This window comes from Phyllostomus discolor, chromosome 3 (assembly GCF_004126475.2).
Source record: "Phyllostomus discolor isolate MPI-MPIP mPhyDis1 chromosome 3, mPhyDis1.pri.v3, whole genome shotgun sequence".
NCBI classification, from domain to species: domain Eukaryota; kingdom Metazoa; phylum Chordata; class Mammalia; order Chiroptera; family Phyllostomidae; genus Phyllostomus; species Phyllostomus discolor.
The window spans coordinates 156,129,471-156,201,559 of record NC_040905.2 but is presented as its reverse complement, the minus strand read 5'-3'; positions in this window follow the sequence as shown (position 1 = coordinate 156,201,559).

The window sequence follows — 72,089 nt, the reverse complement described above, 5'->3', positions numbered from 1 at the left end:
ACAAGAAAGATTCAGTTTCATTATTTTGCATGTGTCTTTCCAGTTTTTTCTATACCATTTATTAAAGAGAATGTATTTACCCTATTATATACTTTTGCTTCTTTTGTTATATATTAATTAACTATATAAGTGTGGGTTTATTTCTATGTTTTCTATTCTATTCTAGTGATCTGTGTTTCCTGTTATCCAAGTATGTTGTTTTGATTACTATGGCCTTGTAGTATATTTTAATATCAGGTAATGTAATACTTCCATTTTGATTCTTCTTTTTCAAGATTACTTTGGCTATACAACATTTTTTGTGGTTCCATTTATATATTTGGATTATTCTACTTCTGTGAAAAATGTCATTAGTGTTTTGACAGAGGTTGCATCGTATTCCCTCTGCTTAAGGTAGTATGTATGTACACTTTAACAATGTTGATTCTTCTTTTCCATGAGCATGGTATTTCCTTCATTTTATTTGTATCTTCTTACATTCTCTTCTTCAATATCTTATAGTTGTTGAATATAGGTCCTTTACCTCCTTGGTTAATTTATTACTAGGTGTTTTATTATTTCTGACTCAATTATAAGCAGAACTGTTTTCTTAATTTTCTTTCTAGTAGTTGTATTAAAAAATGCAACTGATAGATACCCTACAGACCCCACCAAAAAACTACTCAACTTAAAAAGTGAATTTGGCAAAACAACAAAATACACAATCACTATGCAGAAATTGAAGGCATTTCTGTACACCAACAATGAAATATCAGAAACAGAAATCAGGAAGAAAATCGCATTTTTTCTTAACAACAAGAACAATAAAGTACGTAGGAATAAACCTAACCAAGAAGGTAAAAGATCTATACACGGAAAACTACAGAATGCTGAAGAAAAAAATAAGGAAGATAAAAACAAATGGAAACATATACCATGCTCATGGATTGGAAGAATTAACATCATCAAAATATCCATACTCCCCAAAGGAATGTATAGATTCAAAGCAATCCATACTAAAATACTAGTGACATATTTCACAGGTATGGAACAAACATTTCAAAAATTTATATGGAGCCATAAATGATCCAAAAAGTTTCTGAATGGCAATTTTGAGAAAGAAGAACAAAGTAGGAGGGATCATCATACCTGACATGAGATTATATTATAAGGCCACAGTAATCAAAACAGTCTGGTACTGGTGTAAGAACAAATGGATATATCAGTGGAACACAATAAAGACCCCAGAAATAAACCCATCTCTATGATCAATTAATATTCAACAAAGGGGATAGGAGCATAAAATGGAGTAAAAATAGCCTCCTCCACAAATGGTGTTAGGAGATCTGGACGAGTACATGTGAAAAAATGAAAGTAGACAACCAACGTACACCATACAGAAAATAAGTTCAAGACGGATAAAAGATTTAAATACAACTTGTGGCACCATAAAAGTCCTAGAGGAGAACATAGGCAGGAATATTTCAGATATTCCATACAGCAATACTTTCACTGATATAGCCCGTAGAGCAGAGGTGTCAAACTCATCTTCACCAGGGGCTATATCAGCCTCGCGGTTGCCTTCATAGGACCTAATGTAATTTTAGGATTCTGTAAATGTAACTACTCCTTAACTGGGAGCAAGGAGTTCTACTTTCAGCCCTTTGAAGGTAACCACGAGGCTGACAAGGCCCCCAGTGAAAATGAGTTTGACACACCCACCCTAGAGCAAGGGACATAAAGGAAAGAATAAACAAATAGGACTCTTTTGAATCAAAAAGCTTTTGCACGGCTACAGAAAATATGGACAAAATGACAAGGGAACAAACCACATAGGAAAATATATTTGCCAGTGCTACCTCGGATAAGGGTTTGATCTCTAAAATGTATAAAGACCTCACACAACTCCACTCCAGAAAGACAACAACCCATTTGAAAAATGGGCAAAGGTCCTGAACAGACACTTTTCCAGGGAAGACATACAGAGGGCCCAGAGACATATGAAAGAATGCTCAGCATCACTAGCCATCAGAGAGATGCAAATTAAAACCACCATTAGATACTACTTCACACCAGTCAGAATGGCCATCATAAACAAATCAACAAACAGCAAGTGCTGGAGAGGTTGCGGAAAAAAGGGAACCCTAGTACACCGTTGGTGGGAATAAAGACTGGTACAGCCACTGTGGAAAACAGTGTGGAATTTCCTCAAAAAAATAAAAATGGAACTGCCTTTTAACCCAGAGATTCTACAGCTAGAATTATACCCTAAGAATCCTGAATTACTAATCCAAAAGAACCTATGCACCCCAATATTCACAGGAGTGCTATTTACAATGACCAACTGCAGGAAACAGCCTAGATGCCCATCAGTAGTAAATGAGTGAATCAAAAACTGTGGTACATTTACACCATGGAAGACCATGCAGCAGAAAGAAAGAGGGAGCTCCTACCATTCATGGCAGCATGTGGAACTGGAGAGCATTATGCTAAGTGAAATAAGCCAGGAGGTGAAAGAAAAATACCATATAATCTCATCTATAAGTGGACCCTAATCAACAAAACAAATGATCAAACAAAATAGAACCAGAGACATTTAAATAAAGAACAAACTGACAGTAACCTTATGGGTGGGGAGGGAGATAACGGAGGAAAGAAGGGGAGGGTTCAGTGAAGAAACGTGTATAAAGGACCCATGGACAAAGACAACACGGGGGAGAATTGAGTGTCAGAAGTCGGAGGTGGGTAGGGCAGGGGAGAGTAATGGGGAAAAAGGGGGACAACTGTAACTGAACAACAATAAAACATTTTTAAAAATTCAACTGATTTCTGAATATTAATTTTATATATTGTTATTTTACTGGATTCACTTACCAGTTCTAATAGTGTTTTGTGGAATTTTTAGGGTTGTATGTATTTAGTATCATGTAATTGGCAAAGAATGACAATTTTACTTCTTTCTTTCCAATTTGGATGCCTTTTATTTCTTCTTTTTGGTGCAATTGCTGAGGCTAGGACTTCTAATACTTTGTAGAACAAATATGGTGATCATGGACATCCTCTCCTTGTCCCCAGTCTTAAGGGAAACAATTTTAGATTTTGCCCATTGAGTGTCGTGTTGGATCTGGGTCTGTCATATATGCCCTTTATTGTTGGGGACAGCCCTGCCTGGTCTCAAGAAGCTGTAACCCCCCGTGACTTAGGCTGAGTGAAAGACCTCCGAACCAGGAGCCACTGAGGAGACAAATCTCATTTCCCTGGCATGAACGCTGGCTGTTCTAATGCCTGGCTTCCCTTTTGCATGATTGGCAGCCAGTGATGGGTAACAATTCTCTAAGAAAGGGAATGAACCTAAGACAAATGCGATCACATGGGATGGCCTGAGGGAAGAAAATTCATGGGGCTGTGGAAATGAAGGGGTGATGGACATCAACCCCTGCCCCCTTTGGCTTTGTCAAAGCCTGAGTCTTTGTTCTTAGATGTGAGAAATCCAAGTTTCCTGGCTGCCTTTGTCTTCTCTGTTAACTCAGGCCTGCAGGGGCAGCCCAGACCAGAAATGGCGGACCCCTGGGATAATCAGGCCTGGGACATAGAATATGCAAGATCCTGTGAGATCTTGTTTGCTGGAGGATGTTATTAGATTAGAATTTGAAGGCACAGACAGGAAACCAAAACTAGCTCTTTCATATGTTAAAGACCACAAACCTTGCCCAGAATCACAGCAGGGGTTCTGTCCGCACCTTTGTAAGTTGCCTACATCTTTTGATCTTTTCTGCCAGACTGTGAATCCACAAACTAAGTCTGTTTTCTCAATAAAAATCTGCTTGGGTTTGGACACAGGGTGCTCTCCCCACTAGAGAGGAGGTGGCCATTCTGTCTCTATTCCTCCACAGGACCTGGTTATCTCTGTGTATGTTTTTCTCGTGTTTCAATGGACCATCTACAGCGTTCTGTACTCACTGCAGGCAAGTGGGCACATGTCACTTTATTTTGTTGAAGGTTTGGCTCCTCTATTCCCATTTTTCTGAGAGTTTTTATTATAAATAGATGCTGGGTTTGTCAATGCTTTTTGGATCTATTGATGTGGTTATACAATTATTATCCTTTGAGTTAATTGATTTACACATTTTGAATCAGCTTTGCATACTAAGAATAAATTCTACTTGAACAAGGTGTATGATCTTTTTAATGTATTGCTAAATTCAGTTTACTAATATTTTATTGAGGATCTTTTGCAGCTGTGTGTATTAGGGATATTGTCTTGTAATATCTTTTTTTCTTTTTTTTCTTCTTTTTTCTTTTTGTCTTTGTCTGGTATCTAGTGTCAGGATGATGCCAGCCTTCCAAAACAAGATTGCCAAACTTACCTTCTCTTCACTTTTTTGGAATAGTTTGAGAAGGGTAACTTCTTTGAAAGTTCGGTAAAATTTACTTGTAAAGCCATCTGGCCAGCAATTCTGTTTGTTAGGATATTTTTTTTATTACTGATTCAATTTTTTTAGTATTATCAGTCTGTTTAGATTTTGTTTTTTTGTTTCTTCTTCATTCTGTCTTAGAAGATTTTATGTTTCTAGCAATATATCCATTTTTTTCCAGTTTGTCCAATTTGTTGGTATATAATTGTAGTATTTTCTTATAATCTTTTGTATATCTGGTGTCAGTTGTCACTTCTTTGTTTTGATTTCTAATTGTATTTATTTTGGTCTGTTCTATTTTTATGAGTCTTTTTAAAGGTTTGTCAATTTTGCTTATCTTTTCAAAGACTATGTCTGAGTTTTATTGATCTATTATATTTTTTAGACTCTATTTTATTTATTTTGCTCTGATGTTTATTATTTCCTACCTTTTACTAACTTTGGTCTAGAAAAAGCACATTTTTAAAAAAGAGCCTTTTTCACATATTTTGAAAAATAATGTTGTGACACTGAATGACATTCATTGTTGTAATAAATTGTATAGATTAACTTTTACTAAAGCAGCCATTTTTCTGGTAAACTTTTTTGTGGGAGCTTTGGCATTCCTGATCTATCATTAATTTCCAGCCAAGCCTGTCTCATTTCTAATACCAAGACCTCTGATCAGGAAGGACATACTCCCTTGAGGTCTCAGGAACTTCTTAATCAGGGATGTCTGAGTTCATGACAATGAGGTAAATCGCAGGTTGCCAGGTTGTACTCCAGGTTTTTTATTTTTGTTTATGTCTTTTTTATTGGCTTCCCAAATGCTGAGTTGCTTTGCCTTCTATCGATGATGTCTACACTATTAGGGCTGTTATCAATGAATGTTCATATATAAAAATTATTTTCCTTGGTAAAAATCCTGTGTTGTTAACCATTTGCCTCTTTGTTTGTTCTTGTCCCAAGATGATATAAGTCCCTCATTTCTGGCAGACTACCATTTTCCAGGCAGGTTACTAAGTGCCAGTTAAGAAGATTCCTGTGACTCTCCTAGTAATGAAGACAGTAAATTTCTAGCTATGCCAAAATTGCCTTGTCGTAGAGTGTGACCAGGTCTCCAGTATCCAAAGCTCTTTCTTTGCAACTAAGAAATGAACATGAGATTTTTTATAATGAACTATTTTACTGCCTCCCAATATCAAGCTTTCTCCCTATTCTGCATAAGTGATGTGGGCAGTCCTTGGTGCCCAGAAATAGCACCTTTGACACTAGACCCCGTCTGTTGCAAGCAGACACCACAACTTATGATAAGCAGCTTATAAAATTTACATTCTATTATCAATTGATACAGGCGAATTTTTCTCAGCATCTTCTGAAGAGCCTCTGTGTTACCTAAAAGTCCAGAGACCTTGTCTTTTGGAAGAGACCCAGAGAAAGCTAGCCCTTGAAAGTAAATAATACTACCATATCAAGTTCACAAAGGTTTTAGTTTGGAAATAAAATCTAGCATCTAGCTTTTGAGGGGCATATCGTGATCCTGGCATAAAAGTGAAGTACCGACTGTGGTCATAATCCCTCTGTTAATATTTGTCTGTGTTGCAGTGTTCATTGATCTAATTTCCAGAGTCTCAAATGTTGCTGTGCATTTTTAGGAACATTAAAATATTGCTAAGTAGTCATTAAACAATAGTTCAAGGAAACCTGACATTAAACAAAAATCCAAGGAAATCTGACATATGTAGCAGTTAAACTTTATCAGAATCTAAATGCCCTACCACAGTGTGTCAAAGAGAGGTGCATATCTGGACTTAGCATGTTCTGAAATTTTAAAAAAAGATTTTATTTATTTGTTTTCAGAGAGAGGGGAAGGGAAAGAGAAAGAGAGGGAGAGAAATATCAGTGTGTGCTTGCCTCTCATATACCCCCTCCTGGGGACCTGGGCTGCAACCCAGGCATGTACCCTGACTGGAGATCAAACCCACAACCCCTTGGTTCTCAGGCCTACAATCTATCCACTTAACTACACCAGCCAATGTCATGTTCTGAGATTTTGTCCTGACTTAAGCTGAAAAAATGACTTAAAGAGAAGACTCAGAAAACAAAGAATTTCTACATTACTGATGGAGATATAAATTGTTATTAAGACTTGGTTAAACAATTTGGCATAATTGTTAAAGGTAACAGTCTCTTCTACCTTATAACTCAAAAATTCAACTTTTTATATCTGAGAACTTTGCTCTGCTTCATGCGTATTTGAGGGTATCAAAAAGAAGATAAGTAGCATTTCAGTTCATAATAGAAGAAACTTGGAAACAAAGCAAAGCGTATTCAAAGGAAAAGACACAAATGAATTGTGTTATAAAACAAAGTCATATTTAGCAGTAAAATTTAGTGAACAATAGTTTCATGTAACAGGCTATATGAAATTAGTGACATAATGTCAAATGAAATATATATATATATATATATATGTACTCTTATAGAAAGTTCATAAACAAGCAGAATTTTAAAAATATGTTAATATCATAGCAAGGTATAAAGTATTGAGAGATCTGTGAAACTGCAATTTTGGTAGATTGGCCAAAGACTCACTGAGTTAAAATGTGCATGAAATCTTCAAAAATATAAATCTGACCATTAATTCATCCAAGAGAATAGTGCCTTGGGAAAACTACTGAGGTCAAAGTCCTAAGCACATGTCTACTACTGCCCATTTCAGATCTTTATCTGAAATATTTTATTATTCTATCACTCTATGTGTTGGAATCCTTCTGAAACTGGCAGATTTCTACTTAAAATTTAATGCATCACCTCCTGTGGAAAGCCTAATTTGGATTACTTTAACTGATATATATCCTCCTCCTTTTTGGTTACCTCTATCATAATAATTAATGTATATTGATAGCTAGGTTTTGTTTTCTCCACTGTCTTCACACCTGGATCTGATACATTTTAAGTACTGATTTATGTCTCAAACACTAAGTTTCTATTATCCAACACCGTATCTAGCCCATAGTAGATGTTCAGCATTTAACCAAGGAAAGGACTAAAAGACTAAGTGAATAATGAAAGATAAATTAAATATACCCAGGAGACAAATAGCTGATTAGGCTAGGAAATCTTAAATTGTGAAGTGTTCACATTTAATGTTTAAAACAACAGAACACAAAACCTCACACATACACACACGCACTCAGACATCACTGAACAGCCTCTGCCATTATGCAGTATACTTAAGAGTAGTTGAGGAAAATATTAAAAATATTTAATATAATGCTGAGAGAGTAAATAAGTGAGCTATGAGGGAATAACAGATCCAATGTAGGTTAGAGTCAAGGGGAGGCTTTTAGTTCAGATAAAACAGTGAAAATTGAACAGTAAGTAAGGCTTAGGTGACAAATAGGAGAAACTGTGTTCCAAGGAATAAAAATAGCTTGTGCAAAAGACCCAGAATCAATTTTTATAAACTGCAATAGGCATAAAAAAGTTCAAAGCTGCTAAATAAATTAAAAGGACAATATCTTTTTTATATATAAATGTAAAATTTTGCATAAAATTTTATTTTGATTCTTCATACCTTTTTAATATGATTTTTTATTTTGTGGTTAAATGAGTGAGGTCACTAAAGTAAACTGGAGACAATTAAATATACTAGCTCTGGGTCTATATATTTAATTTTTTTTTTTGCCTTTAACCCAAACATTAAAACTCTAACTGGAACAAATAAATTGTATTTTAATAAACATGTGTGCTAAAATGTAAATAGTTATTCAGAATAAAAAGCCTTTGAGGATGGCAACTACTATTAAGAATTTATTAATAAAACATGCATAGTTTTATGATTAGTGTTTATTTTTAGAAATGTATATTGTTTTCAGATAAAATGATCTTAAGTCATTGACAAACAGTGATAAGATAAAACATGAAATTCACAGCATTAACACTTCTCAGCTAAAAAGGATAAATAGTTCATTTTCAACATTCAGAGTGAAAATTGTCAGTGATGCCCATTGTATTTGTGGAAGTGAAATGAAAGAAGAAATGCTGACAGTTAGTTGGAAGGAAAAGAAAGCATCGTACCTTCAAATAATAACAGGCATATAGAGATCCACAGTAATGTTTATGGAAAAGTACCCTCTCACTGATGTAGTATCTGTCAGATATGTCAGTCTGTGAAATGTTTAACTTGCCCAGGCAAGGAAAGATGCTAAAAAAGAAAACAATCTGCCCTGAAATCTCCTCATAGGGAGGATTAAAGTTACCTAGAAAAAAAACCTTCAAAGTTTTGTTTCTTCTCATGCAATGTGGTAGAATGTTCTAAAACAAGGAAGCAAGCCATTACATATTCTTAGCCACATTTTCTTTTCCAAGTCTGTGTCAAATTAGATGATATTAACTAATAATATAAATTGATTTTAGAGTTCTAGGTGTAAGTTTACTTGGTTTGGAAAACTATGGTTTTTTTTTTAAATAGGGGGCTCTATGCTTCCATCTTAGTCAATGGCAGAGAAGGAATAACCACAATAGGTAACCCCTTGTAGGAAGGGAAAAAAGAGACACTAATGTTGATGCTTTAGGAAGTCTGACATATCTATGAGCAGATATTTTGAGGAATTCTCTCTCTATCTTGGTAGACAGAATATTTAATTAGGCTTCTTCTCTCATTGATAGTAACCCTGTCCATTATTTTTCCCAGCTCGGTCACTGCTAACTTGTTAACTTCTCCTTTTACATTAACTTCAAGTAGGTAGTGATAAATTTTTACTTATTAAAAGCTCAATTGTACTTGAACAACAATTAAAAAAAAAGCTCAACTGATTTTATTGTCCACCTACTTCACAAAGAATTGGGAGTCCAGTGATAATTTTTAGCCATAACATAATTTTAAGTCCAGACCAATGTGTCTTTTAGAGTAACACGTCTTTCCAAAGTTCAGTGAACTTCTTATCTAATTCCAGCAGGTCCATGTGCCAACAATCAAAGTATCATTTGAGTTATAATCCTAATATTTACTATGTTTCTTTCTTTCTAATTCATACATTTCTTTCATATGGCGGTGGAAAACATCATCTTCAGTTAATTTTCTATTAGTCATATTTACCATTTGCTATTTGCCGTGGTAGTGTTTCACTTGCAGCACACCCTTGGTTGTATATTTACTCTCACTGATTTTAATTTATTCAGAGGTTTTCACAGTGGAGTGATGGACTTTGGTGATGGCCTTAATAAATCTTTGTTGTGTCAAGCCTTTGTTTAAGTGATAAGTTTACTACGCAAATTTGAGAATTCTTTTCTCTTCCAAACTCAAATGCTTCCAATATTAAATTCTCTTTCATTTCATTCTTGCTTTCAAATTGATCTCTAGTTTCCTGAAGTCGTGTCCTTCCTGTAATTCCTGACTAATTACAGTTACCAATAAACAATACATACACTCATATTTTGTTGCATGACTTCTTCACTCACAGTCCATATTTAATAAACAAAAGCAACAGCATTACTGCAAATTTTGCTACTGTGTGACTTGGATGGCCATCTTCCAAACCCTAGAAACAGTTCCCTTGCTGGTAGCCACTTAACTATTATGTCTCTAAAACATACCCTATGATTTTGTTGGGACAACACTCAGTTTCTGGTTCCAGTTTCTTAATCACCTAGGAGAGTTTAATGCTGCAATTAAAAATAGCCTTACTATATGAGAAGCTTAAAAAGAAGTTTTATTTTTTATTCATACAAGTCTGTTGTGTGTAAAACTGGGAACTTTATTTCACATGCTCCTCACTCATATATAGCAGCAGGGAGAAGGAACCTCAAAATTATTGTCAACTTTAAAAGGGTTCTGCCTAAAAGTAATATATGTCATTTTCATTCACATCCCATTAGCCAACTAACTCACATGATCACACTTAACTTCAAGGTTCCAGGCAGTGAAAGCCTACGAGTCAAGATAGAGAAATGTGAACAATTAGTAGAGGCACTTAGGACTACTAGATAAGTCAAGGTACTTAGTTACTAGAATTTTACATATTTAGATTAAGAGAGAACAATGATGCCATTTTTGCTGATTAATCAAAATTGAATTTGAATATTGACTAAATTTTTAAATCTCAAATAAACAAAATTATCTGATAAGTGTTTCAAATAATCGGGCAAAATAAATTACTGTTAAATAGTGTTAAATTGTAATGACTGTCCCTTTCCTACATCGCCTTTATTTCTGAGCTCTAAATGAGTCTCTTCCAAGTTGTAAATATGCCTGCTTTAAAACTAGCTTTCTTCTAAATAATAAAGACACTAAGAAACATTATCATACATCTGCTTCTACAACTCCATAACCGATTCCATAAGTTTTCTCAGTATTCTTTGCTTATTGACATTAACACAAGAATAGGCATGTTGTGATCAAAAAGAATCATATTTCTTTAAAAGACTGCAGGACATGTCACTCCATTTCTTATTCAAAGTTATAAAAAATGGGACTTAGGTGGCAAGCCAAATATTTGCCCCAAGTTATATGCATAATATAGGCCTGTCCATGAAATACTTAAATATTGATCATAAATATTCTTGTGAGTTTTTGTTTTTCTCATTGCAATGCTAGGAAAATAAGTTTTGGAAGAATTAAAATCTCTTTTATTTCTCATATGTGTGCTATATCTACAACTTTTTATTAGAGCTTACCCAAGGTTGATATATATTTTCAAAGTCCTAAATTATTTTCTTTTGCTTTATTTGAGGTATTTTAGACAAGACAATAAAATGAATTAATGTTAGTTGAAAATATTGCGATAAACTCCTTTAAATTCTGTATTTCATTTTACCTACTATTACAGCAAATTTCAGAGAATCTAATTTTTTTCTAAAGTATCATAGTTTATATTTTTCTTACTTCGTTTTTACTGTTTACACTATTACAGATGTTCCAATACCCCCCTTGCCCACCTGTGTCCCAACTCCACAATCCATGCTTTTTTCTCCATTTTACTTGTACATGTCATCTCAAAGTCCATAAAGAATACCCATTTTTTTTTATTCAAAACACTGTGCTAGATCCAGGAAGCAGGGGAAAAGGCTCAGATTTTTCCCCTAAGAGATGCATGATCTTATAAGGACTGAAGAACAGAGGTAACATTTGAGATGAATTTTGGAGACTGATGTTTTCCTTCCTTGAGCATTGGAACTTTGCATTCAATTCTAAGAAGAGCATAAAGAAAGTTGCAAAAGGGAGTGAAGACTAACTTTATAGAACTGATGGCTAAGTGAGAAATAAGTCTGATGAGGAAGGAGGCATTGGATCACAGGCAACCTCAAAAACCATGTTAGAAAATTTGCACTTTGACCTCTACATACCCTTGCCTGAATATCTGTCTCCAAACAGAAAACTTAGCCCATGCTTTTCCACCATTCTGATGGAATGCCCCCTTAACACAAAACAAACTACAAATATAATATGCAGCAGCATTATAATTTTGTCAAACTATTCCTAGGAACACAACATAACTTTTGCTCTGAAGATTTGCTTTAAATTCTGATATTTTAACATGAATTCTACTCCTAGCCATTAGCACAATGACCTCTCTAATGTCCTTGTTTACTCCAAACCCAATATTCTGAAAAGAGAAATGGGATGATGTATATGCTTTAAGCTGGACTCTGACTGAGTGATGACATTTAAGTACATTGTGAGTTAGAACTAGTGCAGTACAAAGAGCAATTCTGGCTGAGGAGTAAGGAGGATGGGCAATTATGCTTCTAGTGGGTTATTTTTCATGTCTGTAACTGGACATAAACATAGGCAATTCAGAGCAGAAAGAAATATGACTGGATCTCAGCTTGGCTGACTTAGTTGCAAACAAAAAAAAAGGATCCTGGAAAGGTCTGGGAGTTGGTCCATTTTTGCCTCATTTGTTTTCAAGAGGAGTCTTTTCTGCTTCATTGATTTCTACTCCTCCTTGAGACATGCTCCCATGCTTGTTAAATACCACTTCATTATTTCAATTTCATCCTTCTTAGTCAGCACCTCTCAAGTAAGCCACTGCATAGTAATACCAAATTTCAACCCCCAATCAAGTGCCCCGTGGCCCTGTTTTGTTTTCAACTGTGTATATTCACCACACTGATCTGAGTCATTAAGTATTCTCTCCATTTCAACCACTCCATTAAATTACATTAAGGGCCTTGTCACCACCAGGGGCAATGGCATATTTGAAATAATGGAAATAATTGTCACCTTGTAGTAGTTCACTAGCAATGATGGTGAGACACAGATGACAGGAAAGAAAATGGTATTCCCACTGCCTTCTGTAAGGATCTCTTCCTCTCTTTTCCCCTCACAGCCATATCTTCAACAGCTTCAAGAAGGAGATATTACAGTGAGCTCCCCATGTTCAGGGTTCAAGACCACAACTTGAATTGACTGAGCTCTGGCTTGAAATGAATCAGGGCTTATATCAGCGCCTCCTTTATTCGTGTTTCTCAGGCCATAAATTACGCAGACACACATCATCATACCAGTCCATTCATCTTCCCATAAATTTAATACCCTACTTCCCTCAACCCCACAGGACTCTTTAGACATGTGATTTTTAAAAGTCTTCTCTAACCTCCTGATGTTTCCTACATCTTACTCTCAGTAAAAACTGGAGTTCTTCTGCTTCTCGATAAAGCAATTACCCCTGTAGGATTCTTTAGTGGAAAAAATTATATCCCTTTTATTCCTTATAACTAGATATCACAAGTAGTGTGGCGTTTTTCTATATTCCACTCTAAAATGCCAACTATTTCAGCTGTTCCTTCAAAGTGGCAGCTTATTTGAACCTCATGCCATTTGGCTACTAAATATATATATATATTAACCCCCTTTTAAACTGGCATTTACCAACCCCTTAGGTATCTACATCACTTTTCTCAGTCATTGAATATTTTGTATTTTACTTCACTCTTTTTTTTTTAAAATATCTCTGCTCTGTCACCATCTTGATGACTTCAGTATCCATATGGCAATCAATAACACTTTGAGTCCTCGGCTTCTTGAACTACCCACTTTTAGGTATGTTTTTCTCCACCTCATCTTTCTCTCATGTAAATGTTAATGTTATTAATGAAAATATTCACGTCCAAAATAAATTTTTATTTTCTTCCAGAATAATCTCAGGGTAAATGTTACTTAAAAGGAAACTTGGACTAGCACTCTGACCTATGAATCATTGTGGTGCAACACATATAGCTTAGATATACAACCAAATTAACATTTTTTCTAATACTACTTATATATGCAGAATTGTCTTTATTTAGGTTTGAACTATTCTTACATGAAATAAAATCTATTGGTATCTACAAGGGTTCATTTTGTGACTTTGAACTTCACACCATGTCCTTGTTTCATGCACCTTGGACTGGCAAATACAAAAGTTATTTAAAAGTTATTCCAAGTGCATGCGTCCAATAACTGGATTCTAAAGGGCATTTAAGGGATCAATTTTATTTTTTAGGTAATAAAAATATACCACTTGGGTAGACACTCCGGCACTGGAAGGAAAGGAAAGAGCAAGAGATTATCATTTTTTAAAGTTTGAGAGCCAGAGTAGCTAATGAAAGTCTACTGCCAGAGGATATTTTTTTATTAACTTCATTTCACTTTTGGAATCAGTGATGGGTTATTTTGGGATTTAGCTGTTTCTACATGCATATACACTGCCTCTGAATTTTGGATTGGCTTCTCTCGGACTAATTTAGCTCTTCAATAAGCAGTCATTCTGAAATGTGCTGGAAAAGCCTAAATATTCAGACAGAGAATCTAACATTTTCTCTCTGATGGGGTTTCTATGACATCTCAGATTACTATGTATGCACCTCTTATGTATAGAGAAAACATTTCTGTGGCTCCCTCTTACGTTCCTAGAACAATAAATTTCCTAAAGAAACAAGACTGATGAAATGACAAAATGGGTTCATCTCTGCATGATGCCTTCCCAAACTATACAATATAATTAACTATGAATTTCTGATTCTGAGAACAACAACCAAAAAAGAAAGGAAAAAAAACATTCATTTAATGACAACAAAATTCTAAAGTTATATAATTTGGAAATTTGTGCTTAAATCTAGTTGGTAAGAGCAAAGCTTCTTTTTTATTTAGACATTTGACAATACAACTTTGAACATTTACTTATTTTACTTAAATTTCTTATTATAAAAACAATATATATCATTTTTATATTACAAAAACTTTAAAAAGACCTCTTTCCCATTGACTTAAGTACTTCTTCCTGAGGTAAAATTGCTTGAATACGCTCTCTCAAAAATTCTTTGGCCACATACTAATTTTCAAATGAGATCATAATATACATATTTTCAATTTTATTTATTTATTTGTTTGTTTTATTTAAATTATCATATTGTTCAGTTAGTTGTCTGTATTTTCCCTCCACCACTCCCCCCCACCCCCTCTAAACCCCCCTCCCTCCCTTGCTTCCACCCTCCCCCTTGGTTTTGTCCCTGTGTCTTTTATAGTAGTTCCTGAAAACCCTTCTCCCCACTTTTCCCTACCCCCTCCCCTCTGGCTATTGTTAGATTGTTTTTAATTTCGATAACTCTGGTTATATTTTGTTTGCTTTTTTCTTTTGTTGATTATGTTCCAGTTAATAATTTCAGGGATCATTTCTATAGTTTATTTGTCTATTTTTCAATTAATTCCATTCATTGGGGTGACATATGTTAAAACATATGTCATATGTTAACGACATATGTTAAAACATATGTAGGTTTAAGTGTACATTTCAGTGATCTATGATTTGTATATTGTGTTGTGTGTATATACTTAAATTTTATTCATTTTACCATATTTTTAAGATCCCTTTATACCATAAATAACTAATATTCACTTACTTTTAAAATTTTAACCACTTGTACTAATTGTGACTTACCCCTCTATTATTTTTTATTTTATTTTATCATCTTATTAACATTTCACTTTATTTTTATTGTTGAGACTATTAGCAATGTCTCCATTTTCCTTTCCTTTGCCTACCTCTAGTCAGCCCCCCTGCCCACTTCCCTCAGGCTATCACCACACTGTTGTCTAGGTTTCTGGGTTAAGCACACGTGTTCCTTCATTAATCTCTTCACTTTTTTTCACCCAGTTCCCCACTCCCCACACCCTCTGACAAGCTGTCAGCCTGTCCCATATAAGCCATGCCTCTGTTTCTAAATAGTTTAATAGTACTATATCCCATTGTATAGATACATTATAATTTACATAGCAGTCCTGGATAAATATATTGATTCTTTCCCATTTTTGGTACTTGAAAAAGAAGTTATGACAAGTATTACTGACCATGTATTTTTGCACAGCTGTAGGATCATATTTTATGACTTTTTAAAATCAAAAAATGTATTTCAATTTTAGCTTACTTTTCAATGTAAAGTAAATTTATAAAACAATTTCAAGGTAGTTTACTTTCAATATCATTTTGTATTAGTTTCAGGTGTGAGAAATAGCAGTTACACAGCCATATACTTTACAAACTGATCCCCAGTATTTCAAGTACTCACATGGCACCATACATAGTTATTACAATATTGACTCTATTCCTCATGTTGTACTTTGCCTTCCTGTGACTATTTTGTAACTACCATCCTGTACTTATCAATCCCTTCACATTTTTCACCCTATTTCCCAACTCTCCTCCCTTTTGTCAACCACACAAGTCTGATTTTCAATAGTGGACATTCTGAGTTAAAGGAGTATAAACATGTAACATTTTTCTAGATATAGCCAGATTCTTATGTTTAATTTCAGTTTCTGTTATTTTATACCTTAAGTCAGTGTTACAGTTTTTAAAAATCTAATAAATATAAGTATGTGAACTGAAAATCAGAAGTCCAAAGTATAGAATAGTCAATCAAAAGAGGCCAGTTTCATAATATACTATAAAATTACCTTTTAGGATCAATTTCTGTTAAATACAAATGAAAATTGATCAGATGTTTTAATCAGAAAGTTGATTCAATATGATGCACAAATAAGGGCCAATGTATAGAACTTATTTGTTAAACAGAAATAATTTATTAATTCAGAGATTTATTTTTTATATTTCTAAGAGCAATATTGTTATTTACTTGAATTTTGCCCCAAAAGCTATTGTTAAAGAAAAAAAAACTAGTTACACAATTATGGTGCTTTACAACTAGGGAAAGAGAGCATTAAGTATTAATGTGTTTATATGAATATGTCTAAGAAAAAGTACTATGAATATTTTCATACATGCTGAAAAGACTTTCATCAAATTTCAATATGTATTTTGGATTAAAACACACATACAGAGTAATATATATTAAATGAGGGTATCTTTTAAATATTGACATAGCATATATACTTTATTATGGATGACCATCTTTTTAAATTAAATTTATTAGGATGGCATTGGTTAATAAAATTATATAGATTTCACATGTACAATTCTATGATACATCACCTGTACATTTCATTGTCTGTCTACAACCCAAAATTAAATTTTCTTTCATCACCATATTTTAGAACCCTTTTACCCTTTACAAGCCCAAATCTTCCTTCCCTCTGGTAACCACCATACTGCTGTCTGTGTCTATGGGTTTTTGTTTTTTTCTCTTATTTACTCATTTGTTCCTTTCAATTTTATATCCAACATATAAGTTAAGTATATAGTTCTTGACTTTTTCTATCTAACTTATTTTGCTTAGTGTAAACTGACAGCTACTATAGAAAAGAGTATGGAGCTTCCTCAAATAATTAATAACACAGTTACCACATAATCCAGCAACCCTTCTTCTGGTCATCTATCTAAAATTTTTGAGAACACTTATTCCCAAAGGTATAAGCACTCTTATGTTCATTGTATCATTTATTCATAGTGACTGACACATGAAAACAACCTAAGTGTCTTTCGATAGAGGATTAGACAGAGAAAATGTGGTAATATGAATTACTACATATTATAAATAATGAGATACTACTCATTCATAAGAAAAGATGGCATCCTGTCATTTGCAACAACAATTATAGATCTTGAGAATAACATCTTTCTTAGTGGAAAAACTGCTCTATTTCCACTATGGAATGGAAAACAGCTGAGTTGAATACTGCCTTCTCTGCTATTTAACACTTTATGAAAAGTATTAGACAATGAAATTATGCAGGAAAAAAAACTAAAGGAATGCAAGTAGGGAAAGAAGTAATTAACTATTTCTCTTCATGAATGATATAATTGGATAACAAAAATCCAAGAATGAGTGATAAGATGAACAAAAATTAATTTTAAAGAATAGCAGGATGTAAATTTAATATACAACACATACTTCATAATCTCAAAATATAACCAATTAAAATATAATGAAACAAAATATACAACACAGAAGAAAAATTATAAAATAGTAATGTTTTAAAAGTTATATAAATAAATGTCAAGAAAGTTTAAAACAAGATGAAAGACAAAAAGTACATTTCAACAAATAGGAAACTATTAGTTTTTCTGGATAAAAGACTCAATACTTTAACTATGACAATGCTATCTAAATTAACTTAGATATTTAATGAAATTCTAGTAAAAATACTAAGACCTGTTCTTCACTTAGCTACTATTATCTATCATATATATATATATATATATATATATATATCATCAAAAAATGAACAAAAGATAAAACTAAAAGTTACCAATATTGGACAACAGACAAAATCAGTCTTAGCTCCCTTAGAGAAAACGAACAAATGAAAACAAATCTACAAATGGCCGACTTCATGCCTGCATGCACTTCTGGACCATGGCTGGGAAGGAAGTCAAGAAATAGAAATTAGTCTTGGGTCTGAGTTGACAAGAGAGACCAAATTTTGGAAGGATGGGAACTGTGAACATTTATGGAGCTGAGTACCAGAGATCAAGAAGCTACACAGAGAAAGGGCTCTAGAAATATGCATGTGGGGGTTATGAATTTCAGGTTGAATGTTACCCTGTGTATGTAGGTGAAGTTTTATGAGACTAGTCGCCAAAAAATCTGTAGCTTAAGCAATTTCAAGAACATGTGTGCATACATGCCCACCCATGTGTATGGACAACAGAAACAAAAGCAACATAAACAAGAAATGAGCTAACAATGACAGGAACTCAGATTATGTTGGGTGCCATTTGAGTTTTAGCCCCAGTAAGGAAACACAGGAAGTTTAGTAGAGACCCCAGAAGGTCATATTTTATTAGGAAGTCTCAATTAGTTTTATAATAAAAGCTACTTTAAACTTGCCCTTACAAAACTTTCAGTTAAAACTAAAAAAACATCAAAATGATATGCAATCAATTTAATTACTTGCCAAAAACAAATGCCAACACTTTTCAGGAAAGATAATAAAAATCTTGAATGTGTGTGTGTGCATGTATGTGTATACATACAATTTTATACACACACACACATATATATGCACACACATACACATTTTAATGATAATACTCTAAATCATTACTAGGATATAACCCAAGGAGGAGAAACACAATGAAGTCATAATCTTTTCTCATATATACAACACAAATATATTATTACAGCAATCTTGATACTGCTTAATGTTTATTACATGATAGGCAAATATATAAAATATAAATTTTTAGAACCAAGATTTTAAATTATAACCAAATAAATGCACAGTGTCACAAATTTAAAAAAATACCTAGTATTAAATTAAACATGTCTATATAAACTAAACTAATTTTTAAATTTTATTCTGAGATCTGTATAATAAAAGACCATTAGCAATGATCACTTCTAAATGGCAAATTCTAGGCATCATTGCTTACTAATAAGATATAGTGTCTCTTGGAGAAATGGGCATTTCTATAAGTAAACCAAGGAAATTACAAAAAAAATATGGTACATATATTTTTGTAAATACCTTCAGTTATCAGAAAGCAAGGAAACTCGAAAAACTAATCTGGAGGCATGTCAAAAGATACAGATACCAAATTGAAGGTGCTTCCTAGCCAAATGTGGAATAATTTAAACATTAAAAAAAGTGCTACAATTAATTGTAGCACACTCACTATATAAATATAAATGAGTACATATGTATATCCTTACAAAGAAATAAAATGAAAATAAATGACATACAAATTCTTATTAAAGGAAGTTAAAGACAATCAAATTTATATCTCTGAAAAGAAGCATTGTTATTTACCATAGTTAATGAGATTAGCTCTGTGAGATTAGTTTTCATCCTTTGTAAAGATCACCCACCAATAAATAAAAGGAAAAACAAGATAAATTAAGAAAATGTTATGATTTAATTTACCAAAAAATGATATTTAGGTACATATCTTATTAATATGTTAAGAAGAATCCTAAATTTTACTTACTAATATTAGAGGTAATGAAAAGATCTGACTGTAACTAAATCAAGAGATTCAATCTAGTATGATTAGTGGTAGAACAACTTAACCGTAGATGACTCTGCATGGGTTTCAATTAACTAATAATTCAACTATGATATATATTTTGACCCCAAAATGTATAACCTGAATCTGATCTATTGTTTAGACCTATGTTCCAGTCCATAAAGAAAACAGTGCATGGAGAAACAAATTGAACCACCCTAGTAAGATATAAGCAGACAAATTCAGATTTTAGACTTCAGAATGGCTTATAAAACAATGATCCACTTTTTTTTTTTCAAAAATCTATAGTACAAAAATACTTATGTTACTTTTAAAGAATCTAAAGAGATTTGAGGGCCAACTGTAATAATGTATGATTCTTGAGTGAATAATGTTCAACAAATTTGAATATGAAGTCCTTACTTGCAAGTGGTCCATGAAAACAAAAAAAGATAGATAGTTGGATAAATAAATATAAATATATAAGTAGATTAGATCAACAGTGAAAGAAGTGATACAGATATGTGGTAAAGTAAATGTTAAAAATATTGACAGATAAGTTTAGATTATCATTGTATTATTTTAACCTGTTTGGCATTTTTGGAAACTTTCATAATAAAAAGAAGCAAGGTAATAATTTCCCAAGGAAGTTCATTTCTCAGATTTAATTTGGATTAAAAAATGACAAGTATGAAAACTTTGCTGCCAGTTACCAACAAATTATGTAACTAATCCAAAAAAGCTGTTTTGCATGAAAATTCAATTATATGCAATAAATATTGTCTTAATTCATTATCACAATCCTATGTGTTCTTGACACATAGTAGACCCCCAACAAACAACTGCATTGAATGGAAATAGCATCAACATGTTCACAAATGGCCTTTGGCTTAAATTTGGTCATTTTCAATGTTTATGATTTTTTACTCAAAACTATTCATTAGAGATTTTAGATCAAACTCAAATATTTTTTAAAAAGTTACCTCCACTACATTGAGGTGAAAATATATTTGAACAAGAGTTAACTAGTACATGGATATATGTAGAAGAAGGGGTAAGAAATGACCCAATGTTACTCCTACAATTTCTGCCATCATTTAGGTTAGGAAACCTCAAGAAAGCAATTTTACTGGTTGTTAATGACATTTTAAAAATTTTTCAACTAGTTTCTTACAATAAATGCTTCACAGATTTGTTTTTTAAAAACTGGCATGCTAGCAGAGTAGATATAGTGAATAAATTGATCTACTTTGTCATGCCAAGTTTTCTTGGAGAAGACCCAGCTTTTATGCTGATCTTTGTGAATTTTAGTAATTTTATTTTATTATGTGAAGAGTCCTTGGCCTCTTTTAAAACACAATTTAGTATCACCTTAATTAAGACACTTAACCATAATTTTAAGAGCTTTTATGATTTTTTAAAATATTAAACACATAAGTTTTCTAAGTCTTTTGGTCTACATTCAGAATTTCTTTTATTCCTAAATTATTTTTTTCTATCTCAGTTTCTAATTATATGAGCTAAAGAATGTATTCTTTCCACAATTTTTAGTAACTTTAGGTTTTTGATTTCAGAATCTTTTGGATTTCTTATTTCTGCTCTTTTTTTTTGCTATATTGTTTTTATTCTACTGTGACTTCACAATAAAAAAAAAAACAAAAAAACAAAAAAAACATCTGTTTGGTGTTCACTAAAATGTATCCTAGTGATGAAATTAACTCCCTGCCTTCATTGCCCCTTCAGAACAGTCTTTTTCCCTCTCCATCTCACTCTTCTGCGAACACACACAGTATATTATTGGAGCTTATTTTTTTTAATTAACTTTGCTTTGGTTGCTGTACTTCCGTTGTCTAGTAAGATATTTTTATTGATTTTTAATATCTATTGTCTAGCTAGTGAATCACATCGGAAGAACATTTTCCCACACCCTAATGCAGTTCTAGATTTCCAAACCTTACCAAGAGGTGATAACATAAGAACCAAAATGCTTTAGCTGTAGCAGTTTGAAGCAAATACATGTTCTACATTCTACAGACAATCAGACCAGTTATCGATGTCAAATTCCATTTCTCACATGGAGTTCCTGACATCACAGCACACTCTGAAATAAAAACTTTCTGTTAATAAGCTGATGGTTAAAAAGAAAAACAACATCATGTCTTGTTTTAAGAAATCTTTTTTTAATTAGTTTTCAAGTACAGTTGTCTCCATTTTTACCTCACCCCACCCATCTCCAACTCCCACCCTAAACCTACCCTCTTTGGCTTTGTCCATGTGTCCTTTATACATGTTCCTTGATGGACCTTCTATTTTCTCCCATTACCCCTCTACCCCCTCCTCTCTGGCTACTGCCAGTTTGTTCTTTAATTCAGTGTTTCTGATTATATTTTGCTTGCTTGTGAAACAAACAAACAAACAAACAAACAAAAAAGAACCCATGGATAAAAACAGCAGTGTGGGAGAGGATTGAATGTGGGAATGTGGGAGGTGGGGGAAAGTAATGAGGGGAAGGGGACAACTGTAATTGAACAATGAAAATAAAAAAATACATAAATACATTAAAAATACATACATACATACACACATACATAAAAAGATGAAAGATAAAAAAGAAAAATAAATCTTTCTAAGGATATAAGCAAATTAAACTCCTTTGCTATAGGACTCTCCAATATACCTTGAATTTTGCCTCCAGGATTTGGAGACAGACTTTGTATCTGCCTACAGCTGTCTGATGACCTGGTATTCAATAATAACCTTGTGGAAATTTCCATCAAGATATAACTGCAAGCTATCACCTGTAGTTGCATTAAACCTCCATATATCAACTTTTAATTTACTCTCTCCAAAATATAAATCATATTTTCATTAATTTTTGAATCTATATATGTTATATTTTCTAAACACTTGTTTAGATATATGTTGATGACCTTTCAGTATCCCTATAAGTGATATTTATAAGGCCTGGATATTTTAATCTAGTCTTTAATGCAGTGACTCATTAAACCACATCACTCTCAGCTCTTCTAATTCATTCAAGTAATATTTATTGAGCATTTTAATAGCGATATTTTACCCTAGTTCTTTTCATTCTTTTTAAGCAACTCTTTCTCAAAGTAATGATCTGTTTGAACAGCTGAAATCTTAGACTCTTAAACATTGGTTTGCTCTTACTATCTGCATGAATTTGAGACTGAGAGTTCCCTGTTCTGAGCCTTATTTTTCTATAATATAGGGTGTGTTTGTGGGTGGGGATGCTTCTAATTCATAAGGTAAATTTGGGGGGAAAGCAATACAAAGAAAGGCAATAACTAGAATCTCATTTTTTGAAACTTCTTATTAAATTCTTTTTTTCATTATTATGTTGCTTTCAAACATAAACTCCTATCTCTTAAATCTGTTTTTCTGACCCCGATGCCACTTCACCACCTTATGTCTAATATTAATTTTGTATTAGTCATACTCATGTTTATTCAGGAAAATCTTCCATTCAGTATTATGTAATTCAGTTAATGATCACTCTATCCTTGTAATTATTCAGAAAAAAAACTCTATGAATCACAGTTTATCTGTCCATCTTTCTTCTTAATATCGTGCTTGGTACAACATAGTTTCTTTTATGTTTACTAAGATATTCTTCCTCTCATTAAATATTCACTTACCTTATTTGCAAATACATATTATGAATCTTTAACTTTTTTTTCAAAAGCATTTGAAAGCTCATGTTTATTTATATTTAGGAAAAGTGGGTTTTTTATTTATTTGCTTATTTGTTTAAATAACACTCCTTAGATATTTTAACTTCTTTATGAATTGAGCTAGGAAACTCTCACTTAATTTTAATCATGATGGCATGAAAGTATGAATATGATTGGAAATATATTGTGTTTTTGTTTTGTTAAATAAGAACAATGACAGCATGTTTTTACTACCCTAAGAAAGATTAACTTGTCTGTATTTATTCAAGTTATTTTTTTCTACTCTGAAATTAAATTCTAACAAAACAAAGTTTTGTTATTGGAAGTGGTAGGCTTACACTAATTTAGACTGCAAAGAAGTTGATTTAATTAAAATTTTTCCATGACCTAGCCATTACTTCAGTATAAGAGATTTTCATAATTTGTTTTTAAACAAATTCTGATCAGAATCTGATACACTATGTTTTAGATATTAGTGCACATATTAATTACTGTGGAAAAATAAACATCAGTTCATATTTCTGAACACTTAGATTTGGATATTTAAATCAAGATAAAGACTACTTAAAAGTTACTGAGACTAGACAACATTATTTTATTTTTATTAGCTGTTAGTATTTTAAGAGAGACATTGGTGAAGTGATCAAAACTTTTAATCTATTAGGTTCATTTTGCTTGTTAATCTGAAATAAAGTCATCATTAAACAAATGTATCTCACATCATCACCTTGTTTGTGTCCTTGTAGATATGCCAATTTTCTCCTACTCTTATGTAAATCCAAAGAATCATTTTGATCTCTCTAGAAAATGATGCTTTATAATACACAGTATGTTAGTACTAATAATTGGCATTGACTATTTCACTTCTCTCTATCAAAATGTCCCTTTGGGACTATGTGGCCGTGGTCACGTAGATAGGGAACATGCAACTGTATTTTGTTTTCTCTAATCAATTGCAAAAATGTTACAACCACAATAATTTTAAAATGTTTTCTCTTTTTTAAAAATAAAGTAAACACAAAAACATCAAAGAAAGTGATATCCGAAATTGTTATATGGAACTAAATTAATTTCCTCAATAAATATCCCTAATTTTCCTGTGATATAGAAAAAATTATAAACCTAGAAAATCAAGTTTTTTCAAAAGTCTGTATTTTTAAGTCAAACAGAATATTTTAAAATATTTGTCAGTGAATTTTATTTTTTTGTCTTTTTTTAAGATTTTTATTTATTAATTTTTAGAGAGGGAAGGGAGGGGAGATAGAGAGAGAGAGAGAGAGACATCAATATGCGGTTCGTGGGGGTTATGGCCTGCAACCCAGTCATGTACCACGGCTGGGAATAGAACCTGTGACATTTTGGTTCTCAGCCAGCGCTCAATCCACTAAGTGGATCCTCAATCCACTATACCAGCCAGGGCTGAAACAGATATTTTAAATATTACTAAAATTATATTTTTTCAAAATCATTGAAGATTCATTGTGTAGCTTTAGGACAACAATTAGAATCTTAAAATATCAAAAATAATATTCTAAAATTAAGTTAAAATTATATGGAATACATACATTCAAAAACATTGTGATGAATATTGGTATACTGAGAGATGTAAGTAAAAAAGTTTATGGAAATCATTTTAAATTTACTATTATAAGTATATAGAATCTATATCAGTGTCCAATTTTAGTCTTGCGGTGGTCTGTTCCTTGTTTTATATTTTAAGCAATATAATGTAGTTTTTGAAGAAAAATATAAAATTTAGTAGGAAGAAATAAACAGAAAGATTTTTAAAAATCTAGCTAAGTAAAGAGAAGAGATGAATAATTAAAATATAGTAAAAAGAAAAAGTAAGATTGACTTTTATATACAACATTTCCAGTTCTAATTTTTAAACATATGCCTTATTTTTAAAATTTTGAATATCTATCTCTCATATATCATATACCTTACTTAAGAAGCATCTTGTATTCTTTATTGGCTTGAATTTCAATGTCTAAATTTTAAAAATCATTGCAAGTTAAAATGGAATAAGTGTGTTATTTCTCTGAGTTAATATATAGAAACATAGGTTATATATGAAGTGTTAATGGCATTGATTATCTCTTTATATTTAGTGTCTGCCTGTGTGATGATACAGAGCCAAACTGAAGGTCCTTTTGTATTCATTTAACATCAGTAAATATTATAGAAACTGGCAATTAATTATTCATTATTATATAATGTATAATATTAAATAGTATAAAAATTTAATATTTTGAATTTTGATATGATTTTTAGAAATGGTATTTTATAATTTATTATTCAAATATTAGATGATATAATACTAAATTATGAAAAATGATCATCACATCACCACCATCGACTTAAATCTGGTTTAAAGCTTGTTTAGATGGTTGATTCTAACTAATGACGTATTGTTGTCATTCATTTAGATCTTGCTATACTGATGAAGAACATCATATGTACTGCCTGAGCTTGTCTTATAAAAGATAATTTCACTACTTTTATACTTGAGTTGTTACTTAAAAATATACATTATTTTCCACTTATGTTAGGCTTTTTCTTACCAGTCACAAAAAAAAAACTGGGGAAATTGTACATTTAAATAAAAGTCATGTATGTAATGCCTGATTTTTATTTTTACTTTACAATATATTTTAGTATTATAGCCTGGAGAAATTACATAAACTCAGTAAAGTTTTCCAATTTTAACATTATTTGCAATAGGTTCTCAAGAACTCTTAGATCACATTACATTTTGTGACATTACATTTAATCCCTCTAAAAAATATATGTTCCTCTTTTTTGAATTTAAAAACCATGGAAAACCCTAACCTCTTTGGTTTATTCAGGTTTTATCCACTATTGTATATCCTTCTTTATTCCTAGAAAACGTTAAAACCTGATAGTACTGTATGAATCTTGAAAATCCTGACCAATGTGCCTGACCATCCAGTAGAGACTACTAGCTTTGCTTGTGGCAAACAAAACTAAACATTTAATCTGAGAGAATATTGTTTTTTAGCTATACATATGGAAAGATTAGTTTATCTTCAAATAATTCTAAAGATAAGCTTTGTTAATTTGCTTTGACAATACAGCACTAGATAATGGTTTATATCCTTTTTTTTCACATTTATTTATTGCTGTTCAAATACAGTTGTCTCCATTTTGGGATGGCTTGGGTGGGAAGGAGTCATGGGGGAAATGGTTTCTATCTTTAATTTATTGTGGGCAATATATTGAATGCTATCTCCTTATGGAATGCATTACTACTCATTTCAGGGCAATATAAAGGAAATAAGATATAGTCTCAGTGCTTCATAATACAGAATGTAAGAAGTTGTGGTCTCTTTAAATAATATGAGACAATTATTGACCCTATTATTAAGACATTTATATATGATTTAACAGGTATTTTGGGGAATGGATGAATTTTAAGAGGTTTGATGTCCATCAATAAACCTTACGTCTCATGTTTATAAGATCCTGATACAAAGCATACCTGGGTTGCAGGCCATGTACCCAACAGAGGTTGTGCAAGAGGCAACCACACATTGATGTTTCACTTCCTTTCTTTCTCCCTCCCTTCCCCTCTCTCTAAAAATAAATAAATAAAATATTTAAAAATAAAGACTTACAGAAATGAAAATTTTTAAAAAAGATCCTGAAATATTTTAATAGGGTTATGTATACTTAGATACATACACTAGTTTGATTTGAAGTGACTCATATGAAATAATTAATCAGTGTCTTCAGCATAGTACTGAGCACATAGAAGATGTTTGGCAAATGCTAGCTAAATCAATCTCATTACTAGAATATCTTGATTTTTGCACTAAAGAAACATTCAGTTAGATTATTCTTGTAATATTGGTTGATAAATATTTGGGGGAAATCTGTATGCATGCTTTTTTTTCCTCTTGTTATTTCTTAACTATCCACTTTTTTTCTTTTTCTTTTTTTCTTGATTCAATCTCTTAAATATGCAGACTCAAACCTTAATATTTTCTATTCTTGACTATCAGTCTCAGTGAAACTTTATACCTAATTTAAACAAAGGCATCTAAATGTGTAATGTGATTTGTCTTTTATATCCAAGACTTCCTGTTTTAATTTGGAAATACAAAGGCAGTCTTATCCACTGTTGGGAATCAATATGATAAAACCAGGTCAGTAGTTTTTCTAATGTGAGCCATTGTGCCAATCAGCAATTCAGAGTGTCATGTATGCATCTTAAAGTGAGAAGTTACATACTGGCTAATCTATGCTACTGGAAGCTGTCGTCAGGTACAAGACACTGAAATTATTAGGCTACCCATGTAATTAGCCACTATGTTAGGTTTTACTCCGCTATGGTGTATAAAAGATTAAAAAGCGTTTGTGAACAGAATTGAGTCTGTAGCTACTCTGAGCATTCCATATGAAATTCACTCACTACCCTGAAAGATTAGGATGGGAAACATTTCTCTAGGGTGAATGTTTCTGAAAAATTATTCACATTCATAGTCCTTCCAAAATCCGGGGAGCCTGATTTCTCACAACAGTCCTTTGAGTGGCCATTCTGAAACTTTCCATTCCAATAGTAACAATTTGTGTGTAAGAGTTATGCAGTTAAATATCTTATTTTTCCCTCCCTGAGGTTCCTTGGATCCTGATTTTAGTAACTGATTTAACATATAAATTGGCTCAAACTTGGCAAAAATTAAGAATATTTAACAGGGCACAGATGGTGCAGCAAAAAGCAATATCTAGAGATTTGGTGACTCGAGTGCTCTCTAACCCTCTACCAGCTGCTTTAGCTCAAGTGTGAATAAAGACCCTTTTAGAATCAATGAAAATGTCTTATGTTGTGCCTAAGTATTGCCCACACAACCAAACTGACACCAAAAACAGAAACAACCATATGGTTTTCAGTGTATTAGAGAAAAGTAGGTTGCAGCTTGATACTTAAGATTAAGTATATGTTAAAGTATTAATGCTGATTGCTTACACATTGCATACTTCTAAGAAACATCTGAACTCAGCTCCATCACATTGGCTGTCTCCTTAGATTTTTGCTTTAAATATAGAAAGTGAAGCAGACAACCATTGCCCAAGGTCAGAGGATAATGCAGAAGACCCCGCAGGTTCCTTTAAAAATTAAAACAAAATTACAATTGATATAATTTTAATGTATTGGAGTCCTGATACAAGATAAAGTGAACAATTAATTTTTTTCAATGTCTAGACGTGTTCTACACAGCTTCTTCAGCTTGCAGGAAATGAGGACTGATTGTACACACTAATTACACCTGACACATGAACTCTGAGACCTCTTCATGTATCTGAAGACCTCCAGCAACAGCTGTCATTTTCAGCAGGTAATATTAAGTAAATAGATCATATTTAAAAATTCAAATGGTCCTGGTTAATATGGAATGTGTTTCCAGCCTAGAATGTAAAAGATATTCAATCTAAGCCAGGGTTTTATATTTTTTCTGTGACTTTTTATTAATCACAGGGAGTGAACAGGAGACAAGAACTTGTTAAAGAAGTAGGAAATAAAAGTAGTATTACTCAAGTGATGCAGAAAAAATGAATGGATGTGTACCTAATATGTAAAGAGAATTATTTAAATATCTAAACCACATACTAATATATTCCACTAAAAGAATACACTTACCCTAAAAACTAAGTACTTTAAATTACCTGCTTGCTATCATAATTGTGTGTATATGATTGATGACAATTGTGCACTTAAAATGAGTTATCATTTTGATATATTTATGACAAAATACCTTTATCTAAATTCTCCCAGTTTTGAGTCTTCTATGTATGACATGTTATCTACCTGGGTAAAATATAAACATATGTCAATTGACTATTTGACATTACAAATAAAATTTTATATTTTTTCAACTGAATATTCAATTTGAATATTATGTGAGGCAGTAGTATGAGCCTTATCTTTAAGCAGAATAATCTAAGATTCAGTTTTATCATTCAGTGATAAAATGGTGGAAAATTACTAAAGGTGTCAGTGACAAATGTGTGTTTCTTGGGGAGTTGTAACTGAATCCTTTTTAAGTACCTGAAAAGATTTCATGATGGAATATTTGGGGCAAGGGTGGATACGAGAACAGGGAAAACAAAACAGGAGTGCTCCTTCATAATTTTTTTGAAAATTATCTAAGAAAATCAAATGTTATTTAGGAGGTCAAATAGCAAGGCTAAAGGCAGAATAGGCTGTCCTCTAAAAATGTGCCTCACTTGTGTGATTATAAAAACGGAGATGGTGCAAAGAAGTCTGAGCCACCTGCCACAAAGAAACAATTGCTACCTTTCATCCACTGTTTTTTTCCAATCCCATTATCACATCCAAAGCACACTAACTGAATCGGAGGCTGGATTTCATGAGAAAGAGCTTTTCAATATCCTACAGTCCTTCCTCAAGAGGCCATTGAGAAAAAAGGAACACCAAGTATTTTAAGTCTATTATACTCAGAGTCTCAGCTAGCACCAATACCAGAGGTCTTGAATTGCTCTTACCGCCTCCTGGTTACAGGAGGTTTTATGGAATGGGGCAATATATGAACTTCTGGCACAGACATCTGACATTATATACAATTGGTACAAAGACCCAGTTTGTGCTTGTTTACTTGGTACTTCATGCATAATTAGAATGGATACACTTAGATAGTAGAAGGGTTCTAACAGTGGTTTCCCGATCTGAGATGTGCAAAAAGGATGTAAGAAATGGCCAAACTGTACCACATCTTCTTTACATAATCATCTATTGAAGATACTGAACATAGGGGTGCATATGTCTTTATGAATAAATATTTTCAAATTTTCAGGTAGATACGCAGAAAAAGGGCTGCTGAGTCATATGGTAACTTTATTCATAATTTTTCTGAGGAATCTCCATACTCTTTTCCTTAGAGACTGTACCAGTTTATTTTCCCACCAACTATGAATGAGGGTTCCTTTTCATCCACAATCTTTTCAACACTTGTTATTATTTGTCTCATTGATAATAGCCATTCTAACAGGCATGAGATGGTTTCTTATTATAATTCTGATTTGCATGTCATCTTTTCAGATATCTGTTGGCCATTTGTATGTCTTCTAAGGGGAAACGTTTGTTCAGGCCCTCTGCCCATTTTTTAATTGGGTCATTTGTTTTTTTTGTTGTTATTCTTCTTGAGTTGTATGAGTTCTTTATATATTTTTAATATTAACCCATTATTGGAAGTATTGTATGTAAATATATTTCCCCATTTGTTTGGTTGGCTTTTATTGTTTTGTGTGTTTGTTTTGCTGTGCAGATGCTTTTTAGTTTGATATAGTCACATTCATTTATGTTTGCTTTTACTTCCCTTGTATTTGAGGTCAAATTCATAAAATCTAATCTAAGACTAAGGTTTATAAGTTTACTAGCTATACATATATACAATGAATTAGTACTCGGCCATAAGGAAATACAAAATATTGCCCTTTGTGACTACACAGATAGATCTTGAGAATATCATGCTAAGCAAAGTAAGTCAGATGGAGAAAGTCAAAAAACATGATTTTACTCATGTGGAATATAAAACTGAAAGTAACAAATGAACAATAAGATAAACTAACCAACAAAAATTCACAGACACAGATGACAGTATGGTAGTTACAGGAGACAAAGGAGGTTCAGAGAGGTGGTAAAGGGTAAAGGGGTCAATATATGGTGACTGAAGAGGATTAGACTGTGAGTGGTAAATACACAGTGTAAAATACAGATGATGTATTAAAGAATTGCACACTTGAAACCTATATAATTTTATTAATGATGTCACCTCAATAAAGGTAATAAAAAATAAAAAGAAAGACCAAGTTCAAGTCCATGAAACTGCTTCCCATTTCTTCCTATCAGATGAGTAAATCAAAATTAATACTTCATCCTGGAGGAAATTGTTGAAATTTTCTTTTTTCTTTTTTTTTAGATTTTATTTACTTATTTTTAGAGAGGGAAGGGAGGGAGATAGAGAGAGAGAGAGAGAAACATCAATGTGCGGTTGTTAGGGGTTATGGCCTGCAACCCAGGCATGTACCCTGGTTGGGAATCGAACCTGGGACACTTTGGTTCCCAGCCCGCACTCAATCCACTGAGCTACGCCAGCGAGGGCTTGAAATTTTCAATTCACACATGACTTTAAAGAATACACAGGTTTGTGGTTCCCCATTATTTTTTTCTTTTATTTTACCTTTTTTTCACCCCTCCCCTCAAAAATGGAGCACTGTAAACTTGGTCAAGTGGTATTTTACTTGCTTTGTTATATATGGTATCCTTACTGGAAGAGATTTGTGCAAATTCTTAATTTGAAACATTCTTCCAGGTGACCACTTAGTTGACTTCAATTTGATATAATTATATTCCTTTCACTTTGGCAGAGACAGCAATTCATACTCACCGGAATTGATCCAAGTATGGGTGTACCTTTCCTGCCTGAAATGTCTTTGCCAATAGCAGCGACTAAGGGCTTACAAGAAAATTACATTTATTAACATAGAAGGTCATGTAATATTGTCTCAGATCAAGGTGCTTATCTAATGGCAAAGGAAGTATCATAACTGGCACATGGCTATGGATGAGTATTCCTAACATATAATACATCATTAGAAGCAACCAGATTTAAAGAATGACAAAATGGCCTGCTGAAAGCTCAACTAAGTTGCCACCTCAGGGTAAACACCTAGAGATATGGGAATTCTGTCTCAGAATTGTAGTACATGTACCTATTAAATGAAGATATGTATTATTTTAACTCTAACTGATATGTTTAGAAACAAGATGGTAGCGGAATAAACCTCCTTCTCACACTGACTCTCTTCAAGACATGCTTCTCTCCTTTGTGTACTAAGTTCTGGTGGGTTAGATGTTCTGCTTTCTATGCAGAGCCCTTTCTCTAAGAAATACAGTGAAGATTAAACCTCAAGTAATGACATTTTTATGATCACTTTGAGTATTGATACTTGGTGTATTAGAAAGAAAAAGAATTAGTTATAATACTGGCATGAATAATATGTACATATTATTATGAAGAACTAGATATGGTATTATACAAAAGGACCCACAAACACATCTAGAACTTGGATTTCACTAGGAAACCCTGTGGGTTTTTCATGTTACATTGTATCCTTGAATGTGTACCTGATGGAACCATTGCCTCACAAAGATCAAGTAAAACAAAGTCAGATGCTTCTGGGATGAAAGTCTGAATCACTATGTCAAGCAAGCATACTGCACTAGCTAAAGAATTGACCAAAAGTGAGATGAACCAAGAAAGTGTTTTGGAGTAGGGAGATAGTAAAAATCAATCCATGAAATCAATGATAGACTCAGTATCTCAAAGAATAATTAGACCACATTATGCACAGAACATTATACAGCAATAAGGAAACAAACAGCTGGGGTTTTCAGAAGTATTATATTAAGAGATGTGGAACAGTCTGACCTGCAATACAGGTTGATGGGCATGCAAATAAGGATATGAGCTAACTAAAATGAAGAAACATTGACCTTGAGCAAATAAAGCAGTAGAAACCACATGCCAGGGAAGGAAACTTTTATATGATCTTATAGGTAAACTAGAGTTAAAAGGAAACAGAAAAAGTTGTGAGAATGATTTGGCTGATACTGCTGAGCAGCAGCTTTCTCATTTGGGAAGAGGACTGGGTGTGCTGAACCTATTTATACCTTAGTTGCCAATATTGACAAATACATTAAGTTTAAATATTAGACCTGTAACTCATAAATTTTAACTTTACATTGAAAGAAAAATTAAGACCTTTAAGCATATTCAGTATGTTTACAGGTTAAAGAAAAAGTAACCAATATAATTAAGAAATGTATTTAAAAGCAATTAAACTATTAAGTGTGGATGGGGATATATTCAAGATAATAGTCTCACATTTTTTGTTGATTTTTTTGTTCAAATGTTGGTCCATATGAGCAGTAACAGTTTAGTTAAACAAACAGATTTCTTCTCTCAAGCAGTTGTTCCTCACTGCGTGACATGAAACTAGGTTTGGGTGGACGAATTAGATAAGATGACCTCCAGAATTCCTTTCTACCCTCTGTTTCTAAAATTATCTAGCAGAAACTCTTATTTTATTGATCAGTAAGTCACAGAAAATGGCTTCAGAAACAGTCAAATATATTTCTGAAGCCATTTCAGAACAGAGACTAATTTTAGTAACTACATTTTCAAATATATTTTTATGTTTTTAATTGGTTTAAAAAATCACCCCACAAGCTGGTCTAAAGAAGACACTTTCAAAATCAATAATATATATTGTAGATGGTAAATTCTACTATTAGGGTTTCCTTACAATAAAGTTGAAGAATCTGTAGCTATATTTGGGTATTCCATTTTACTGTCTGAAGAATCACTTATGTTCACAACTTGAAGATCAACAGCACCAATTTATTTGCCCTGACTTGTAAATGTAAATGTAATAATTATTTAATTTTCTACTGAAAATGTATAACTACCTAATCATATCCACATATTATATAAATCTTTTTACCAAAATGGAAACTGCAATGTTACATTCTGCTTGAGGGCATTAATAGACAGCAGCACAATTATGTTTAGGCAAAGAGAACAATTTTAAATAACATTATTACTGTATTTTTTGGTCCATAGGAAGCACCTCCCCCCACCCCAAAATTTGGGAGGAATAATGGTTGTTAATGCTGCTGTTGAGTTCTGTTTACATTTACTTTGGGGGAATATTATGTTATTTATGTTATTAGATATTTTACCATATATTTTGCTTCACAATTTTTCCCCTATTTTTTTCCTCTAAAACCTAGGTATGTCTTATGGTCCTAAAAATATGGTATTTGGGATTAACAGTAAATTTAAAACCATCCTTTCTATTATTTTTACCTAAAAACTCTAGGGAAAATAACAAAAAGTATATTTAAATAAGATGATATATATTACTTGAAACTAAAACAGTGAAACTATGTTTCAGAAGAGGAGAAGATCTTAAGCCTTGGTCACAGTGGATCATCAGTCTCTGAGGATTCTCTATTCACCTGCCATAACCTAGTTTTTATGGAAAAATAATCAGACCTGAATAATGTGCCCTAAGAAAGGAAAGATCAGATGGATTTCCAGCTGGTAAGGCTCATTGCTTTGTAAAGTTTTACAGCATTTATTGATGCAGAAGATTCCAAAAAATAATCTCAAGGCCATTGACTGAGTGCTAGACTATAATCAATCTTTTGGAATTAAGTAAGTGAGAAGGGGTGACAGAATAAGCTGTCACTTGAATGTTGGGAGCAAGTTGTACCAGGGTCAAAGGCTTTAACCTCAGTTGTGGCTGAAATCATCAACAGCAAAGAAAGTTACGATTAAAATTATTTAAGAGCAAAACATCAGAGATACCAAGAACCTCATTATTATAGAAATATCTTCTGAAATTCTTTGCTTTAAAAGCTATGGTTATTCCTATGGTCAAAAAAACCATATGTACAAGATAGTAAAGAGAGAGAATAGAGAACAGAATAGGCAGATCATAAAAGAAATTCCAAATGACCTTTTGAGGTATTAGAGTAGATATCTATAATTTGATGGTTTATTTATTTTGATTGAGTCTTTATTGTATTTATTTCATTACCATGTAGTCCCCTTATAGTCCCTCCCCCAAGCAATCACCTCACTGTTGTCCATGACTATGAATCCTTTTTCTTTTAGCTCAATCCCTCAACACCCTAACACCTACCCCATAGCTGTCATCCTGCTCTCCATTATGAGTCTGTCCCCATTTTCCTTGCTGGTTCAGATTGTTCCACATTAGATTCCACATATGAGTGAAATCATATGGTATTTATCTTTCTTTGATTGTCTTACTTCACTTAGCATGTCAAAGGGAAATTTTTCTTCTTTTTTATGGTCAGTATCCCATTGTGTAAATGTTCCACAGTTGTTTTATCCACTCACCTAGTGATGGACACATGGGCTACTTCTATATCTTGGCAATTATAAATAATACTGCAATGGTGCTTATGTTCTTTTGAATTAGTGTTTGGGTTTCTTTGAATATATCACCAGAAGTGGAGTTGCTAGGTCAAAAGGCAGACCCATTTTTAATTTTTTGAGTTACTCCATTCTGCTCTCCACAGTGGCTGCACCAAACTACATTCCCACCAACAGTGCACTAGGGTTCCCTTTTTTTCACATCCTCACCAGCACTTGTAGTCTGTTGAGTTATTGATAACAACCATTCTGATAGGTGTGAGATGATATATTATTGTGGTTTTAATTTGCATTTCTCTGATGATTAGTTTGCTCTGATGAGCATTTTTTCATATGTCTATTGGCCAACTGTATGTCCTCTGGAGAAGTGTCTATTCAGGTTCTTTGCCCAATTTTTAATTGGTTGTTTGTTTGTTTGTTTGGTATTCAGTTGTGAAAGGTCTTTATACATTTTGGATATTAACCCTTAATCAGATGTGTCAGCAAATATGTCCTCCTCTTCCATAAGCTGTCTTTTAAATTTATTGATAATTTTCTTTGCTGTGCAAAAACTTTTTAGTTTGATGTAATTCAATTTGTTTTTTCCCTTTGTTTCCCTTGCCTGAGGAGATATATTAGATAAAATATTGCTATGAGTAATGTCTGAGATTTTACTGCTTACATTTTTTCCAACAGTTTTTATGGTTTTGGTTCTAACTTTAAGTCTTTGACCCACTTTTAATGTATTATTTTGTGTGGTGTAAAAAGGTGGCCTAGTTTCATTTTTATGTATATATCTGTCCAATTTTTCCAACACCATTTATTGAATAAACTATCATTAGCCTAATGTATGTGCTTGCCTTGTCTGTTGAATATCAATTGACTATAAAGGTGTGGGTTTACTTGTAGTCTCTCTATTCTGTTCTGTTGATCTATGTGTGTGTTTTTATATCAGTACCATGATGTTTTTATTACTATGGCCTTATAGTATAGTTTGATATTAGGTAGTGTGATTCTTCAAACTTTGTTATTCTTTCTCAGGATTTCTGTTGCTATGCAGGACCTCTTGTTATTCCATATAAATACTTGAAATATTTGCTATAGTTTTGTGAACTACATCATTGGAATCTACATAGGAATTGTGTTGAATCTATAGATTGTTTTGGAGAGTATGGCCATTTTAATAATGTTAATTCTTCCTATCTTTGAACATGATATGTCCTTCCAGTTGTTTGTGCCTTTTTCTATTTTTGTTCCTCATTTTCTTATAATTTTCCAAGTATAGGTCTTTTACATTCTTGGTTAGGTTTATTCCTAGGCATTTTATTCTTTTTGTAGCAATTGTGAATGGGACTGTTTTCTTAATTTCCATTTCTCTTAGTTTATTATCAGCTTATAAAAATGCAACTGTTTTCTAAATATTAATTTTATAGCCTGCTAATTACTGAATTTATCAGTTCTAGTAGCTTCTTGGTGGAATCTTTGGGGTTTTCTATGTACAGTATCATGTAATCTGCAAATAATGACAGTTTTACTTTTTTCTTTCTAATTTGGATGCCTTTTATTTCTTCTTGTCTGAATGCTGTGGCTAGGACTTTAGTGCTATGCTGAATAAGAGGAAAGGAGAAGAAGAAGGGAAAGAAAAAATAGAAGAAAATAGTCTAACAATAAAATGGCACTAAATACATATCTATCAATAATCACCTCAAATGTAAATTGTTTTCTCCAACCAAAACACAGAGGGTAGCTGAGTGGATAAGAAAACAAGACCAATATATATGCTGCCTCCAAGACACTTATCTCAGATCTAAAGATACACACAGGCTAAAAGTAAAGGGATGGAAAAAGATATTTCATGCAAATCCAAGGGGGAAAAAACCTGGGTTAGCAGAACTCACAGCTGACAAAATAGACTTTGAAACAAAACTTTGTAAGAGACAAAAAAGGACACTATATAATGATAAAGGGAACAATTCAACGAGGATACAACCCTAGTAAACATTTATGCAGCCAACATAGGAATACCTAATTATGTAAGGCAAATTTTGATGGACATAAAGGGAGAGACAGAAACACAGTCATAGCTGGGCATTTTAATACCGCATTAACTTTACTGGATAGGTCTTTCAGACAGAACATCAAAAAGGAAACAGTGGCCTTAAATGACACACTAGATTAAACGGATTTAGCTGGTGACTTCAGAGCATTTCACCCTCAAGCAGGAGAATATACATACTTTTAAAGTGCACATGCAACATTTTTTAGGATAAATGACATGTGAGAACACAAAACAAGTCCCAACAAATTCAAGTAGATTGAAATCATGTGAAGCATCTTCTCTGACCACAATGCTATGAAACTAGAAATCAGTCACAAGGAGAACAGTGAAAAATACACAAAGACATGGAAGCTAAATAATGTGGTATTAAACAATGAATGCGTCAACAACAAGATCATTGAAAAAATAAAAAAATACCTTGAAACAAATGAAAATGGGGACACAACAATCCAAAATCTGTGGAACACTGGGAAAGCAAACCTAAAAGGGAAATTCATAGCATTACCAGCCTTCTGGAAAAAAAACCCAAAAAACAAACAAACAAACAAAAAAACAAGAAAAAGCTTAAATAAACTATTTAACTTCACACTTAACAGAACTTGTAAAAGAACAACAAATAAAGCCCAAAGTTAGTAGAATGAAGGAAATGATAAAGATCAGAATAGACATAAACAAAATAGAGCCTAAAAAATAATACAAAAGATTAAAGAATCCAAGAGGTGGTTCTTTGAAAAGATAAACAAGATTGACAAACCTTTAACTAGATTCATCAAGAAATAAAGAGAAAGGACCCATATAAATAAAATCAGAAATGAAAGAGGAGAAATAATAACTAACACCAAATAATCAAAGGATTGTAAGACACTATTATGAACAACTATGTACCACAAACTGGACAACCTGGGAAATGGATAAATTTCTAGAAACATATAATGTTTCAAAACTAAGTCAGGAAGAATCAGAGAATCTAAATAGACAGATTATACCTGCTGAAATTGAAGCAGTAATCAAAAACCTCCCAACAAACAGAAGCACTGGACTGAATTGCTTCACAGGTGAATTTTACCAAACATTCTGAGAACTAACACCTCTCCTTCTCAAGTTATTTCATCTAATTCAAGAGGGGGGAAGACTCAAACTCATGTTATGAGCCAGCATTATTCTAATTCCATATTCAAACTCATAAATACCAGGGACCTACAACCAAGATTAGCAAAGATATCATTTTGAATCCAAGGGCAGATAAAAAGCTCTCCAGACAAGAAAAAAACTAAAGGAGTTCATCATCATCAAACTATTATTATATGAAATATTAAAGGGACTTATTTAACAAAAAGAAGTTAGATAAAAATTATGACCAATAAAGTGGGAAAAAATACAAATATATCAACAATTAATCTTAAAAAACAAAGTAAACAAACAAGAAGAACAGAGACAGAATCATGGACACAGAGACCATTTTGATGGTGGCTAGATGGGAGAGGAATGTGGGGGAATGGGTGAAGAGGTGAGGGGATTAAGAAGTACAAATAGGTAGTTACAGAATATCCATGGAGATATGAAGTTCAGTATAGTAAATGGAGTAGCTAAAGAAATAGCTTATACACATGACCCATGGGCATAAACAATGGTGAGGGGATTGCCTGAGGGTGTGATGGGTGCTTGGGTGGAGGGGGACAGAGGAAGAAAATCAGGACAATTGTAATAGCATAAACAATAAAGTATAATTTACAAAAAGATGCTACAAACAAAAAAATTACAGGCCAATATCTCTGATGAACACAGAGCTAAAATCCTCAACAAAATATTGGTAAACCAAATAAAGCAATCCATCACAAAGATCATACACCATAATCAACTGAGATTTATTATAGGAATATAAGGTTGGTATAGTATTTGTAAATCAATAAATATGATTCACCACATAAAGAAAATGAAGGATAGAGAACATAACATCATATCAATAGATGTAGGAAAAGCATTTGATAAAATCCAGTATCTATTTATGATAATTACTCTCAGCTAATTGGGAGTAGAGGGGACACACCTAAACATAATAAAGGCCATATTTGACAAACCCACTACCAGAATCATACTCAATGGGAAAAAACTATAAGTGTTCCCCTTAAGATCAGGAACATGTCAGAGATGCCCACTTTCACCTCTCTTGATTAAGTATGTAAAATACACTCTGTACACTACTGTCAAAAGAGTTTTCTCCTTTTTTTAAAAGATTTTATTTATTTATCTTTAGAGAGGGAAGGGAGGGAGAAAGAGAGAGAGAGAGAAACATCAATGTGTGGTTGCTGCGGGTTATGGCCTGCAACCCAGGCATGTACCCTGACTGGGAATCAAACCTGCGACACTTTGGTTCACAGCCCATGCTCAATCCACTGAGCTTTGCCAGCCAGGGCTTAGTTTTCTCCTTTTAATCATAGAATCTAGAAGAGTGTTAATAAACTGAATTATTAATTATACTTAAATTTATTTTATATTTTCTTATAGTTCATGTTTATATTTATTTCATATTTATGCTTCTGCTGTGTACTTTTTATTTATATATTTTATATCATAGTAATATATTTATTAGTTATATTTTAGATTTAATTTCAATATAAAAAGAATATTATTAGGAATGAAAAATGACTGAAAATATGGACTATAAATTTTATATTATATATCTCTTATATAATGAAGAATAGTAATCATAAAGATTAATTTATTCACTCAAAATATTAGTACTTCTCTATGAAATGCAATTAAAATTCTGTAAATGTTTCCTTTAAAATATTCTCCTAGCTCCTCCCTTTAGAATGATCTCATGCTAGATATTCACACTGCTCCATTGTATTGCCTAATTCAATTTTCTCAATTATCAGTCTCTGTGCCATTTTCTTTACTGTATCTAAAAATTTAGTCCTTCCATCCTGACAATGCCTATTCCATATCACTGTTTTCTTTTTACTCCTTGTTGCTATGTACAAGTATTTTATTTACCCTTCTTATGTTTTAACCATTTCTTACAGCAAAATGTAATCTTTATGGGTTTAAATATTTTTGTGGGCTCTTATTCAAACTCTAACACTTGAGTGTTTGGCACAAAATAGGTGGTTAAGTAAATGTCTGTGGGGAAAAAGTGAAATATTATATGATCTATGAAGATTATATAGCTGGAAATATGATATGGTGTGACCCTGAAGAAAAACAGAATGTAAGGATTGTACAGAAAAGTAATAGCTTCCAAAATAGATACTGAAGCTGGAAATATTAGTTGAAATCTCAGATAATTGTTTTGTTAAGGAAGCCAAAGGAGGATTATATTTTACAAAGATAGTAGTCAGTAGTTTCAAGAGATGAAAGTGGCCAAGAAAGAGGATTAATGAAATTTCACGTGTAACTTTGTGACATGGATATCATTGGTAAATTCAGTAACCACCGCTGTATTAAAAAGTGGATGTAAAACATGATTGAATTAGGCTTATGCGTAAAAGAGAGCCTAAGAAATGGTAACTCGAATTTACCAACCTTTTAGGGTATATTTGAATGCAACTGGAGGCACAAAAGTAACTTCAGAAGAGGAAGTGCTTAAGTGGAGGATTTATTTTATACAAATAGGACCAATGTGAGAATATGTAAAAGCAAAAGGAAATCCCAATTAGATAGCTGAGGTTTGTCTAAGGGAGAAAGGATGTAAATAGTGTACATCCTTTGAGATGTAAAAGTAGATGGTGTCACAGATTTTGCTTGTTGCTTACCCAATACTTACTCTTCTACACAACAGGTTATTAATTATTCATCATGATGATGTTCCCAGTTAAAAATACTCATCTCCAGTGAATTAATTGTTGGTAGGTATGATCTTGTTATACATTTTAACTGAAGACAGAGAGAATTCCACGTTTAGGGTTTTGGAAGTGTGTGTTAAAAATAGAGGCATTTCTTCTACCTGGAAAGATCCTCTGGACTAAGGAGATAAATAATGCAACAAGCAGAATATTAGATAGTCATTGATGGGGACATTGAATACATTCAGGATCAAAACATAGCTTCAAATGAGAACCTAAAGTTAGGTTAAAGTGTAAAAGTCATATGTGAGGTTTTGATGAATGAGAGTAATCAAGATATTGACAAATAATTGCAGGAAGAAAGAAGCTTGGTGGAGTCAAATGGGCATCAAAGGAATAGGCATAGGCATCAAAGGGTAGAAATTATTTTCAAATAAAGGGTAGAAAATAATAAATTATAAAAGCAATAAGGAGCAGAGGCACTTCTGTTAACTGTGTGGTAAAAAATTGGATAACAAGAACTGCCATTTAAGAGGAAAACAAACTCCACAGGCAGCTCATGATTTCACGTTTTCTGACTCTAACTTGGAACATGGTGCCCGTGTTAATAAAACCGGCCAGATGACCTGGACCCCAAGGCAGACCCCAAGGGTGATAAGGTGGGGGAGGTAGGGGTGGATTGGGGGGGTGGAAGTGAAAAATCAGAAATGGCTCATGTTCACAGCAGGGGCTCCAGAAATTCTGATGCGGGAACACAGAAAATGCCAAGGAAGAAGAGTACCAACAGGCATGTCCACTCCTAATGAAATGAGTTTCCAATAGGTCTCACACCTTGGAATACTCTCTGCCCAGCACTCCAAGTGCACACGCGCATGTACACATGTGAACAAACACAAACATCCACACCAGTGCGCATGACCCTGGGAAGACAGGTGCACACATGTGCACATACTGACATAATGTGCACACACAGGGAAAGGACTGGAACAGTGAACACTCCCTGTCAGGGCACCCCTTCTGTAAATGTCATGTTCTTTTCTTGACTCTGAATTGCTTTAGAATCCATTATTGATCTATAATAAACTTTTATTTTTTGCCACAAATCCTCTAAAATTAAAAATTAAATAATGTACTTTTCTTCATTAATGAGTGATAAATGGATAGCATTGAACATATCACTTTACTATTTTTGGAACTATCAAAGTCATGCATGGATTATAAAAAATTTGGACATCAGCTCTGGAAGAAGATAAGAGATTTGCAAGTCCTACCCCAGAGTGGCCATCATGAGTGGCCATCATGAGTGGCTTAGTGGGTGTCTCTCAGACTCTGCCTTTCTCATTCTGTTTGTCTGTCTCTGTCATAGGAATAAAGATTTTCACATATGTATGTCTGCCTATTGAAATCACATGTATGTCATTTAACAGGTAGAACCCTGGATGCACACAGGGTGTCACATGCCTCACACCCCCTGGAGTCTTTATCTGTCAGCAGGTAGAGACCCCTGCACCCACTTTAGCAACTGATCAGCATACTTTGTCCATGTGGACCAGGCTTGGTGGGTCCCACCCCCTCTCCATAGATATTAGTGCTTTCTCCAATTCCTGAATATTTCATCAGTGCTTTCTTTGATGGGCAATTTCAAAAATACATCTTTGAAAAATTGTGTAAGAATTTCTGTAGGGTAATGTGTTGTGACCATTTAAGGTTGGACAGGTTCACTTGGGATTTGGGAAGATGGAAGAGAATAGTGGAGTTGTGAGGTTGTCAGACATGCTTTTATTCAAGAGTGGGCAGTGGGTGATGCATGCTTGTGCAAGCCCCTTCTTGAGCAGTGGGAAACCCCCAAGTCCCTTATATACTAAATGCACACAAAGCTGGTAGGATGCCAAAACATTATATAACACAGAATAAACCTGCACATGTGGGCCCATTCAAGGTTCTGAGAATGCTCCTTATTGGGCACATTCTCAGCATTATGGGAAAACTGCTTCTCTTAGTTGCCCAGGCAGCTGGGTGAGGGATCCTGACTGACTACATTTACCCTACAGGTAAATGTAGGCTGAGCAGTGCCAGGTGAGGGCGTGCACCTGTGGAACTTTAAAAATATTTTATTTATTTATATTTAGACACAGGGGAAGGGAGGGAGAAAGAAAGGGAGGGAAACGTCAATGTGTAGTTGCTTCCCACATGCCCACTACTAGGGACCTGGCCTACAACCCAGGCATGTGCCCTGACTGGGAATCAAACCAGGGACCATTTGGTTCACAGACCGGCACTCAGTCCACTAAGCCACACTAGCCAGGATCACATGTAGAACTTCGACAAGTCCTACACACTATTTTCCCAGAGGAGGGGCATTTCCCCTCTCTCTCCAGGGGAACTGTTGGGGACTCTGCTTCCTCAGTTTGCCCCAAGGGATGGGTGCCATCAGACCAGAAGCCTGCCAGTCTGATGCTGACAGTGCTCTGTCCAGTGTTTACAGTGTATGTATCCCCACTGGAGAGGTTGGGCATCTCTGACATGTAGAGGCATGTGCACGGCCTCTCGATGGAAATGTCTGTATTTGCCCTGTGTCTCTTTAGAAAACAGATTTTTTAGAGTTTTCGGCAACACAGTAATGTTAAACCTTTCTCTGGCTTTGGGTTGTGAGGAATGCTTTCCAGCTTATAGTATGTCTTTCTAGATTTCTGTATTTTTCTCTATTTTGCTTTGGGCACAGGAAAAGCCAGCCGTTGACTGTCTGACTTCTGGCCCTGTGGTCACACTTAGCACAGGGGTCTGTACCTGAAACTATGCATACCCTTACAAAAAGGCCTTCTATTTTTTATACCTGATATCTACTCTATCTAGGATTTTTCTATCAAATAACAAAAATATGTGAGCAAACACAAGAAGGTTCACATATTGTATAAGGTTCCATTTATAGGAAATGTCCAGAATAGATAAAGAATCAAAGACAAAAAGCTCATCAGGGGTTTCCAGGGGCAGGAGGAGTGGGGAGTGAGTGCTTTTGGTGCAGGGTTTCCTTTCAGGGTGATGGATGGAGCATACTTTGACAGGTGGTGGTGATGGTTGCACAGCATCATGAATGCATTTCATACACAGGAATGAATGACACAATTTACATTATAACAATAACTTTTATGTAATACTTAAAATTAATTACGCCCTGGAGAAAAGGTAAACATAACTATTAAAGACAACAAAAGGTTAAGGTCACAGAGGGGCAGTAAAACAACTTCTGGAGGGAGCAGGAAAGCCAGTTGAATAATAATCAGCTCTAGAACTGCCCCTGGTGCATTTTCCAGAGGCAGCTCCTCCTCTATGGCAGTAACCGGGGCAGAATCTGAGGAGGGGTCTTCAGGCAAGCATGGAAGGGCCTCAGGTCAGGAGATGCTGCACAGGCTGGTACCAGCTCCAGAGCTGCAGCTGGAGTGGCTGCTGGAAGTGCCAACACCACTAGAACTTTGCAACCCTCAGTGTCTGGAACAGCTGCCAGGTTTGCCCCTTCAACAACTCCTCAAGATGTACTACATACAGGTGTGGAACCAGGAACCAGCTCTGCCTCCTGGGCTTCTTATAAAGTTAAAAAAGGAGATGAAATCACTCATGTGTCTGTGTTTCCAAGTGCCTCCCAAACACAGAAAACAACCAGAGCCTTCCAGAGAAGACACAGTACAGGACAGAACATCAAATGGGTGGTCTGAGGTGGGTCTTTACATCTGGCCAGCCTCTACAAGTCCTCCCTGTGTGTCTAGCATAGCCTCTTCCCCATAAACTCAACTGCAATACCTCTCCCACTCCACATCTATCTCTGGCCAATTCTTACCCTTGAGCTCCGACTCCTTGGGCTCCAGGTCATCTGTCCTGGTTCCATTAAAGTGGGTACCATGCTCCATGTTGCAGTCAGCAATTTTCAGCCTTCTGTGGAGTCTGGGCAGCTTCAAGGGAGGTGTCCTTCTCTGACCATGCATGCATCCTGGTTTCCCAGACCCATGAGTGGTGACAGTGGCATAGGACCTGCTAAGTCCCTCAGTGGAGAGGAACATGTGTCCCTTACTGGTACACATTGATGGAGACTGGTAAGGGTCTCCATCAATAAGTTGCTCCACTTGGGCTTGTTTTGGAGGTGGGGGAAGAGAAGACAAGACAAATGTACCAGAATCCACTGTCCCTTCACAGACAGAACAACAAAGGCTCCTAGAGTAGTGGAAGCCCAGAACATGCCCCAGAATGCCTCCCCAGCACACAGGTCAGCAGATTAGTATCTGAGGCCTGTCTTTGCTTCTGGCCAGCCTCTGCCAGTGCTCCAAGAGTCTGGTACTGACTCCTCCCCATGATCACTACTTCAACTAGCCTCCCATCCAAACCCAATCGGCCCCACCTTCTAACCCCTGGATTCTGACTACCTGGGCTTGGAGTCCTTTTTTGAGTTTCAGATCACCTGGCCTGGTTTGTTTAAGATGGGCTCCATGCTCCATGTTGATGTCAAAAATTGTCAGCTTCCTGTAGGTCAGGGAAGGTGTCCTCCGTTTACCCATGCATTTTGGTCCCCCACACTTCTGGGTGTCATCAGGTTCATTTTCCCTGTACTGGCTCTCAGTGGCATGGTAGACCTTCGCATCACTGGTGGAGACCAGGTAGGTGTCTCTATCAACCTCTTTTTGTTCTTCTATGAGTTGGATGAGCTCTGCAATTACAGTGACCAGTAGCTGGTTGGGAGACCTCAAGCTCTTAACCCTAGTCACTGTGGCTTCTGCATACTGGACCTTCTGCTTCAGGATCAGACCCAACCCTGTGTCTGCACAGGGTTGACTGCTCAGTGGAGACTGAGGGTAAATGAGATCCCCCTCTAAAGTTCAGAATAAATTTCAGGCACAGGACACTACCCACACTCCACATCCACCTAGCCAGACTTAACCTGTGGTTTGAACATGACCAACCCACCAGGCTCCTCACCTCTTCCTGCTCAGGGCAGGATTACCCACATGAACCCCTTAAACACACACACACATACACAAAGGGCAGAGACATAGAATAACCCAGTCGGAATCTGAGTGGTGGCTTGACCCAAACAAAACTGCCCTGGACCTTCCTGTGTTATTTGTGGGTTCTGCCCTGAAAAAGGTGTCTGGGCTGAATTCAGACCCAGTGGTGGCAGCACTAAAATATACTAACATTCCTGTCTTTTTTGAGTCTGTGGCCTTGAGATTTGGGCAGGCAACAAGAAAACATTCTATCTTTGCAAATTTCTCTTGCCAAAGTGAACCAGCTAGGGGCAGTTATAGAATGTGGCTGCCTGGTTGCCAGGGTTCCAAGCTCTGTTCGGCTCTATCATCAGGAAGTGAGGTCACTGCCTGGGTCCGTTATTGGGAGCATGCCTCCTCAGACAAGGGCAGTGACTTCACTTCCTGACAAGACCTGTGACCTTGCCTGAAGAACCCTCCCCAGGACCTGCTTTGGTTTTTGCAACTTTGGAGGAGCTTCCTCTTGACAATGTCTCACGGCCAGCTCTAGAGCTGCATATTAAACCTGCACTCCCTTTCCTACCAGAATGTTTTCTTCTACCTCTATGACTTTTCTCAATTTTTTAAAATTTTTCTTTATTTTCTTTATTGTGTGATTTAGTATAAATTATAAATGAAAGTTATTGATCTGGCTGGCATAGCTCAGTGGATTGAGTGCAGGCTGTGAACCAAAGTGTCGCGGGTTCGATTCCCAGTCAGGGCACATACCTGGGTTGCAGGCCACGGCTCCCAGCAACCGCACATTGATGTTTCTGTCTCTCTCTCTTTCTCCTTCCCTTCCCTCTCTAAAAAATAAATAAATAAAATCTCTAAAAAAGAACAGTATGGAGGTTTTTAAAAAAGAAAGTTGTTTATATTTTAAAATGTGTCATTGCTGAGCCTTGACATGCATTCACGACACTGTGCAAGCATCACCACTGCCCTGTTGCAAGATGTTCCATTTCCCCTAAAGGAAACTCTGCACTGGAAGTACCCACTCTCCACTCTTCCCAACTCTGGAAACCTATGAGGTACTTTCTGTCTCTGCCCCTTTACCTCTTCTGGATGTTTCCTATGAATGGAATCTTACAATAGGTGTCTTTTTGTGTCTGCTCACATATATTTGTTTTTATCTAAAATATAATTTTTTGTTAAAGGACAATGCTAAAGAGGGGTAGGATTGAGGGTAGGAGGTGGGGGTGGGTGGGGTGGGAGAAAATTATGGTGGGAACATGGAGGCAACTGTACTTGAACAACAGTAAAAACTGCATAATTAAAAAAGAGAAAAAGTAAAAATAAAGCAAATTGTCATATAGATTACAGAGCAGAAGTTAATAAAGAAGCCCGTTTTGTAAGTGTGTGCATAATCTTGTGGTAGAGACTGCTTTGCTAAATGTAACCCCAGGGCCTGAAGCCCATCAGGACTATTTAAAAAAATTATGAGGATTATGAGCATTATCCTAATTCTAAATCAGATAAAGATACTAGAAAGAAAAAAAATATATAGGCCAATATTTCTGATGAACATGTGAGAGGGACCCCCAAAAAATCAGAATTTATTTATAAAAAGTTGTGTATTTACTCTTACATATTTCAAATCCAGTCACTTTCAAAGTACTCTCCATTTGATGCAATACATATGTTGAGGCATTTTTTCACTACTTAGAACAGTTTTTGAACTCATAGATTTTTATGCCTTTTAGTGCTTCTGCTGGTTTTTGTTTCACCCCTTCCACATCCATAAAACATTGCCCTTTGAGGATTTTTTTTTTATCAGGGGAAGCAAAAACAGAAGTCAACTGGGGAGAGATCAGGTGAATAGGGAGGGTAGGGCATGGGGATCATGATGCTTTTGGTCAAAAACTGCTGAACACTCAAGCCAATTGTGGGCAAGTGCACTTGTAAATCACCCATCATGGAATGGGCAAATGTGTTGAAAGAATCTTCAAAAAAAAAAATAACTGAAGCCAAATGCAGCTTCTACCAAAAGTGCCAGCTGGCGCACCAATATATATGGGTTCCTAGAAATCTTACCTGGAGAGGAAGCCTATACTACAAAGGGACACACCATCCAAAAGATAATTTCATTCTGGGGGGTCTCCCCTTGTGCATGTTCAAATCCTCATCAAACTGTTACTAATCTGCTCCAGCAATACATAAAATATTATAAACCCCAAGTGGGATTTATTTTGGGGATGCAAGGTTGGTACAATATCCACAAACCAATAAATGTGACTTACCACATAAACAAAATGAAGCATAAAAGTCAAGTGATCATTTCAATAATTGCATAAAAATATTTTAAAAATCCAGCACCCATTTATGACTTTAAAAAAAAATCTCAGCAAACTAGGAATAGAGGAGGCATGCTTCAACATAATAAAGTTCATATATGATAAATCCACAGCTGAAATCATACTCAGTGGGCAAAAACTAACAATGATCCATTTAAGATCAGGAACAAGTCAAGGGTGTCCTCTTTCAATACTCTTTCTCACTATAGTACTCGAAGTCCTAGACACAGCAATCAGACAAGAAAACAAAAGAAAAGGCATAAAAAGTCAAATGGAAGAACTAAAGCTGTCATTATTTGCATATTACATGATACTGTATATAAAGAACCCTAATCATTTCCCCTAGAAACTGCTAGAACTGATACATGGATTCAGTAAAATAGCAGGATACAAAATATCCAGATATCAGTTGTATTTTTATATGCCAATAATGAACTATCAGAAAGGGAAACTAAGAAAACAATCCCATCTACACTTGCATTAAAAAATACCCTAGGAATAAATTTTACCAAGGATGTAAAAGACCTATATTCACAAAATTATAAGACACTGATGAAAAACAATGAAGAAGATACAAGAGGTGGTTACAGGTACCATGTTCATTAATAGAAAGAGTTAACATCATTAATATGTCTATACTACCCAAATCAGTCTATACAGTCAGTGAAATTTTTATCAAGATAGCAATGGCATATTCACAGAACCAGAACAAATATTTTAAAACTTTTAATAGAACAACAAAAGACCCCAAATAGCCACAGCAATCTTGCAAAAGAAGAACAACATTGGAGGAATCATGTTACTTGATACTAAACTATACTAAATACAAGGCAAAATTAACCAGAATAACATGGTAATGGCATAAAAACAAACATATAAATCAGTGAATCAGAATAGAGAGCTCAGAAATAAACCCACACTTCTATGATTGATTGATATTTGACAAAGGAGGCAAGAGCATACAATGGGGTAAAGACAGCCAATTCAATAAATGGTTTTGGGAAAACGAACACACATATGCAAAAAAAAGGAAACCATACCACTTTCCTATACTATACACAATAGTAAACTCAAAATGGATTAAAGACTTTAAATTTAAGGCTTAAAACCATACAATCCTAGAAAAAAACATAGGTAGTAAAATCTTGGACTTTTTTTGTGGCAATATTTTTTGACATGTCTCCTTGAGCAAGGGAAATAAAATAAACAATTGGGACTACATCAAACTAAAAATGATTTTGCACAGCAAAGAAAACCATCAACAAAATGAAAGGTGACCCACTGAATGGAAGAACATATTCACCAATGATACATCTCAGAAGTAGTTAATATACAGAATTTATAAAGAACTATACAACTCAACAGAAAAAAAAAAACAGTACAATTAAAAAGTGGGCAAATGACAAGAGTAGACACTTTTCCAAATAGGACATACAGCCTGCCAATAGACAAATAGATGCTCAAAGTCACTAATCATCAGGGACATGCAAATTAAAACTACCAGGAGATATCACCTAACACCTGTCAGAATGGCTGTCATCAATAAATCAACAAACAAGTGCTGGAGAGGATGTGCGAAAAAGTGAACCCTCATGCAATGTTGGTAGAATTGCAGATTGGTGTTGTGACTGTGGAAAGCATTGTGAAGTTACCACAAAAAAATTAAAATGGAGCTGCCTTTTGACTCAGCAATTCCACTTCTGGGAATAATCGCAAAGAAACCCAGAACACTAATTCAAAAGAATATAAGCACTCCTATGTTCATTGCAGCATTATTTACAATAGCCAAGATTTGAAAGCCGTCCAAGTGTCCATCAGCAGATGAGTGGATAAAAAAACTCAAACATTGGTTCTCAAACCAGGTGAGGGTAACTTCAGGTGCATCTAGAAGACATTGCATTCTTGGAAAAGTAATGGAAAAGGAATACTGTCAAGCCAAAAAGACACAAAGCAGATTTAAAGTTCCTCGGGACAAAGTTTTCAAGAGTGAAAGCTGTGTCGTGGAATAAGAAAGTATAACTTATGGAAGAAAGTGACATTTCCCTGATTCATCCTGCAGTGTTCATTCATCACTCCAAAAACAGAAGACCATCCTTTCATACAAAAGTCAACATGACAATGTGCTTCATTGGTATACATACACCTTTTACTTTTTCAATAGTGACACTTTAGGAACAATAAATTCATCAAGACCCTTGGCTGAATTAAAATGGTTTTGTTTTTGTTTTTACCCACATAACTAGAGAAATGCAGACCAAACTAGTTCATTTTGTCAAAGAGCATACCTTGTGCATTGTGGCTTATGATTAGCCATGTTAATTGCCTGTTACATATACATTAGCTTGAACTTAGATATTAAATGTTAGTTGTTATTACCAGCATTTTTCTTTTTGTGGAATCAATATAAAAAAACTTGCACTCTTTAATACATTCTTTATAAACTGTATAAGTGTTTAAAAACTAAAGAAAGAGGAGTGTTATTTCATGCAGATAAACATAATCTGGAGTTTGCCACTGTAGATTACTAAACCAAATTATTTCATTTATTTTTAAAAATGCCCTTTGATGTTTCAAAACAAAAAGAAACTCACTTGATTGAGTGATTTTTACAATCAGCTGTAATTAGCAGTATTTAAAAGCACTTTCAACAGATTGGTCACCTGGGTTCTAAAGGGAAGGTTATATACTCTTGGCAGATTCAAATAAAGCACTGAAAACTTCCCAATATCTTTATTATTCTGTTTAGAATAATCATACTGATAGAATTATAAGTTATGATTTAGTTTCAGGAAAAAAATATTCATCATACATAAACCATTTAGAGGTCAGTTAAATAACAAAATATTGTAAAAGACATGAAGAATTTTAAAACAATAAGGATTTGAACCTTTAAATGTGTGTGCCTTTTAAGAATACATTTTTGAAGAAGTGCCTGTTCAGGCTCTTTGCCCATACAGTGGGCTCATAGACATATGAAAGGATGCTCAGCATCACTAGCCATCAGAGAGATACAAATTAAAACCACAATGAGATACCACTTCACACAAGTCTGAATGGCCATCATAAACAAATTAATAAACAGCAAGTGCTGACAAGGTTGTGGAAAAAAGGGAACCCTAGTACCTTGTTGGTGGGAATGCAGACAGGTGCAGCCACTGTGAAAAACAGTCTGGAATTTCCTCACAAAATTAAAAATGGAACTGCCTTTTGACCCAGCAATTCTACTGCTAGAATTATTCCCTAAGGATCCTGAAACACCAGTTCAAAAGTACCTATACACACCAATGTTCATAACAGCACAATTTACAATAACCAAGTGCTGGAAACAGCCTAAGTGCCCATCATAAATGAGTGGATCAAAAAACTGTGGTACATTTACACAATGGAATACTATGCAGTAGAAAGAAAGAAGGAGTTCACCCTTCGTGACAGCATGAATTGATCTGGAGAGCACTATGCTAAGTGAAGTAAGCCAGGCGGCAGTGAAAGACAAATACCACATGATCTCACCTATAAGGGGACCCTAATCAACAAAATTAACAAGCAAGCAAAATATAACCAGAGACATTAAAATAAAGAACAATCTGACAGTAACCTGAAGGGAGAAGAGAGGACAATAACTGGGGAAAAAAGAAGGACTGTCGAGGAACATGTATAAAGGACGCATGGACAAAGCCAAAGGAGGGAAGGATTGAGTGTGGGAAGTGGGGGTAGGTGGGGCAGGGACAAGGTGTGATGGGAAAATGGAGACAACTATACTTGAGCAACAATAAAAACATGCAAAAAATGAAATAAAATTTTAAAAAAATATACATTTTTAATATATTTGAGTAATGGCTGGGATATAAAAAACTTGTTCTCTATTATATAAAGATGTGTTTACTACAAAATGTTCTTTAATTATATATACCATATAACAAGGTAAAACAGTGTTATGTAGAATAGAATAGTGTAAACTAGATCTTTAGACAAATTGCTGTGGAGCAAAAGTGTTTAAATTAGTTGAGACTGATGAGGATTTTTGCTAGAGAACAATAAAATGATTTTCTCCAGAAAATATTTAATTTCTTCATAAAATAAGGTAAATATTTTAAATATGTATGTCTAATAGTACAGAAAATGGAATAAATACCATAGTGTACAGAAAATGGAATTTGACAACATATTAATGAATAAATGAACAAATGACTTAAAAAAACTTAAACATTAACACTATGGAATACTAATACTTGGCTAAGAAAAATAATAAAATCTTACATATTGCAACTATAGATGGACCTGCAGAATATTATTCTAAGTAAAATGAGCCAATCAGAAGAGGACAAATGCCATATAATTTCACATATATGTGAAATCTAATGAATAACATAAACAAACCAACAAAATAGAAACAGACTCAGAGATACAGAGAATAGACTGACAACTGTCAGAAGGGAGGGTCATTTTGGAGCCCCTTGAAAAATGTAAAGGAATTCAGAGAAACAACCTAATATTTTATAATTTTCAATAACAGTGACATATATGTTATGCTTGCTAGTTAATGACATTTTATTGTTTTCAATATTTTGACTAACAAAATGTATGAATGACTTATTTAAACATATTACAAAAAAGAGATTGAAATGACAGGTGTTCTTAAGGATGATAACAAACATGGTTATTAAGGTTGTTGTACAGATGATGAAAACTTTGTAAGACTAATTATCTTCTATGACCTTAAATATTTTTACCTTTTAATTTATTTTTCTTTTTCTTTTTTATAGCATTTCATTGTTTATGCTGTTACAGTTCTCCCAATTTACACCCTACTCCCCTTTCTGCCCAAACTACCCTTCCTTTCCATAGTCCATCCCCATACTGTCATCCATTTCCATGGGTCTTTCGTATATGTTCTTTGACTAATCTCTTCACCTTCTTTCAAACAGTCCCCACCCCCCTACTCCTCTCTTATCTCTGTCAGTCTATTCCATGATTCCGGGCATCTGATTCTCTTTTTCTCATTGGGTTATTTTATTCATTCAACTCCTCTTATTAGGAAGTGAAGTCATGTGGTATTTGTCTTTCACCAACCAGCTTATTTAACTTAGTATAGTAGTCTCCAGTTCCTTTATTTTGTGCTGAGTGGTACATGCTTTTAGTTAAGTCTTTGTTTATATTTGTATAAGATGTGGAAATTAAATTAAGTTACAAGATAACTGAAAATAATGTATTTTTGCTTAAATATCTCAATTTTCCACTATGTTTTTATAAGTGGACTTAACTTTTTTTACTTTCTTATACTTCAAAATATTATATTTTGAAATAAAATTTAAGAGCTGTTTTTAGATTTCTTGAGTCCTTTTTAAAATTTTTGGATTTGAAAATATTATGATTGGGAACAAAATTTAGAGCTTATCAGGCTGAACATCTTGCAATTCATATTTAGAAAAAGGTTTATTGATGTGTTGGTTTAATAACCAACTCTTCTAGTATCCTTAATATTTGAAATTTGTTTTCCTTCCACTGTTCTGTTTCTTAATACTGCAATTATTTATGTAAAAAATGGGCTCTTTGTAGAGAATGTGGCAAGTAGAAAGATATATGTGAAACATCAATTTGTTGTTCCACTTATTTTTCCATTCACTGGTTGATTCTTGTATGTGCACTTGCCAGGCATCAAACCTACAACCTGGTCATATCATGATGCTGCTTTAACCAACTGAGCTATCCAGCCAGGACAAGACAATATTCTTAACTTGATTTAAAGTCATCTTTTGCTTCCTCTAAACAAATATTTAATACTTATGTGCATACACATACATATATTTATCCAAGAACTGCATTTAATTGCTGCTCCACTGAAAGAAGAATCATCAGTTTTTAGTTCCATTCATTCTTACTCATATTCAAATATTTTGTCATTTCTGTTTTATGCAACCATTCCACAGATCCCAGGACTCCAATTTTATTTGAAAAAGGAATATTCATGTAACAAAAGTAGGGTGGGGCTCTACTAGTGTCCTGTAGACAGTGTAATAAATAACCACAAAGCTAGTGGCTTGAAAATAACAGAAATATATTTTCTCACATTTTGGAAGCCAGAAGTCTTAACCAAAGTATCACTAGATTGGCACTCCTTCTAAAGCTCTACGAGATAATCCATTTCTTCTTTTTTCCATCTTATGTGACAGCATTCCTGGGCTTGTGAGCATTCCATCACCTATTTCTATCTCTACCTTTACATTTCCATCTCTTCTGTGTGTCTGTTTAATCTCCCTGTGCTTTCTCTTATAAATAAACCAGTAAGTATACGTGTAAGCATTTAGGGCCCACAGGATTATCCAGAATCATCTAAAGATCCATAACATAGTCAAATGGAAAAACATATGTTTCCCAAATAAGGTAGCCCAGAATCAAGTGATTAGCATGTGAACATACTTTGGGGTACATTGGTCAGTCTACTACAGGGCCCTAGTTAAATCTAGCTAAAAATAAGCATCATTCTAACTAAGCAATAAGTAACATGTGACTTCTGGCTTTTATCAAAGTGGGATCTCATGAGGCCACCTAGACAGAGCACTGATGGTTCTTTGACACACACATTATGAAGTGTACTCAAGTGAGCACCGAATGTTTTGTAGATACTAGCTGAGGTCTTTTGCAGGACCTGGGTACTGGGTGATTGATACAACCCTCAAGAAGCTGAGAATCTGTGAAAACTAACTATAGTCCACTTAGAAAATTAATCTGTGTTGCACATCAACTGCTTCATCACCCTGTCTCTACTTTTACTTTCTGTTTGTTTGAAAATCTGTAACTTTTCTTGAAAATTAGGGTTTTGGAAAAATTTGCTCATACTCCTCTCATGTCCCTCAATATTTTATTCATCTGACTCCTGTAAGAGTCAAATCCCAGGAATATCTGGTTAATATTTAATATTTTACAGAAATTATAAAATATATTCATCCCACTATATAAACAAGACCTACAAAATTTCTATTAGATTGAATGAGAGTGGCTAATAACACATTTCATTTAAACAAAAGGCAACTAAAAATATTTTGCATGGTGATGAACATGATCACTCTATAATAATAATGCTTCAAAATAAGACTATATTATTCCTTATATTACATTTTGTCAAATGATTTCAGCAAACATGGCCTAATGAACATATTTGAAATTATCTGTGACCATTGAGAATTTTTCAATATTCCAGACATTGTTTTGAATTTAAAACATTAACAGAGATTTTTAAAAAGTTATGAGGATATGGCATACATACTGACTCTGGAAAACAGTGGAATTCCTTTCATGACTAATATCTTTGGATCAATTCAGTTCAATTTTTCTTATAAATAACTTTATTGATACCTGTGGTTAACTTTATTATGGTTAAACATGATTATAAAATGAAAAAAATGGGAAAGTTATGTCGCATTTTGCATCAACTTTCTAGGTTTATCATGGGCTCATTTTCCTACAATTTTCAGTTTATATTGAGCATAGGTTCCATTTAAAGTTTTTGTATGTGACAGTTATATTTTTATTTTATATGTTATCCACATAGACATTATTTATTTAAATGAATTTATTTAACAGGACTATCTTCAGTGTAATCAGGTATGTTCAATGTGTGCTTCACCCATTCAAAATAATTTTATAGACCATGTGAAGGGCTATAATTAAGACACTAATTAACATAAGGGAACACAGCCATGTCTTTATAAAGAGAGACTGAAAGTATGCAAAGAATGCATTATTTTATCTGAGAACTTTTATATTAAGGCTTCCTTTTTCATTGTGGAAGTTCTGCTTTCATTGTTGGTAACTAGAGAAATTCAAATTAATAAAAGGAAAGGAATTTAATATAAATATACAGATGTATCTTAAAGAACCTATAAGGTAACCTGCTTACAGATGGATTCCTCTGGTGTCACCTCTGCTGGGCTATCCATGTCATCCAGGCCTCCTTAGCCTTTCCTCTCTGTCAGAGCCTGTTTGGAATGTCATGGGTCTTATCATCAGTCATAACGTCTCTACTTTTCTTATAAATCTACTTTTTTCATTTAAAATAGACAAATAATCAAAAACAGGTTTCATCTTTCAGTATAGACACTCAAAGGGGAAAAATAGCTATACATCTAGATTATAATCTATAGGGATTTCTTAATGACACTTGATGGAGTTTCCTATCCTTGAACACATCCAATGTGGTCATATAGATAAGATCTCACTTAGAGATGGTAACTCCATAATGATTTTGTGGGTCGAGTGAGGGAGGGGTTGTCCTAGAAGGAAGTTTGATAGACAAACATTCTCATATGTTTCTGCCACTCTATTGATCTGCACTACTCCTGTTGGTCTCTAGGGTCTTGTCTTATAAACAACCCAGCCATATCACACTTACTTACTCTTATTCTTCCTCAGGACTTTTCCCACATGGGAGAAGGACTATGTGAAGAAGAAGGAGCAAAATAATTCTAGTACACATATGTAAGTCAACTCCAATTCTTCTCTGTCATTGCTATATGGTTTACTCATTTACTTGTTTCCTCCTCATAGCCTCTTAACTGGGATTCCTCCTTCAGATTGAAATCTTCCTCAACATTGATGCCTGCATCAGCTCACATAGACCATTGTGAGTATTTCAAGTTCTTACTCTTAAACCTTATGTAAGTCTTCATGCTGTAGCAAATCTGAGCATTAATGTCTAGAATTCTTTGTACAAATACTTAAGAGCTTAATAAATCAAAATAGTTTAGTAAACAGGGATTCAGCATTTATGATTTGAAAGGTTGGAAGAGCGGGTGGTTTTATATGGGAAATTTTTTATTAGTAATTTTCTCATGGAATTTATCACTTATAATCTGTATTATATATTATTTATGTGCACATCATCTGTCTTACCAGGCAGTAAGTACTTCAAGGGCAGAATCCATATAAATTGACATTGAAACATCTCATATTTTAACACTACTTGCACTAAAGAGTTTGTAAACATGTAGTGGCAAAAGGAAATAACAAATGGAGGTCAGAAGAAAGGGAGTGACGAACAAATCAAAAAAGAGAAAGAGAAACAAAAGAAAATGAAGAAGCTAGAAAGAGGAAGAACAGTGGAGATGCGTTTTTGAAAGCCTAAGGAAGAGAATAGCTGAATGAAATGCTTACCATTTTCTTGCAGCACTTGTATTTAACAATTTTGAGAGAGGCAGCATGTTAAGTCAGGAGATAAAAACTGTGAGCAGTAATGAGGAAAGAGGGCTGTGTGTGCAAAATGCTATCTGGAAGCTTAAGTTGGAACATTCATGTAATCCATGGAGTTGATCATTCGGATATTTTAATCTAACACTATCCACAACATTAGAGGCACACCTTTTTTTTTCTTTTCATTTTTCTGGACAAATACCTAGCAGCTAGTAGCGAAAGTAGGAAAAGGAAGTGCCTTTTCTCTACACTTGGTCCTTTTAAGGTGGAATATAAGCTCTTTGCCTTAAGTTCAATAATAAGTTAATCACAGTACGTCAGGGTTTCTCATGTGGTGACAGCATAGATGTCTACAATCTTGCCAGGGGATTTTTCTATCTGTGCTTTGTGATTCATTGAGTGTGAAATTTCTTGAGTTGTTAGTATGCTACTAACACAACTGGTTGAGATACAAAATGCTTTATTTACATAGATATTTATCAGACAATCACTAAATTATTCAAGGGTTTTCTTGATTATATGAGAAGACAGAAATAAATATGTAACATATCCTATTTTCCTAAAAGCTTAATATATATTTGGAAATGACATGGAAATTAATGAGGCTCTAGAATACATAAACAAAGTCAATATACTATAATTAGTAGAGAAGTTAAAAGAATAATCTGAGATATATGATGCTTAGAAAATGTTCTGGATAGAGGAGAAATTCATCAAAAAGTAGGTTATAAAACCAGGTCTTTAAATAATTTGTATGGCTTGGATAGGTGATTTGGATTTTAGAAGAAATTTCATAATTTTCCAACAATTGAAACAACAAAAGAAAAATCATTAAAGTAGAATAAGAAGACTGCTTGTCCAATTATTAAAAATTTGGACTTACTACATTACAGATTTTAGCTTAAAGAGTACTAAGTCAAACTAGTACTTAAGAAAAAAAAATAAATAGCAAAATACAAAGATTTTTAAAGACTTTAGAAGACACATAAAAGAATTACCCTCCTAAGACTTAAAAGACTTTCCAGGGCCAGTCATACTTTATACTTTAATAAAAGTTAAACCAAGTGAACATTTAGGGCATATTGTATCTCTCTCTCTCTCTCTTTCTCTCTCTCTCTCCAGGCATTTGTGTCAGGGGAGGAGGTGGCTATGTAGTAATTGTATGCATTTTAAATTGGTCTCTTTTTATAATCTGTCAAGCAACCAGGATAATAATTATTATTTATTTAGTAATAAACAAATAATAATTATTTATTTGTTTAGTAACAAAATTGATGATTTCTTTTTGGCTTCATGTGAAGCTGTTCTCTTCAATATATGTAGAAATCATCACACCTCTTACTATGTTTCTTTCCTTAATTGATCTAAGTTAAAAATAAAAGCAGCAAAACTCATGAAATTTTAGTGTGTCAAATGAAATCAGCCTACTCAGAAGTAACTCACTTTCTGAAGATACAATCAAAAGTGAATTCTTGGGAAGTAGACTATTAGCAGCCTTACTTAAGGCATTTTGACCTACTAATCAGAATCTACACTTCAATTTACTACATAACATGAGAGCTTGTATCACCTTTTCTTGTGGTTTCGATTTGTTTTATGTTGAAATATATCGACTGACTGGGTCAGTCAATGTAATCAGTTCTAGAAATTATTTCTGTGTTCCAGAATGTATCAGATAATAATTAGATAATGAACATAAAAACATGTTTTTAACCATTTAGTCTATATATTGATTCAAAAATCTCATAATCTTATCTATTCGATGTTTGATTGGATCAATATCACTTTTTTAATAAAATTAAGCATTTGGAAAATAATCATTACTCCCATATCAAAATGCCACAGTAGTTTACCTTACTTAACATTTTACATAATAAATATTTGTATAATATCTTCTTTAAGACATGTCATGATCAGTAGCTAATCTTAGTTAAGTGAGCACTATTATTTAACAGTTTTCTTGGTGCTCTCTCTGTTGAAACTATAAAATTAATTACATGAGTTTTTAAATCCCATTATCTTGATCTCTTTCCATAATTTAATAGTGTTTTACATATTAAACATCAAACAAATATTCAGCAGCACCTGTTGAGTAATTTGAGCACAGATGTCTGATACCTGTTGGCTACAGGTCTTTGTGAAGCCGAGTAGGTCAGGGGCACAGAAGCCTAGCACACAATATGCATGAGCCAAGTCACCTATCAAGGATTATGGGTTGTTGATGTCAGTTAACTTTTAAACTTTGGACACTTAATAAAACTATATAAAACCAACTCTAATCACTGAATAAAAACAAAACAATACTGAAAAACAAAATTGCACTTGTTTTTGAAAGGACAGAAAGTTTAATCAATGATTAATCCAGTTGGATCCTAAATATACAGGCCATAGAGAAGTATATGTTTATTAATATATAGGAAGGAGGATAAAATTATTTCTAAGAAGCAGGAGAAGTAATAAATACCCAAACTAAGAAATAGAAACAAATAAAAAACAAACAAATAAGAATCTACAGGAAGGATTCAAATGTAGTGGTATTAGAAATGATACCAGCATCTTATAAACCCAAAGATTAGGAGAAAAGAGACAAGTATGTCTCTAATCTTCTTGAAAACATACATTTGAATATGGATGTGTATATTTTTCCATTGTAACCTATAGTGTCAATTTTTATTAACATGCTTATAAAACAATACTTCTGTCATTTTTCTTGGAAATCGTATAGCTGCCTATTTGTAGCTTCATATGATTTTATCCTTAGGTGATCCATCTCTAGCCAAAATGCTCAATAACACCCAAAATGATCATTTCCATTGAAATGAGAAATAGTGGAACTGCAACTGGAACTGGAAATCACTGGTATGGAAACATCCACAGCACTTAAAGAACTAAAAAAACACTCAGCTATGAACCACATAGATTACAATACAAATGTTTGAGCAGGATGGTTACAGTCATGTGTGGAAACAAACCATTTTCCCTGGGAGCTGGCAGAGGCGGCTACAAGACAGGCCTCTAGCAAAAGCAGCCACCATTGTAAAATGTTTCATAAGTCCAGAATGAATGCTTGAAGTCAGCCACCTTTACAAGTTAGTCACAATTAAAGGCACTTTCTAGTATAGTCTGAGAGAAATAGAAAGGATTAGTCTAACCAGAAGCTCCAGGCCTTCCCTTCAAGAGCCTGGAATAGGAAGATACTGATCAGCTCATGCACTACTAATTTTCATGTCTATTATATATCTCAGTACAGGTTAGAGTAGCCAGAATGTTCATCAAAATGATTTATCAGTGATGCAGATAGTGGAGTTGCTCAGAAAATGATGGAGATAAGGGATCACACTGGCTGGATTAAGTCCAGAGAAAACCTTCCCTACATATACATGAATTTCAATTGTATGAGCTGATCAAGTTTCTTATTTTTAATTCATTTTGAGCTTTCTGTAACTATTGACAAAAGCAGTTTAAGAAGTCAATGATATAAAAATGTAGTGAATAAGTATGTAGAAGCCATATAACATATCACTGTGATGTTGAAATGACACAGGCCCAAATAAAATTTGAAATAGACTAAACGTAAGATGACATACTGGTAACAGTATTCAATGATATTAATATCTGCTCCATTCCATGTGGATTGTCTTCTCTTCTTTATAAAACAATGCTGTTAGATATACAAAGAGAGAATATGGAAAAGGTATGGCCTTGTCACTTTAACACTAAAGCTATAGGTTCTAAACCTATCTTTCTAATGAAGTGTGTTAAAAGCCCCCCTTTAACTTTTAATCAATATTGTAATAAAAATAATCATGTGTATGCAAATGATGATTATTGGAAAATTAATTTTAATATTTTAGTAAGATAACATTCTCAAATATAAAACCTTCCAGCACATAAGGATCTGTCTGAAAGTTTTTCTTCAAGTTACAGAGAGTAATTTACTTACTGATTTTATCCCTCCTGTGAAATATTAGTTTTCTAATTAGATTATTGTTATCTAGGAAAGAGCATGAAATATGTGTGATAAGTTGAAAAATAAAGAATATGACAGGAGAAAAATTTTTAGAATTCATATTTCTAAATTGAACATAGATGATATACATTATTTTCATTGCTAAAGAATGAGTTGGAGAAATGTTAACTGGTCAATTATTATATGAGCTGTGTCCAGATGTTATTCAGGCATGTAATAGGAAAAGTAGAGACATTTATTAAAGAAGATTTGATACAAGAAACATTGTACATAGGACAATGACACCTCAGTTTCCTCCAAAGTAAGCACCTTGGGACCTCACACAGTTCTCTACTTATTCAGTTATTTTGAATGCCAGCCACACAGTACACATGCTCACTCAATAGCATCTACTGTCCCCACTGGTTAGTACAGTAGAGCCATGCATTCCAGTCCACTCTCCTTGGCTGCTAGACTACGTGGATGTCACTCAAACCATTTACAAGGCAGACCTTATAAATTAGAAATATATACTTGCGTGGAATACAGGATTTCTAAGCATTTCTAAAACACTCTCCTTAGCTGCCAGTATACATTGATGTCATTGATGTCACTCAAACCATTTTTGTATGGCTGAACTTTTCTGGACAGACCTCATAGTATTAATAATGTATACTTGACTGAAATACTGAATGCCAAGGCACTTCCAAAACACCCTGTCATCTTTATTAATAGCAAAAAGTACATGCTGCAACAAAATAATCTAAACTGTCCATTCAGAACTATCAATAATATGAGCATAAAATAATAATAATTATAACATATGTCTATATACATTCAATACTAAATGTAGCCATGGAATTTGATAGGATGAGAAAGAGAAACTCAGATGATTCTATGACTTCTCTAATAATATATAATTACTAAATAGTTAAGGTTCACTCAAGGCTTCTGATGGAATATCATAAGATATGAGTTTTTCAATTTTCAAAAAGGGAAATAGTCTATATTTACAGAAATATAAAATATTTTATTTTACCAATATATTTGTGCCACATAGATGTCTACGTATCATTTATTTAGCCCAACTTAAAATCATTTTCTGCCAAACAAGATATTTATAAAGCAATTATAAGTAATTATAAATTAAATATATATTTTTAAACTGAAGAATCAAGGCTGAATGTTCTTAAAATATTTACAAATATTAGAATATATTCTAACCTTACAAATTCTATTTGAGTATAATGTTTACTTCATTACTTTTAAGATACTTTTCTATATGAGTTTTTAAATTATCTTTCTTTAATCCTATCACTAAGTTATGATTACATGCATACATATTTTTAAGTGCCAAGCTAGTCAAAATCAATAATTAATTTGATTTTAATCAGCAACAGATCATTTTTAAATTACAATTTCATCAACTAAATATATTGGTAACCCTCACCCTAAAGGTCTCTGGCTTTTGATCATAAAGAGAGAGTGAAACAGAAAGTATGTGCTTTATGACTTATATACTTATTAACAGTCTACTGGGCTATAACCAAGCTATGGATGCAAAATTGAAGGAAATGATCTTTGTCTGAAAATATCTCTAGTACAGACATTTATGGTTAATAGGAGAAAAAAGGATAGGATAAACAGTTTTGTCTGAGGGAGAGATTAATAAAACTATCTGACTATAAAAAGGTATTTAGACATTTTGTAAGCTGACTAGAATGCAAACATAATTTTAAGTAAAGGAGGAAGAGTGACAGTACAGATATGCATAACCTAATTATTGAATTAATCATTTCTATGAACGCCCACCCAGTGTGTAGGACAGTGTTCTGCCTTTTGGGGAATAGAAAACATACATAAAGCATTGTCAAAGTATTAATGTTCCTTGAATCTCCAAACAAATAAGAGATTTTTTTAAGTTTTCTACTGAAATTTCCTTAGAGTGATGATGAATACTGATAATAATAAAAAGGAAGAGGTAGCTTCTGTGCTTTAAATTTCCCAAGTACAGCAAAGGTATAAATAATAATAATTCCTTAGTTAAATTCTAATCATCCCCATCACCTCTCTTGCCCTCCTGTTTCAGTTTTTACCCAAATAAATGAGAGAACTTTAAGAAAAATAAAGTCTTGGATAGAATAGTCTAGATTGCTTGTGCAGAAACACCCACATTTCGCCAGCGATTGCCAGTCTCCATGTACTACGTAGACATGGCAACTGGGTTATTTTGGGTAATTTATTTATTTCACTTGCATTTCATGAGCCATCTTTTTCATGTAAGGAAGAAAATTTAAATAATTGTACTAAAGTGCTCTGTAGTAAACCTGAGAGTCTATTTTAGAGATAATTATTATAATACTTTTGAGCTTTAAAATTGTTTACTTTTTAAGAATATTCCTGAAAATGCATATTCTACTCAAAATACATGTATTTCTTTACATTCAGAATTATAGAATTTCCACAGACGCATTAAAATATAAGAAATGTTGTCTGGCAGCATACTACGAAAGTTCCTTTTCAGATATGGAACAAGAAAGCAAATTCAGACAGATTTAAAGTATCAAATACAACTTTACTAATACAAAAAAAAATGTGAGTGTAAGGCATACAAAGATTCATTGCATTGGTCTATGAAATATTTTATTTTATTTTATTTTATTTTTAAAAAATTTTATTTATTTAGTTTTAGAGGGGAAGGGAGGGAGAAAGAGCAGGAGGGAAACATCAATGTGTGGTTGCCTTTCATGAGCCCCCCACTGGGGATCCGTCCTGAAACCCAGGCATGTGCCCTAACTGAGAATGGCACCAGTGACTCTCTGGTTCACAGGCCAGTGCTCAATCTACTGAGCCACACTAGCCAGGGCAATATGAAACATTTTAAACCAAATAACATTTTTCTGGATTTTTCTCTCTTTTCAAATTCTGCACATACCTAGAAAACACATATTTTCATTATTATCTGTTAATAAAAATTCTAGGATTAAAATTGTTTTGTAATAGTCAATGTCTTTTATATCTGTCTCATAAAGGAGATTTATCTAGCAGAATATCAATCTTCTTCCCCTTTACTCAAGAATTATGAAGACATTAATTGCCAAATAACTAATTGCACATAAACCCACCTAGGAAACCTCAGAATTCCCTTATTCTTTCTTCTGTGAAGCAAAAACTGAATTATCTTTTTAAAAAAAATACTTTATTTATTTATTTCTAGGGAGAGAAGAATAGATAGAGAAAGAGAGGGATAGAAACATCAGTTGGTTGCCTCTCTCATGCCCCAACCCAGGAGACCTGGCTGGCAACCTAGGCATGTGCCCTGACTGGGAATTGAATCAGTAACTTTTTCATTTGTAGGATGACACCTAACCCACTGAGCCACACCAGTCAGGGCAGAAAACTGTAAGCCTTTAAAAAATAAAATAAAAAACAAAACCTTTATAGTTAATCTGAGCTTCAGCTTTTGTGATTAACAACAAAAAAACAATAATAATAAAAGTTCTTATAGCCTATGTTTCAAAGACATATTAGATGTCAGTAACAATGTCAACTTGAAATCAGATGCCTTTGCCTGAATCAGAAAATCTATATTACAGGTCAAGGAGTGACAATCTATAATTATTTGATATGGAAATTTTAAAATTTTATGTAATGGGACTTAGACAACAGCTCAGAAAGTCCATGTTCTAATGCACCTGTTCTGTTACAAATATATACCAATACGGATAAATTTTAAAATACTTAAAACCAAAAAGATATAAGTGAGCTATAAAACAGTGTTGACACTAAATAAACTGAAAACAAACATAAAGTAAAGAAGAGGTGAATTCATAGGCTCCCTGTGAGGGATAGGCCATGTGGGCCAGAACACTGACTTTGTAAAGGTAAGGGAAACTGATGCTGCTCCACACGTGAGAGCAGAATTAAGCTCCATGATTTAAATCTGAGGTTAGAGTGTGATGTTCCCTTTCTGCCCAGCCTCTCTACACTTCCTCAATCTCCTGCTTAAGCATGGATGTTGAATAGAAGTTCAGCCCAATCACAAGCCATGTTTATTGCTTAAGTGAAACTCTATGTTTAGGGAGATAGGAACAGGTAGAAACAGCCTTGCCTCAAGGATATAAATCAAGTAGTCTATTAAATGGGTTACTATATCTGTAATATCAAAAGAAGACGGGAACTCAAAGCAACATTACAAAAATATGCTGTCAATTGGGGGCCCTCAGTAATACATTCCAGAAAATAAGAAAGAATGCAAATAAAGAGAAAAAATAAGAAAGACTTTGAAGTATTTTTCAAAAGTCCCAATAATGAATCAACAAACAGAAGCTCCAAAACATATGAAAAAATTCCATTGCTAAGACAGTAATGAAAATGCAAACTTGCAAACTTCTGTACATTTTAAGTCAATGTACAGAACTGTCTGAAAAAAGCTTCATCACATGTATTATGAACAATTTTTAAGAAGAGGTATTCTATAAAATTTCACAAATAAGAAAAAACAAGCATAAGTGAAACAAATGATGAGTATGGGAAAAATCAATTAGGAAATTTTGAATGAACATAATCATTATTGAAAAATACAATAAATATGATAATTCTATCTCTATAGTGTCAAAGCCAAAAGTAGTGATTTAGAAAATATTACAAAGGAATTTACTCAGAATACAACACTGATATATAAATAGAAAGCATATATCATTTTCTTTATGAACCATTACTGGATAGGTTAAAGAGATTATAGTACTTCAATTCACATGTAATAGGCATCACAGAATAAAATAAATTATATTGAAAAATAATCTTTGAAAACATAAGATTCTACAACTGGAAGAAGTTATACTTTTATAGATTAAAAACATTATGAAAACAAAGTAATGTAAATAGGAATAAACCCATAGATGGAATATATTACAACTGCAATTTATTTGTTTGTAATTTCCTATGGGAATTTTATTTTTATTTTTATAATTTATTATTATTTTTCTTTTTTTATTATTTAAGTGCAGTTGTCTCCATTTTCCCTCCACCTCTCCGCCTCACCCCAGCCATCCTCACATCCCACCCTTGATGCTACCCACTTTTGGCTTTGTCCATGTGTCCTTTATACATGTTCCTTGACCACTCTTCCCCCTTTCCCCCTGTTGTCCCCTCCCACCCCACCCCCCTGTGGTCACTGTCAGTTTGTTCTTTATTTCAATATCACTGGTTATATTTTGCTTGTTTGGTTGGTTGATTAGGTTTCACTTATAGGTGAGATCATATGGTATTTTTCTTTCACCACCTGCCTTATTTCACTTATCACAATCCTCTCCAGATCCATTCATGTTGTCACAAAAGGTATGAGCTCCTTCTTTCTTTCTTCTGCATAATATTCCATTGTGTAAATGTACCACAGTTTTTTGACCCACTCATTTACTGATGGATACTTAGGTCAGTTCCAGAACTTAGCTATTGTAAATTCTTCTGCTATGAACATTGGAGTGCATAGGTTCTTTTGAATTGGTGCTTCTAGATTTTTATGTTATGATCTGAGCAAAAAGTTCTATTTTCAGTTTTCTGAGGAAATTCCATACTGCTTTCCACAATGGCTACACCAGTCTGCATTCCTACTAACATTGTACTAGGGTTCCCTTTTCTCCACAACCTCACCAGCACTTGTTTATTGATTTGGTTACGATGGCCATCCTGACCGCTGTGCAGTGGTATCTCATTGGTTTTAGTTTGCATCTCTCGGATGGCTAGTGATGCTGAGCATCCTTTCATATGTCTCTGGGCCCTTTGTAGGTCCTCATTGGAAAAGTGTCTATTCAGGTCCTTTGTCCATTTTTTTATTGGATTGTTTGTCTTCCTGGAGTGGAGTCGGGTGAGTTCTTTATGTATTTTGGAGATCAAACCCTTGTCCAAGGTATCATTTGCAAATATATTTTCCCATATGTTTGGTTCCCTTTTCATTTTGTTGATACGACAACTACAGTATTTTTAACTGTAGACTATTCTTTTCGTTTAAAAAAAGATTTATTATGCCTTGGTTTTGAATATATAGCTTAGTGGTTAGACAATCACATACTTTATATAGCATTCCCCTGAATATTTCTACTAGACCAACTGGCACCCTATAGAGATATTACAATATTATTAACTATGTTTTCTGTTATTTACTTACTTTCCTGTGACTATTTTGTAACTAGCAATCTGTGTTTCTTAGTCCCTTCACCTTTTTCACCCAGTGCCCCAACCCCAACCACCTCCCCTCTGGTAACCATCACTTCTCTCTCTGTGTATATGAGTCTGTATATTTGTAATAATTACTGCATATACAATCATCAATAAAATTATGCTTAGAATGATCAGAAAAAAATTCTTTAAAAAATACTGCCAGAAAAAATAAACATTTTCTAAAAACATTTCTAAGTAATTCATGAGTCAAATAGGACATTATAAGAAAAATTAGAAAATATGAACTGAGTAAGACTGAAATAAAAATTTGTAGAATAAAACTAAATGCTTCACATTCAAAGTTATGACATTGAATCTGTATATTAGAAAACATAAAACACTCCAATCAATTATTTTAAACTTCCACCTTAAGAAAGCAAAAAGATGAGCAAAAAAAAATAAGAGAAGGAAATAATTAATACAGATAAGAGCAGAAGTAAATAAACCAAGTCCAGAGGAAAGATGACATCAGTAAGAGCAAAAGTAGGTTGTAAGACTATGGAAGTGGAAGGTGGGCTGAATGGGGGAGAGTGAAAGGGAAAAATGGGTCAAGTGTAAAAGCATACAAAATAATAATAAACAAATAAATAAATAGAAATCTTAAAAAATGATAATCCTAGACAAAAATAAGTAAATAAGTAAATAAATAAATAAACACACACAGATGAAGCACAATTACCAATTTCAGGAATTAAAAAGGCAGTATTACTACATATATTACAAATAGTTAAAGGATAATAAGGAAATATTATGGACAGCTACTTATCAGTAAATATGACAGTTTATATTTATAGAGTTCTTATAAGACACAAAGTGCCAAAGTACCCTCCAGAACAAATATATAACATGGATAACCTTATACCTAAGAAAGCCATTGAATTTACCACAAAAACAGTCTCACAATAAAAACTGCAAAGTCAGATGCCTTCATTGTTATATTCCTTCAAATATTTAAGCAAGAAACAATATTGACTCCACATAAATACTTCCATAAAACAGAAAAACCACTCCCAAATAACTTTATAAATTTGGTTTTACCCTGATACCAAAATCAGAAGATAGAACAAAGACAAATAACCAGAGTCCTCTAATGCTCATGAATATAAATGCAATCCCTTAATAAAATACCAGGAAATCAAATTCAGTAACATGTTAAAAAGAACCAAATGTGTGACAAATTTATGATTAGGTTGAGAAATATGGATGTAGGGTGAAAGAAACATTTTTTCAACTTTTCTTAAATCTAATATCACTCTAAAAATATTTTTTATAAAATGAAATGCACACAGTTCTTACTTATTTTGTTCACTTTCATATTTCTTGGAGACATTTTCTTAAATTCTGACTTAGAAAAAGTAATTTGACAGTCATTCACTTCACTTGATGGCTATTTTATTGAGAGTCACAAAGTACAGATTTTATCTGGCCTCTGAATCTGCTGAAGGATATGTTTTCTTTTTTCTTTAGAGTATCATTGCATAGAGTGCTCTCTATTCTTACATGTCATTTTAGTTATCAGATTTATTTAATAAAGTCAAAGTAATTGTTGAAGATTCCTTTAGTATCATCTTTTTTTGCAAATGCTTCTCTAACTTCTGCTTTTTTGAAAAATATTATATTTCTCTCTATATATATAACACAGCAACATTTTATACTTTTTAGATCTACATAATCTTTACACTGCAGTCCTCAGATATGAATGTTTATCACTGTTACTCGAGGAGCTTATTTTCCTCGCATGGATCTTTTGTAGCTTTTAGAGTAGAGCCATAGAATGAGTCTTGAACAGAGACTCTCTCTTCAGGGAAACTATATGTAGATATATAGTGCCTTGCATGGTAAGAACATACTTTTTCCTGGCTGGTGTAGCTCAGTGGATTGAGTGCGGGCTACGAACCAAAGCATTGCAGGTTTGATTCCCAGTCAGGGTACATGCCTGCGTTGCAGGCCACAGCCCCCATCAACCGCACAGTGATGTTTCTCTCTCTCTCTTCTCCATCCCTTCCCTCTCTAAAAATAAATAAATAAAATCTTTAAACAAAAAAAAGAACACACTTCCTTTATCTTTCTATGCTAAAAATTATAATTTTAAGTCAGTATTGAACAAATCAATTAGTTAAACTATTAAAGTAGTATAAACAAAGGGGAATTTAGATATAAATTCTCAAGTTGGGTGTTGAGAAATGTGTTTTCTTAAAACTTGGGTGAAAGCAGCCAGGCTCCAAGGTTGTACATTATTTATAGAACCTAGTCCAGTACCTGACTATATTGATTTTTACATCCCACCAACACTATAAAAGCATTCCCTTTTCTTCATATCCTTGACAACCTTTTTTTTAAATAGTGAGAATTCTAAGGCTTCTTAAAAGAGATGGCAGTATGTAATTGTTTTGTTAAAATTTCGTTAGTCAAGAAGTACTTCTCAAAATGAGTCCAGTGTCCCAAGTTTGTCTTCCAACTCTAACAATTAGAAGGTGCTGCATACAGTACTGATTCTCAAATGCTTTTGTCTTTACAGACCCTAAATGAAATTGAAATTTCAATTTAAGGTTTTCATTATATTTTCCAACATATTTGAAAGGATGAAATTTCTTTTGTGTTGTTAACTATTGATATTTTAAAATAAAAACAAAAACAAAAACTAGTGTCACAGGTTTGATTCCCAGATACATGCCTGGGTTGCAGGCCATGACCCCCAGCAACCGCACATTGATGTTTGTCTCTCTCTCTCTATCTCCTTCTCTTCCCTCTCTAAAAATAAATAAATAAAATTTTTAAAAAATAAAAATAAAAATGTATAAAATATAAATTAAATGTGATCAATTAAATTTATTAAATATATTCAATAAACATAACAGTCAATATAATTTATTGTAATGAGTTAGTAACCAATTAAATGTAAATTAAGTATAAAACTAAATATATCATTTATTTTTTCCAATTGAAACTAAATGTCTTTGCAATATGCTATATAACATCATCTGTTTAAGCAATTTCATATCAAAACTTTTATTTAATGTATTTTTGTCTTTATGTTTTTGTTATACTCTCACTGCTGTATTTTACTTTAACATATTATTTTATACTCACAATTTTATTGAGCATTTACCATAATTATTCCCCCATATAACTATGTATATAACATACAGTTATCTAGAAAATATATTTCCTGTGATCATGCATGAATTGAGAAGATGCTGTAGTGTTTGAGAAAATAGCACTATAATCTGATATAGGTTTATTGAAGCAGACATTCTCACTGTCACTGCTGTTTTGAGAATCCATGGAGGCAGGATATGATGGAAGAATAGAGAATAATTGGGAGGATATAGAATAATAAGACAAGACATTTCAGTTATTAGACCAAGCTTTGGAGATGGTGAAATATGTTGGATCCTGGTTAAATTATGAGATTAGAGGTACAGAATTTGCTAATAGCCAGGAGGTGGAGAATGAGAGAATGAAAGGAGAGGATTGCTGGAGAGAAGGGGCTAGTGGATAGAGGGGCAAAGGGGAAATAAAACTGGGACAACTGTAATAGCATATTCAATAAAATATGCTTTAATTTTTAGAAAAAATTAGAAAAGAATTTATGTTTTTCTAAATTTTTTAAAGTGCTGACATATCAACAATATTTTCTAGCAGAGGAATGAGAAAATGGTTATCATTTAATAATTGGGGAGCTATATGTGAGACATATTAAAATACCATCTTCCAAGTGAAAACCTTGTATAGAAATTTGACTTTTATGTCTGAAATTCAGAAATTTCCATGATAGAGATAAAGCTGGGAATCAACACCATGGATTGTGTTTAAAGCCGCTTGGTGAGATTATCTGGGAAGTCAGTAAAGAGAGTGAAAATAAGAGAAGTCATCAAAAAACACAGATATGAAATGTGTCCAGTAATATTAGAAAAGAAACTGCCTTTAATGCCAAGTGTTGCAAATGCCTCCAGAAGGAGGAAATAATTGTCTGTGTAAAGTCCTTGTGAGGTGAAAAACATGGTAGTGGCTAAAACCTGACCATTGGATTTACCATTGTGTAGGTCACAGTTGACCTTGACAAGAAACGTATGGAGGTGTAGTAGGAACAAAGGCCTCATTGGAGTGAGATTATGAAAATATGTGCAAAGGAAAT